Source organism: Sceloporus undulatus, chromosome 8 (genome assembly GCF_019175285.1).
Source record: "Sceloporus undulatus isolate JIND9_A2432 ecotype Alabama chromosome 8, SceUnd_v1.1, whole genome shotgun sequence".
Classification (NCBI taxonomy): Eukaryota; Metazoa; Chordata; class Lepidosauria; order Squamata; family Phrynosomatidae; genus Sceloporus; species Sceloporus undulatus.
In genome coordinates, this window is record NC_056529.1 from 14,463,589 (window position 1) to 14,535,677 (window position 72,089).

General features: G+C 41.6%; 2 protein-coding genes across 4 annotated transcripts in view; one reads left to right on the forward strand and one right to left on the reverse strand.

Moving 5' to 3' along the window:
• ADCY7 (adenylate cyclase 7) overlaps positions 1-4,948 on the forward strand; it is a 79,292-nt gene extending 74,344 nt beyond the window's left edge. For all 3 annotated transcript variants that reach the window (XM_042437946.1, XM_042437947.1, XM_042437948.1), the window contains 4 exons: positions 270-377; positions 540-654; positions 1,956-2,080; positions 3,417-4,948. In XM_042437946.1, the coding sequence (XP_042293880.1) occupies positions 270-377; positions 540-654; positions 1,956-2,080; positions 3,417-3,554 (486 nt within the window). In that variant the 3' untranslated portion in view covers positions 3,555-4,948. The remainder of the gene's footprint in view (positions 1-269; positions 378-539; positions 655-1,955; positions 2,081-3,416) is intronic.
• A 4,285-nt stretch (positions 4,949-9,233) lies between these two features.
• BRD7 (bromodomain containing 7) lies at positions 9,234-32,624 on the reverse strand. The gene is made up of 17 exons (XM_042438377.1): positions 32,499-32,624; positions 28,345-28,553; positions 27,340-27,469; positions 26,062-26,119; positions 24,412-24,556; positions 22,274-22,384; positions 21,005-21,186; positions 19,502-19,625; positions 19,199-19,274; positions 17,612-17,719; positions 16,303-16,435; positions 15,276-15,387; positions 14,337-14,399; positions 11,859-11,970; positions 11,625-11,768; positions 10,885-11,028; positions 9,234-9,441 (listed from the first exon to the last, which is right to left on the reverse strand). The coding sequence occupies exons 1-17, from the start codon at positions 32,545-32,547 to the stop codon at positions 9,377-9,379; spliced, it is 1,965 nt and encodes a 654-aa protein (XP_042294311.1). The 5' UTR covers positions 32,548-32,624; the 3' UTR covers positions 9,234-9,376.
• Between the last annotated feature and the right edge of the window lie 39,465 nt (positions 32,625-72,089).

Genomic DNA, 72,089 nt, shown 5'->3' on the forward strand with positions numbered 1-72,089 from the left:
AAGTCAAAACATGCCAGATCAAGAGTTGTGCATGGATATATACGGAAAAAATGATAAGGACACAGTAGCATGGATCAAATCTTATAACATTTCCCCTGTGTTTTGTACTTGAATAGCTGTATGCAGTATGAAATGCAGTGGGAAAGTCAGCTCTATTGGATATCTACTGTTCTAGCTTGTTCTACTGGAAAACCTAGCCTCTGATATGATAGTAAAGACACAGAGAATCAACAAGGCGTGAATATTATTTTGTTCCCTTTTTCAAACAGCTGCTGCTGAAACCTAAATTCAGTGGTGTTGAAAAAATTAAAACTATTGGGAGTACATACATGGCAGCTTCTGGGCTGTGTGTTACACCAGGCCAAGAGAATAATCTGGTAAGTCACCTGTCATAATGCCAAGTCATTCGAATTTGTGTATGGTTGTGGGAGAATTATTTTGCTACTTAACTAGAGTCTTGATTTCTGCTGTCTTTTCCTGTAGTTCTTTAGTGCCTTAGGGAAATGGTTCTCTTAACACTCCTCTTCCGTGTTGTTTAGGATCAAGAAAGGCAGCATGCTCAAATTGGCATCATGGTGGAGTTTGCAATGGCCTTGATGACAAAACTTGATGGCATCAACAGGCATTCATTCAACAGTTTCCGCCTCCGAGTTGGTAAGTTGATTTCCTTTACCTATGGCCTGTAAGCTCAAGGGCTGGGCAGAAGCAAAGCTGGTTTGTCTTCATCAACTTGGTTTCTTTCAGTTCTTTATGCCCAGGTATTTTAAATATGAGTTACACAGGCCTACAAAATTGAGGGTAATAAAAACAGACACTAACATAGGATATCTTGTGTGTGATGAAATGGTTCATATATTAAAAAAAACTTGAAGTTTAAGGGTGCTGTTGTATTTCTTGTATATTTGGACCCACAAGTGCCCTTTTTGCATCACTACATCCTACAGAGAAAACTGGCTCTGTAACTGTTTTTGCCATGGGTTTGGGTGACTTTAGTCTATTGGTTTGTTTATCTGTTCATTAGCTAAATTTCAAGGAGTTGTTGTTGAAAAAAGGTAGCCAAAGAATGTAAGATGAAGACTGTAGGACCAAAACCACTGGGCATCTCCATTCAGTCCCCCAGCGTCTCTGCCTTGCCTTCCTACTCACAGAATGACACTCTGTAAATAAACTGCTACTGGAGTCAAAGAAAGGCTTTTTTTGAAAACCCTCAACCCACCAGATGGAACATTTTAGTTATCCTAGAGCCACATTTTTTGCAAAATTAACTTTCATCCCACCAGATGGAACATTTTGGATACCTTAAAACCTCATTTTCTTTGCAGAATTTATCCAGAGCTAACCCTGCCAGGGAGACATTTTATGGCATAGTGCCCTAAACAGTTTTAAACAATGGCTGATCCTGCCATGATGAGATATATCTCCAGTGTGTACCTACAACATGTCTCTTGGTGTACTCCCCACAAACCCACATTTTCAGTGTGGTACTTCTCCCAAGGTTCCCTTTTCCACAGAGGGAGCAACAGAGACACATTCAGCTACTTTCTGCTATTTTCCTATGACAAGCATCCATGGACCTCCTGGGAAATCCTAGGAAGATCCCAGAGGAAGACATTATTGCTGTGGGTCCCGCTAAAGAAAAATAGCTCCATATGTCTCTGCTGCTCCCCACCATGTAAAGGTAAGCAGGGAATCTGCATTGTTATTATATCTTGATAAAATATGATGGTAGATGAAAGTGATTTAATAACAACTTGTCTCCTAAACCAAAAGCCCGAATTCCTCTGGGATTTAGGGAAGCAGAAAGATGACAACATAATAATGAAGCAGGTAGACCAGAAAATAGATGGGTAGGCTCAGAGCTAAGTGGATGAGCTCTTCTGTTTTACACCTTCCAACCTTTGTAACATGCAAAACAAAACTTGGAAGCCAAGACTTAAGCTTTCTTCTTCATGCAGGTATAAACCATGGGCCTGTGGTAGCTGGTGTGATTGGGGCTCGTAAACCCCAGTATGACATCTGGGGGAACACTGTCAACGTTGCCAGCAGAATGGAGAGTACTGGAGAACTTGGGAAAATCCAGGTAATATAAAAGTGAGGTTCTGAATTGTCCCCTCTAGAAAGAAACCTGAGCAGTGGTGATGCAGAGCAGTGCATCTCAAGGTATCTCATGTAGGTGACTGGCATTTCCCTCCAGTGTGCCAGGGACCAACAATATCATACTGGTGCCCAGTTGTTCTAAGTTGTTTCTTTCTTTCTTGGAAACTTGCCAGGACTGGCAGCTGATAACTTGTGGACTAGCATCAACCCATGAACCATAGTTGTGGGTAATACTAACGTAGAGAAGGGTGCTTGCCCTCTTTAAAGTATTCTTTGGAGCTCCTTTTATGGGGTCAGCTGTTGTCCTGAGGTGCACTCGGAGTTGTCAGATGAAGGGCTTTCTTTGTTGTCAATCTTTTATTTGCAGAACTCCTCTGTCAGCTCCCTCACCTATCTTTATAAGATGGCTTACAGCTGTTTTTAACTAGAGGTGAACAGGCTTTTAGTTGAAAGGATTTCTTTGTCAATTCAGAAGGATGTACAGGGCAACCTAATACAAACCAGTGAACACACAGTTCTGTTATCACTTCTTTTGCTTTCTTTGAAGTATATTTATTCCTTTGCAATAGTAAGAGTCCTTATTTTTTAAAGACACTTATTAAAATCCATTGTCCCACTGGGGCTGGCATGAGGGGTTCAGCATTCAGTATCACCCACCTGCCAATGGCTACACCTAAGCAGAGCCCTCTACTCCCATCCTCCTTGCTGTTGCTTCCTCTTTACTTACTGCTTCACATTCTGTAGTTAGCAACAAGGAGTAGCAGTATCATCCACTTGCCTTCTCCTCCCTTAGCAGCATCATTTGGGCCAGGGTGGTGATGGTAAGTGAAAAGGCATGGTGATAGTAGCCAAGAAGAGGATCTGTTGAGGGCACCCGGCTCCAGTAGAGACCAATGCTCACCCCCTTCAGCCTTAAGCCCACCTTACACTACAGTGGCTGTACCCATTGCTTTTCATCGCATCTAACTCCCTGTAGCTGCAGCCAGTTAAGGCAGCCTATTGCCTGGAAATAGATATTCCGTTATTACTGTCTCTGTAGAGGGCTACAAATATTTCACTGTCCAAGAGGAGAGAGGAGGAGTTTTGTATAGTGGAGTTGACTGAATGACGGGGAAACTGTTAACACGCATCTTTGGTGTAGTGTTTTATTGCCTGTGTGCATGCAAGTTATAGTAGATTTTATCATGTTTGGAAATTATTTTACCTGAAGAGCCGTTTCAAGCACTGTAGTTGAGTGGCAGGATATCGCACTGATAAAATAAAACACTTATTCCAAATATCTTCTATATCCTCCTAGCTTTTTGTGTTTCTTACTACAGGTTACAGAAGAGACATGCAAAATACTAGAGAGCTTGGGGTACGCCTGTGAATGCCGAGGACTTATTAATGTCAAGGGGAAGGGAGAACTGATGACCTACTTCGTGTGCACTGATACAGCCAAATCCCAAGCACTTTGATCTGAACAAACAGCTTTCTGAGAAGTCTTGTTCGGTTTGTTGTTGTTTAAAAAAACAAGAGCAGCTTCCCTTCTGTGAAGCCTGAAGACTTTGCCTCCTTATGTAAAGGAGCTTGTTCCAAAGGTTTGTCAATTACCTGAACTGCTTTGCAGTTAGAGGAAGAAGCACAGAAGGTTCTTGAAATAATGTTTACAGCTGTTGTCATCCCTGTTTCCAAGACTTTGTGAACGATCTCTGCCACAGGGGTGTGGGACACAAGGAATGCCTTTTTGTGCTTGTCTTTCGTGATTCCACATTTGAACCGAATGCCTTGTTGGAATGTTCTACTGCCTCATCCTTCGTCAGATCTAGTAACAGTATTGCACTTGTCACAGACTATATTGACTATATACTTTATCTTAAGGGCAAAGCAGGACTGGAACTCTGCAGCCAGAAAGATTTTTTATATATAACTGGAGATGGAATTTGGGACTTTCTGCCTACAAGATGTGGGTGCTCTGCCAATGAGCTCTTGTCCATCCCTTAACTTTGTGCTGGAGTTCTGCCTAGAATCCATTTTTAGTACCAGAAGCATTGCACTGCCAGTATTTTTTACAACCCAGAATTCCAGTCCACAAAAATGCCCTCCCTTGCCATCCTTCTGTGCTATTAATGCTCAATCTTTTATCTTGCTCTACCTGTCAATTTTCTGGCACTGCTTATAGAAATGGTGCAAGGATAGAACATCTCCAGTTGATACATGTTTTAATTTTTGGAGGTTTCTAACCTGGGCTCCAGAGCATTTGTGATTGGTTCTTAAATATGCTTCCAGTTTGAGTGGCAACACATGGATAGCTTTTCCTTGTTTCCTTCTTTATGCTGTATAATGCATTTGCTCTTCACAAAGTGCCCTTTCACTTCAGCAGCCATTTATTATGCCCAGCAGTGTGTGAATATTGGCATTGTGTATGTGTAAGTTCAGATTCTTTTCCAAGGCAATGTTTTGTTGGGCAACCTTTTATATAAATTGCCGGCTGCTATAGCTACTCTTTGGGAATGGAAGTATCTTCTTTCTCCATAAAAGGTAAAGAACGGGGTGATGTAGGATCCCAAAATGTTTTGGCCCAGTTGCACCAACAAGTGTTTATGCTGTTTCTAGTGTTCTTTTACCATTGTCACACAGTGTCAAAATCTAGATTGTTCATTTTCTGGAGCAAATATTGCTCTTGTTTTTCTTATTCTCTAAAGCAAAAGTGAGGAATCTCAGGCCCATGGGCTAAATCTGGTCCTCTGAGCTTCCTTGGAAGACCATATCCTCTTCCTAGTTTATACCAATTTTGGGTACCTAGATTTTAGATGGGGCTTTCTCCATTTTGAAAAGCTGAAGCACATCTCCCAAGCTTTGGTTACTGATACACTGCTCCCTCGGGTTAAGAAATTAATTCGTTCCGCGGCCGCTTTCGTAACCCGAAAAGCCTTCGTAACCCGAATTGCCATAGGCGCTAATGGGGAAAAGCCGCGTTTTGTGCGAAAAAGCGCCGAAAAGCACCAAAAATTTTTTTCGTAACCCGAAAAACATTCGTAACCCCGAACAATGATTTCCAATGGGATTTTTTCGTATCCCGGAAATTTCGTAACCTGGGTATTTCGTATCCCGAGGTACCAGTGTATTGTGCAAACTTTTATCTGGTGAGAGAAAACTTCCCTCCCAAACCATTAACCAGAGTTAAGGAGAAATGTTAGTGTTGGATTTAATCACTGGCCACCATTTGTTTCTTGTTAGGTTAATGATAAAAAGACCCAGTATAATATTTTTGTTCAACCAGTCTTGATTTTGGATGGTAAGGCTTTTAGGCATAACAATTTTGATAATCAAGATTTTGATAATCTGTATGCCTCATATTTCATAACTCAGATACTCCATAGTTTTCTGGTTCACTCCAATAAGACTTACTTCTAGTTTTAAAGTAGGTTTTAACTTCTTCCTTTTTCAAAGTGTTCAGTGGAAATTGAGTATGAGCCTCTGCCAATATATGGAATATATGCATAGTAATGAAACTGATTAACAGAATTAAGGATAAATACAGTCTACTTGTTTGTGACTGGTTTCTGTAAAACGACTGAGAAAGATGTCTGCATGAGGTGGAGAGAAGAGTTAAATCCCTAACCAATGTGACTCTTTTAAAAGTATAGATATTTGCATGTCTTGTTCACTTAAGTCTGCTTCTGTCAAAAGTCTGGAACATATGGCATTACATATATCAGTCCTGGCTAGTATAGGCAGTGTGAGAACTGATAGGTATTTAGAGATCTATGCATTCTTCTTCACTAGCATAATTTTATGGGTTTGGATTTAGTAAAGATGATAATGCTAGGTAAAGTGGAGAGTAGTAGGAAAAGAGGAAGAACACATTACAGATGGATGGACTCAAATCAAGGAAGCCACAGCCTTGGATTTGCAGAACCTGAGTAGAGCTGATGACAGGTGTGTTTGTAGGTCTCTTGTTTATAGGATCATCCTAAGTGAAAGCTGATTTGACAGCAATTAACAACAAATGCAGAAGGTATTTATTTTACAAATCATTCTAGTGTTTGGGCTAAGAGTGAATTGTAAGCAGAAGATAGTGATCTGTTTGTGCATCCTTTTGTACATGCAGAAGCAATTGCTTTTCAGTTCTTATAGCACTCCACATTGAAGGATTATTTTTTGGTTTTTCAGAATAGTATTAGCAGCTCATCATTTCTTGAAAAATACTCAGTATATTTGCAGTGAGTTAATCTTAGAGACAGGAGCATAGGCCAGCTATTTCTCTCTGGCAGTTTTATCAGAAGGGAAGCAGAAACAAACCAAGTGTTAGGTGAGAAAAAGTTCCAAATTGTTTACAGTATGGTCAGCACCAATAACAACACAGTGGGCTCTTCATATTTGCTGGGGTTTGGTTCTAGGGGCCCCCAGGGATACCAAAATCCACGGATGTTCAAATCTCATTAAATACAATGGCATAGTGAAATTATGTCCTTTATGGAGGGCCGATTGTATCTTTTAAAAGGCCCTCCAAAAGATGTGCTTTTCTCAGAAGCAGGTCTTGCTGGAATAATGGGACTTACTCTCATGCAAATGTGTACAGGATTGCAACAGAAGACTTTTCTCTTGACCACTGATGATTCATGCTGACTAACAGAATTAATTTTTATTGGGCATATCATAGGACCTAAGGGAAAGAACTAATTTACCTTACACTGAAGCACTCTATACTGAAACATGTTTGAAATGTTGTTTCCGCTACTGTTTGCATATGACTTTGCAGAATGCTTTTTAGTAAATAAATGTATGTGAACCTAACGGAGCAGTACTAGACTTCACAAATCACCTGCTCTGGAGTAACTTTACTGAAATCCATCTGAAGTTGATGGAATTGGTTACAAGCATTTTTCCACATTTGAGGGCTGCAATAAGTAGCCTTTTTAAAAAGGTTTTTCAGATTGGAGTGTGATTGCAAAGTTTTTTTCAATATGCTTTGCCTTGGATGCATTCCTGTTGTGTTTTGTTATAATTACTATGTAATTAATGTGCCCAGAGGCAGAAATGCCTACGTTTCGTTTCATGACAGGAACAAATCTTTTCTAGGGAGGTCTTACTGTCAACTTAGGACTTTTGCAAAGTCTTGACACAATAGTATAGGTCACACTAGAAACTAGAAGACAGACTAGACTTGGATAGTATTAAAATAAAATATTTGTGGTTGTCCCTTTTGTTATGTCTGCAAGTTTATATGAATTGGAATATATTTTGCTTTCCATTCTTATTTTATTGTGCATTTGTTACATGTTTTTTAAAATAAAATATAGAAGTTAGAATGGTCTAGTTGAATGGATTCATCTGGTCTAACACTTAGTAACTATTTGTTATGTTTAGTAACAGTTATCCAGTGGTATACAAACAACAGAAACCTAAAAGTATGAAATTAAAGGACTAATTTTAAATATTGTTTCGGTTCACATTATGGACTTTCTGGTAGTTTGTCTAAGCTAACTGCTTCCTTATTAACTTGAGTATGATGGATAAGATATTTAGGATATTTCTGATGCTTGATCATTTTATATTACTTAAAACTCATTCAAGGAACCTTATTAAGCAAAATAAGGCTGCCAATCCAGTATGGGACTTATGTCTGTTGGAAATAGAATCGAGCAGATTCACAATATCCATAGTTAGGGGCTGCTGTGACATTACTACATGGGGAAGCCAGCAAAGTGACTGACGCACAACAGTTGTCAGTGCACATCAGCAGAGTTCAGTGTGCCTTAAGACACTCCTACTGGTGCCCTGATATGAATGTTTACCATTTATTAGGAGGGTTGCATAGCAGCTCTAAACTAACTATGGAGAAAGCTACACAACATGGACCATGATATATAGAATTGCAGCCAATGGAAGAAAAAGAAAACTTCTAATGACATTACACAGTTCACTCTAGCTGTTAATATGAAACCTCTGGACAATGAAAGCATATTATCTGATCCCTGCTTTAATTATTATTATTATTATTAACCTTTATTTATGAAGCGCTGTAAATTTACACAGCGCTGTACATACAATCTTTTAATTAGACGGTTAACTGCTATTAACAAGCTGAGATAGTTTGCTATGATAGGTAAGGATCTAAATTTTACTCTCCTTCCTAGTAAAATATACACTCATCCCTCCATATTTGCGGCTTTGATATTTGCGGATATTTGACTCTATGGTCAACTTCAACTAAAAGTTGCACTGAAAGACCTAGAGATTCCTAGAGAGAATACTTTACTAGGCATTTGTAGCTCCTCCAGTGCAATTCTATGGTCAATGTCTGTTGACCACAGAGTTGCACTGGTGGACCTAGAGATTCCTAGAGAGGTGTCTCAGGTAAAAACATGGTGTTTTTGTTATTTGTGGTTTTTCCATATTCATGGGGGTCTTGTGCCCCTAACCCTAGCGAATATGGAGGGACAAGTGTAGTTATAAGTGTGTGTTTACTTTCAGAGTATCCTAGAAGTTGCTGTTCACCCAAGCCTAGGGATATCACTACCCACCTTGGTTTCCAGTGGAATGGGTGAAATATTAGTTCACTTTGAAACTGAAGCATCTGCCATTTCTGGCATATTAATTATAGATTAACTTTCAAATATGACTTTTTAAAAAATTAGTGACCATCATTAAAGTCAATCTTAACACGCCCTAGACAATGATGGCAACACATAATATAAAGATATGACTTATGTGAATTTTAAGATGTGGGAAGTTGATTTGGTGTTCTTCATTTGAAGGGTAGAATGGGACTATGTTCACAAACCCTGCCTTACCTTCCAGGAATGAGAGGGAAGCATTGCTCTTAAGCTGTACATGAAGAAGCCAAGTACCTTTTAGAACCATGCTTATTCCAGAAGCTTGCAATGATTTCTGGGGGCTGAACATGCATCAAGAATCTAGTGGAACTTTAAAAAATTAACAACTTTTATTTGATGCATATTTTAATGGATTGTAGTTCACAAAAGCTTATCCCAAATAAAGTTTACTAGTCTCTCCGCTTAAGACCATTTCACTCCAGCATGTAAACAGTGCTGTGGAAGACTAGCACAGCCCTGCCTTTACTGCCTCACACAAGCAATTCACTGCTCAAAGATCTCTGTGTTGTATTATTACATTAAAACAACACTAAGTCTCATTTTAAAGATTTTATTAAGAATTGAAAAATTCTACAGACACTCCTAACATGTTAAATATACAAAAAATGCCCAAGCATGCATTAATTGGGGCAAAAATAAATCAAAACAAAAACCCACCCTTAAAACGATGAGTAGCATTATGTAGCAACTGGTTCACATTCATTCTCAATGAGAATGGTAGCTTTTGGAGATTCTGCCACATCTGAGGGGGAAAAAAGTTTTTAAAATGCATTATTTCATTTGTTATAGCTAAGAAAATGTGTAAATATATGAGAATGTCATAAATTCACAATGCAAACATTTATTAGTATATTCACAAGTAAGCCAGGCTTAGTTAAATGAGAGTTACACTCAGATAAATGGCTATGGGGCATTAGCAAGAGGAAGTGTTGTGTACTGGTTTGAGCATTGGACTATGATTCTGGAGACCAGAGTTTGAATCCCAACATGGATATGAAAATCCCTTGGGTGATCTTGGGCAAGTCACATTCTCTCAGCCTCAGAGGAAGGCAAAGGCAACCCCTCTCTGAACAAATCTCCATGATAGATTTGCCTTAAGTTCTGACCCTAAGTCAGAAATAACTTGAAGGTGTACACAACAATCCTAGTAGCAAGTTATGATAACATAAATCCTTAAATACTTTAAATACTTTATTACGGCCAATTGGCCAGCACGATAACATAAATCCAATGCAATGCTGTTGTAACCTACTTTTTTGGCTGTTGCTGACAATGAAGTGACTAAACCACTTTCTTTTAAGCAAGCTTTCTGCAAGAACCTTTCAAGGCCTTTTGTAGTGTGTCCAGCTCCAGGAAAATAGGTGGACATGTCTCGGCTGATCCCCTTGCCCTTCAATGGGTGCATCCACACAGCAAAAATAATAATTTCCATGGCTCAGTGCTCTCGAATTTTGTGTTTTGTGATACATTTAGCCTTCCTTTGATGGTGCCACAACAAACTACAGTTTGGCACAGGACTGAGCCAAAACAGTTAAAGTGGGGTCAAACTGGATTATTTCTGCAGTGTGGATTCAACTCAATGACACAGTAATGGCTATGTTTGCAAGGTGTGTGTGTATTGCTTACAAGGTGAGTTTTTAGGAGGTAGCATATATAGGGGCCAGACATACAGCTTTCAATGCAGGATCTCAGCAAGAATTGCAGCCTTTGTTGAGAATCCTGTTGGGGCAACAGCCTAGTGTAAAATCTTTACATATGTAGTTGTGCTTTCTCACAGGCTGCCTAAGTGCTACCCCTGGTGCAGCCCAATCACTCTGCAAGCACACACATGATCCTCTCACTTTTGACTTGACAAGTAGGGAGCTAACTGACTGTTGTACAATTAAGTGTACACAACTGCATAGATGCTAAATGCTGCGTAACCTACATTAAATCTCCTAGTTTCACAACTGGAAAAATACATCAGAATGAATGAGCAGTCCTCCTTTGAGGAACAGCAAACACATGGAGGCACTAAACTCAGAATCTGAAATTGTTTTATTATTATAATGAGCAATTACCATGTTTAAGTTTCATCTGTTAAAGTAGATTTAGATGCCAGGCTATGAGAATAATTCCTAGTAGCAAGCTGTTCATCTGGACAAACAAACAAGGGCACCTACTGAAATTCAGTGAGCTTACTCACCTTCTGTTAAGTCAACAAAGCTGTCTGTGTTGTCTGATGAAGGGATGGAAATCCCCATTGCTTTACGGATTCCGTATGTGCTCACAATATCACCTGGAGCCACTTGTTGCGCAAGCTCTTTTAGATTACTGGTCACTCTCTCAGCTGAAAAGGTTGCAATAATACACTGAAGTAATTCTATAACTTTGCTTATTTGAACTCTGTGTAAATTGCCCATGCAGTATGAACATATGGATATAATACAAGACAATCCAACCATATTCAGAGGGTATGGTTACCCCAGTTCCTCTGCTCACTTATTGAAGACGCCACCATCACCTGTGTCCATCACCAGCGGAGGGTAATGGCATAGGAAGAAATCCAGCTGAAACCCACTTGCTTTTTCTTCCTCATCCCCTTATTCATTTTGCTTTAATTGTTAGGGTCAATGACCAGCAACAGTTTGTCATATCTTCTCAGTCAAAATGCTTTAAATAAATACACACATCCAACTTTTCAAAGGACTATAGTCATATTACAAAGCACTGATTTTTTTAAAAAACCATTGCTAGCATAGTTCTTAAGAAGAGATGAACATACAGAATTGCTTTGCTGTCCCCCCCTCCCCAAACTTTAAAAGATTTACAGCACAGTCTCTATATATCTGCTCAGAAGCAAGGTGCATGGAGATTAATGTAGTTTACTCCATGGTAAGCAGATAGAGGAATGCAGTCTTTGTGTACCATGGGAACCATACTTACCCAAATGCATCTCCTTATAAGATGGGCCCAAGAGACAAATCATATTAGGAGGCGGTTTTGTACTCAGACGTTCATTCTGAGCATCCTGAAGGTCCCTAAGCAATTTTGTGGTTTCATCAAGTTTTCGTTGGAAGATTTCAGCTTCTGTTAAATAAAATAAAGTTGCAGGAAGATGTTAGCTTGGATGGAGCATACTAAAAACTGTCCAAATTAACAGCTGAACTGTTAACTCACCTTCCGAGTCAAACTCCTCCACAGGCATCCCAAAATTGGTTACTGCTCTCAGGGCTGTAAGCCTCTCTTTACTGAGAGAGGAGTCAAACTTGGCAGGATCAGCTTCCACAATCTGTAGATGGCAGCAAATGCATGCTCTCAAAAATGAGCAAGAGTAATATGTATAAAATAACAAAATCAAGCAGGGAATTGCTGGCAACTCTTTTCTTTCTGATTAAGGGAAATACAAATATTATAGATATCTTAAAGCACTGTAGTCGATATAGGGTGAGCAAAATAATGCTCTGGAAATGCATCTGGCCATCAAGCCTGTTTCTGCAGCTCCCAACAACTCTTCCAGGATCACAATTTTTCAGGTAAAAAAGAGTAAACTGCCTCCTGGAAGCCTCCAGGATTGGCAATTCACCTTTCAAACAGATTACTGTTACACAGTCTGTAGAGTGTAATATTTTTTAAAAGGTGGTTTTCAAAAGAAGTTGACTTCTGTTTTACCATCCCTACCCCCTTTTAATGTCTTTGACAGTCCATGTGCCCTGGAGAGTCCCAGGGACAGAAAAATGATTCCTGGACCTACTAGAATTGCCAAACCCTGCTTTTGAGAGAGTCCTATTTTGGAAGAAAGGCAGTATATATGTTAAATAAATAACTGTCATCTTTTGGCCTTTGAGGGAGAGAGTAGGCTGGCCCAGTACCATCAGGGGCTAGCCTGAAGAAGGAGGCTCCTCCCTCCCCAACTGTCATCTTTCGGCCTCTGAGGGAGAGAGAAGGCTGGCCCAGTACCATCAGGGGCTGGCCTGAAGACAGAGGCTCCTCCCTCCCTAACTGTCATCTTTTGGCCTCTGAGGGAGAGAGTAGGCTGGCCCAGTACCATCAGGGGCTAGCCTGAAGAAGGAGGCTCCTCCCTCCCCAACTGTCATCTTTTGGCCTCTGAGGGAGAGAGTAGGCTGGCCCAGTACCATCAGGGGCTAGCCTGAAGAAGGAGGCTCCTCCCTCCCTGTCATCTTTCGGCCTCTGAGGGAGAGAGTAGACTGGCCCAGTTCCATCAGGGGCTAGCCTGAAGAAGAAGAGCCCTCCCTCCGGTCCATCTGCCTTGGTCCAGGCCTCAGAGGGAGAGAATAATGCTGGACCTGATTCCCTCCCCCCCTCACCATTCCCTTCTCCTTTTGTGTCGTGTCTTTTAGATTGTAAGCCTGTGGGCAGGGAACTGTCTGTTATCCCCTCTATTGTAAACCGCTCGGATTCCCAGTGATTGGGCGGTATATAAATAAAACCTATTATTATTATTATTATTAAAATATATATTTAGAGTGTAGATATCTAAAACTAAGCAAATATCCCCATATTACGTAAACTGATCTAATGTTTGGACTATGACCCTTAGCACATGCTGACAACAACAAGGGAGAGCTTAAAGACCATACTCCAGAATCCCACCCCACTCCTTGTGCTATGAATTGGAATGCTCAGGAGTCTCCTGCTTCCTATTTCTCACAGGAGTGATTGTGCCCATATCCTGCAAGACAGTATGATCTTTGAGACTATGAAGTCTTCACTTACTAAACAGTCGTTTAGTTCATTTTACAATACAAACTGTTGACATGTTTGCGCTCAGAAATGCTTGTCAATGCAAGTAAAATCTGAATATGGCCCAATAACTGGTCCATCTTACAGAAGTTCATCCCTGCTCCCCTTGTTTTTACTAAAGCAAGTTTTTCTCTCTGAACAAATGCAACATTTATTTATCTATTATTTATTTAGAGCGTTTATACCCTGCGCTTCTGCCAGAGCAGCTTAAGAATTGTTGAACTGGTGATTCCCTGCCCTCAGGCCTACAACATTCATGTAAAGATGAACACCAGCACTAACACCATAACATTCAGAACAACTGACTGGTATATTGTTGAAGAAGACAACTTGTTTTTATTACAAACTGATTTTTTTTCTGCCCCACAATGGGAAGGTTAAAAGAGCTACCTGTTAATTTCTAATGCTGTATAACAAGAAGGTAACTGTTCCTTTTATATGTATGTAAGATTTGGTACATATGGCCTATTGAAACACATCATTGGCGGGTTATAAACCACCAGAAAGTACGCACTCTGCGCATACTAAGGTTAGGAAGGGGCGGTGCTTCCGCACCCCCCCGAAACCTAGTATGCACGGAGCGTGCACAAAATGGCGGCGGCCATTCCACACGGCCACTGCCATGATTACATCACAACCGCGCTGCCTCCACACGAGGTGGCGCAGTTGTGATGTATTGAGGCCGCGCCGCGGCGCATAGTGCGCCTTTTCTCTGGCCCCGGAAGGAGCGCGAGTCCAGGAGCCCCGCGGTGTGGCAGCTGCAGCTCCCGGATGCTGCAAGCAGCGGCGGCAGGAGAGCACCGCTACCTGGCAGTATGTAACCCACCATTGTTACAGTTTGGCTTCTAACCCTTGCACTGTCTAAAAATTCAATACATTTTACATGTATATTACCTCTACGTCCTTGGACGTATCAGCCCTTGCACGTGGGCTTTCAGTTTCTTCTGCTGGCTGTAACTGGAAAATGAATGAAAAAGATTATGATATATCAAAATAAAAAAATTATTTGATCCTTCATATAATTCAAGAAAGTCAATATTAAGGTCTTAGGTTGCTCAAATCTTCCCTGTCAGTGTGGGCTTTCCATAGTGCCTAAATGGTGCAGAAAAATATAACAATTTTGCGGTTTCCCATATCACCTCAAGTAAAAATCCAGCTTCACTCAGTCCTCAGTGGGATTTGAGTAGCATGTGAACTAGATTGCAGCCTCAGTTTATATGAAAAATACAGAATATCCAGTGAGTTAATTAATCCTCACTGCAGGGAATAAATCTCTCAGTGAAAGCTTCACCTGGAGTTCCAGCAGAAACCAGCCAAGGGTTTATTTTAAATATAAAATGTACATAATTTTTCATATTTCTGAAGTTTTTCCCTAAAGTGACAGGCTAAGATACTATAACATCCTGGGAGGGTATAGTTTCTGCCAGAGTATTTAAGGGAGATGGCGAAGGCTGCTCCCTCTGTCTCTCTGTAAAGAGAAGGTAAGGTTTCTTCCTACTCTAGAGAAAATGGTGCTTATTATTGGCTTCTTCAATAGTTAAAGTAGCTAGAACCAATTAAAGTCAATTAACTATAGAAAGTTTCTGTGTAAAAGGTGCAAAATATCACTTTTAAGTGTGGTCCTACTTTCCCCAATATATACCTTATGATAGTTCAAAAACATTAATCCCTTGATGGTTTTTCATATCCTACTGTGCATTATATAATCATTTACTGCAAAAAAGCAAGGCTATTATGATTGTATGCCCAAGGCTGTGCAGTGACCTCCTGGGGGAACACATGGGTTTTCAGATGCCTAACAAAACAGTAATGAACAAAGGAAAATAGTCTCACCATCTCTAATTCTCTGAGTGAACGTGAATGCCCTCCTTGAGTCAAGACATCCAGCAAGCTGTCAGCCATTACATATGGGTACTCCTGAGACTTTGCCAAAAACTCATTAATGCTAAAGATCAAAGGAACAAAATTACATGCCAACTGATTTACAATAAACCATCTAATGGCTAGCAAGGGGGGGGGGGAGAGAAGGGAGACAACAGGCTTGCTTTTCACAGGTTATTTGGCTGCTTTTGGCCCTCCAGGCAACCAGGTGGTGACTCAGACCTCAGGAAAATAACATTGGATTTGGTCAGCTGATTAAACTGTGTCATCAACTCTTAACCCAGTACTTTAGTGCCAGGAGCATTCAGCTTTATTCTTTGTATCTGCTTTTCATTTATGTTTTATGCCAGTCTTTCCAAACCTGTGTTCCTTTCAGAGGACTACAGATCCCATTCATTGCTCACCACTGACCATGATGGCTGAGGCTGTAGTCCAAATCAACTGGAGGGAATCAGGCTGGAGAAGGCTGCTCTATATTAAATTAGGGCACTCCCAGTTCATCTGTGTCCTACATAACCATCTTTGTTCCATCTTCCTCTTACATGTCATCAGAGGAAGGTGATGGGTAAAAAATGGGATGAGGTCTGTAAGAAAGAAGTATTGAGTAGGGCATCCAAGGCTACTTTTAGAATTCTTGTCAAAAACAAAACAAAACAAACAAAAATCCACAATGTACCCTGGATAAACTTAGCTAATATTTAACAAGTCTAAACACATACAGACTAGTTTAAATCTTTGGATTTCATGTTGTTTCAATACGATATTAAAGTCTGCACTTGGGTGAAATCTTATCACTGCAACCATTCTCAATAGCCATTAATTTAAAAATACATAGAAAAACCCAAGTGTTTTCTCCTTTAATATTGCTATGCTAGTAACAGGAAAGTACTGTTTTCCAAAATGTGAATGTAGCTTCCACTTTAGGTGAGCAATCAGTCTCTAAACCAAAGGCAGTCTTGTTCATTTGTTCAATACTTACTTAAAACCTCCTTGATTAGAATCTTCTCTGTAAGTGGAGTAGATCAAATCTGAATCATCCTTGCTGATATTTGCAAATGTGGAATCATATGCTGGTGCATAAGAGCTAAAGGGGCCATAGTTCAAGTACATCACTAATGAAAAAGAGGAAGACAGGGATAAACATCCTTAAACGAACTGGGTTATCCAATCTGCATGAGTACTGACACTGAAAGCTTTTAGAAACAGATTTTTTATTCATAGACCTTTACTACTCATTGGAAGAAGAAGTACTGCCTTTTTATTTAGACCTCCAATTGCTTTGAAGCTCTTCTGCTTTTCTGGGCAGAGTAAAGAAGACCCTTTCTATCTCTTAGAAGCCAGTTCTACTGATGCCAGAAAATGGCTCTTCTTCCAATTGCATTTGTCCTCGTGGAAGACAGAAAATACATTCTGGGTCTTGTTTAATAAATAAGATACTGGTTTCACAATTACAGTATTCTGTCAGTTGAGAGGGTGGAACTTTGGGTTTGGTGACAGTGACAAGGGTGTGCTTAGCATTGCTACTGTTCTGTTTCACTCTCCATCTGACTTGATTTGTGCAAATTTTGCACAGTGCAAACGCATTGCTTGTGACCCTCCACTGGAACAGAATCACTTGCACCTGATTCTATCCACTTTTGCTTTGAACATTTCACATTTCTCAGTTGTTAATTTCATAGCATACCAGAGCTAAATTCAACAGCTATTGAGTAATTAATAGTGATGTTTCTACTAATAGTTTTTCAACTCAGATTTAACCAGAACACATGGCCCAAGCTGAAGGAAACGTTGCTTCTGCTAATCCAAATTAGTTAAACAGGAGCATGGTTGCATGCAATGTCCCAGCATTTAAATAAAAACATTTCTCTGCCATTGTGTAGATTTCTTAAAAGCCTCAAGTTAGTTGTTTCAATTCTTATATGAATTAGGCTATGTGAAGATCTATCATTCATGAAATGTATCTCTTGTTTCAGGTGTCAGTATCAGCTAAGAGAGAATGCTGTGGATATATTTAACTCCGATAAAAGTAAACCAGTCAGCATAGTCATTTAAGCACTTCACTACAACTGTTACATATGTTAAAAAAACAAATAAAAATCCAATATATATTTGGCTAACAGACCATTCATTTTAATACCTGTCAGCTCATGAAATGTTATCCTTTCAGCAATATTTGTTTCTGCTTTGTTGTTGTTGTTTGCCTGCAAGTCAATTCTGACTTATGGCGACCCATTTCTTTCCTCTAAGAAATGAAGATTTTTTAAGCAGAGGGTAGCAGCAGATTTTACCTGGAGTTACTTTGTTCCTTTTGTCCTCTTTGAAACCTTGTAATGTATTCACACCCGACTGAAGTCTTCCAGCTGTCACGCCAAGCTTCACAGAATTATGACCAAGATCTATATTTCAAGAAAGACATAGGAACAAGAAAAAGTTACATAACTGAAAATTAAAAAAACAAAAAACAAAACCTCATTGTATTGGTATCAACATATATAAAATCTTGGGATAGCTGCAAGATTTTTTCTCAAATCTTTGTGAGAATAAATCCTGACAAATATTTTCTTAAAAACCAACTAGTCTCTGATTGAACAAAATGCCATTAAAACACACTAAGAATTTCCCCCCAGGAATCAGCAACCATAAAACAAAGATGTTTATCTATATACATTTTCCCTGATTTAAATGCTGTTATATATTCCAAGACTTCACACAACCATGAAGTTAAACTGTTTGTATGGCTAATAGTTCAGTCACTAGGGTTTTTTAATCTGTTCAGTGCCATAATATTTGAACTTCTCTTAAAAATATTGGCCCAAAGCACAAAGGCTGGATCTTCAGGAGAAATAGCTGCATCCGCAAGCCATACTGAGGACCCCGCCAAACTTTCTTTGTCTTATTCAAGTAAATGGACAACTAGATTGTAAATCAGTTCATATGGTTTTTTGTGGGTTTTTCGGGCTATGTAGCCATGTTCCAGAAAAGTTTCTTCCTGACGTTTCGCCAGCATCTGTGGTTGGCATCTTCAGAGAACTGTGAAGATGCCAGACACAGATGCTCTCTGAAGATGTGTTTTTAAGCTGCACACAGCCCACACCCAACATTACACCCCGACCCCACCCAATTCCCCCACTGATAGATTTTTTCACTTAAAAAGAGCTGTGTTCCAGGAAGCCCCAAGAAAGCAGAGTTTTCCATTACAGTGAGGCACAGGTCACCCCCTGGGCCTTCCTGTCAGAAGATTTTTTGGCAACCAGAAGTGGCCTTTTAGCCTCTTTTGGCTTCAGCCTTGGATGCGCACAATCCACAGTTAATTGGTGTGGGTGGAATTTAGACCTGGACCCCTGGAACTTGACGAACACCACCCCTCTTAATCCTACCAGAAAATCATTTATCCTAGATCTTCTTGTTCTATCAGGATGGGGAACAGTGGCCATCCAGATGACATTGAACTGCAACTTTTATCAGTCCTTTCTAGTACAGTCAATGACAACGAATGCTGGACAATGCAGCTATCTGGAGGGCTTCACTTTACTGATCTTTGCTATATAGGAACAAGTCTTCCATGTTTCAGCAAGACAGTAATAAAAAACTAGCATAGAATGTTCCAAGATTTTGGGTCACTATTCCCTTAAGCTACTCCAATCAAAGACACTGTTTTGCACTTGAGTGGGCTAATTTTTCAATCAGAAACACATTAAGTTCAAACACAGATTGGAAACAAACGTATGGACCATGGGAATTGTAAGGAAAACTCATGATGAGCGTGGTACAGTCCCCAGAGGCTTTTTCAGTATCTCTGCTAAGTGCAGAAAATCCACTGGTAATATACACCACTAACAGAAAAGATGGTTAAAATTAGTCATTCCAAGCCTTACCCCCTGTGTTATTTTCTGCTGGATTAAGAAGTCCCAGGGTGGTTGTGCCATCAGGTTTTCTTCGTTCAAACTCACACTGAAATAAAAGATTAAGCCATTAAAACGTGTCTCTTGTGCCCAGTCTGAAAAGCTAGTACGACAGAGAGCCATACATAATTTAGCAGGCTCTTTTGCTCATCACTTCAATTAATGGTTATTATGAGACTTGATTTAGATTTTTAATGATATTAAGCCATCACTACCAAGGGGACTCAAATGTGTTCAACTTGAAGGTTTCTCAGTCATACATATCCTTCTATTTACCTGACCATTAGCAGGCCGTCTTGTTAATTTTCCTCCTGATTCTTTAATGATACGTTCAATTAGTTCTTGTTCCTTCTCTAAATTATTAGTTCTTATTTTTTCTTCAAGAAGATCTTTTTCTTTCCTAAAAAATTAAAATAAAATATTAAAACAGATAAAAAACTATATGCATTACAATGCCCAGCCTAGTATATAAGGCTGGCAAATAAAACCAAGTTTCACTAAATCAAAAATGTGCTGTCCTTTAATATGTGCAGTTCAATAACATGTTCTCCTTAGTTTAAAAGAGGAATAATATACATTTGATAGTGAAGTGAAAATCATCTGTCAGCAATCTACCTCTTTCAATGTGCATGCCATCATCTTCTATCTGCAAATTTAGCCAGAGAGAGACACATTAGACCAAAGGTCTGTCTAGTTCAACACTGTATACTCAGTGGCCTTTCAAATGCTTTATGGAAGCCCACCAGTAGGAAACAAGTGCAATTGCATCCTCTATGGGAGCATTCCTCAGACTATTCTGTGTGGTGGACTGGTAATTAATTTTTTACCAGTATGCCAGGGACTGGCGTCATATTGTGCCCATTGGAAACAATTGTTTTATTCTGTCCTGAAAGCTCACCAGTGACTGGCAGACAATGGCTCAGGGACTGGCACTGGTTCAGAGACTACCACTTTGAACAGCACTACTTTATGGCACTTAATATTATGTCTACTATTATGTTAGCTGCTTGCAGTACTAGCAAAAAATGCCACTAATTCCAGAAACCATAGAGTTTAAAGCTATTTTAACACAAGAACACTGCCAGATGAGACCATTGGTCTATCTAGTTCAGCTTCCTGCTGGCTTAAGTGCCCTACTATACATCCAGGCTTTATCCAATACACTTGCTACATCTGCTATGGCAAGAACAGTGCTATGCTAAGCCTGGCAAACAGACAGCCTTCTTTCCAACTCTGAAGCTACAAATGCACACCAAGCATCCAGGAGATGTACAGCAATCCTTGACATGTCCCCACTTCCAAAGTTGGGACTACACAGTAAAGATACACAAAACAAACTGACAAAATAATCAACTCATTGGACATTCCTCTTCAGAGAAAAAAAGAATGATAGAGTAAAGCAATGAATATCGCTTCCTGAAAGCACCACATGAACGTTTGGGAAGTGCCAACCAACACTGCATACTCCCACTGCCTCTACACCTGATTTTTTTCATTTGGTAGGAGGTCTGGCAACTTCAATTTTTGGCTTAGTCTTACATCGTTGAACCCTGTATATGCTTCTAGAAATCTCTCCAGCAAGGACTTTTGTTGCTCCCAGTAAATGTTTCTGTATATGCAGGTTTAATGTAACCATTATGAATAGTAGTTGTTGATACATTCTCCCACACAAATTCATTGAATCACTTCTTACAGCTATCTAGGTAAACTGCTACCAGTGATTACCTGCTTCTGCTTCACAGAAATGAAAGAAATACTTAGCCCTTGCAGAGTAATCACTTTTTGTGTTCTTTGATGGGAGTTTTAAAGGCTCGGAGATCCGTCTCCATTGAGCCTGTTTCTTTTCCAAGACGATCATCATCTTCTCCAGCAGACTGCAGACCTGATTTATCTTTCTGCTTCCGAGTTTTTTGAAGGTCTGCCATGAAGTCAATACTTTGTTTCAAGCTCTGAATTCTTTCCTAAGGAAACAAAACAGTAATTCCAATTTTTTTCACTTGCGTTTTCCCCCTACAATTGAAAAGCTGCCTAATCAGAGTGGACATTTGTGAATCAAATGCCTTATTTTTAGGTAACAAGAACAGTTTGGAAATGTTACCTTCTGGACTACAATTCCCAGAATTCTCCACCCAACATGGCCAGTCACTACAGTCTACTTTGGAGCTTAGGAGCTGTACAGATGGATGGCATCTAGTGGCTGGATTGGTGCCACAGCAACCACCTCCGGAGAGCACAAAAAGGAGCTGCAAAAAGTGGCTTCTTTTTATGCCCTCTAAAGGGCATCATAGCCACGGCGGCACAGCTTTCTGATGCCCTTTCGGCGCTGCATCGTCTAGATGCAGCACCAGAGCTGCACCATGATACCACATGGCATCTAGAAGGGCGCGCAGTGTCATGACACAATGAGAGTGGAGTCATGGTGTCCAGTGTGCAGAGGCTGAGCCGTGGCTCCACCTACAGGTTGGCACAAAGTGCCAGTCTGTATAGCCCCTTAGTTTCCCAAAACAACTCCTCCAAACTCTTCCAGAGAGAAAGAGAGAAGGAAAGGGAGGGAGAGACAGACAGATGGAGTAAGTGTATAAGAATTGCATGGAGAGTTTCTGGAAGAAGAGTAGAGAGAGCATCAACAAGGCTGCCTTAAACCCTTGTGCCAATTTGCAAGAGTTACATTCTTCGCTTCAAAGCAACAGTTAAATTTTGTACTTGCAAAGTATCATGAAACCAATGTTAAGGCAGAATTGTAAGGAAATCCATTCAGATGCGAGTAAACTTAGTTCAGCTGGATGTACTATTTAGTTTATGACTGAAGCCTTTCTTTTATGATCAAGGAGGTAAAGAATTCATACTTCTTGCATACTATCCAATTACTTATAAAATTATCCTGGATCAGGACAGTATCTTAACATTGACAAAAATCAAAAAGGAAGACATCAAAGAAAGCCCCCCCCTTTTCAATATTAAAGACAAAAAGTATGACCTGACAGTAAAATTCCACACACTCTCCAAGCCACAACTCCTCTAAAGCATTTTACTCTTTACTATAATTACCTGGCTGAGTATTTTCATTCCTGAATGCAAAAGTTTTTTTGCAGCCTTATAATAAATGGTCTCTGGTTTGTTATACACCATAGCATTAGTACACATCAGTCTGAAGTTGTCCTGTATCCAGAAAAAAAAAAAAAGACATATGATCGGTGACTTCATGGAATGTTTGCTTAGATATTTTTTTCCTTTCACATGAACAAGATCTAGAAATTTTAATTGTGTTGAAGCAGCTAGCATTTAGAAAAAGAAGTGCCATTTATTTTTCTCCTTCACCAGAATAAAAGAAGCACTGCAGTGTTTCAGAACCATTAGTCTTGAAAATGTTCATCTCCAGTTTCTTACTCAGTTCTTCTCTAGTTTCTAAACAGAAACGTCACGGCATTTTTAAGAGCTCAAAAGCAGAGTTTTGAGTGAGTGTGGGTGTGTGGAGAGAATGCACAGAACGTTTCAAAACCCTCACCTTCCACCTCTAACTACAATCTGTCTTACTATGGTAGATGTAACAGAAGGACAGGCGAAGAGAAAGCATAATGGAGAAAGAAGCACCATGCCTTTACTTTCTGAGCTGCCTCTAAGCTGTTCAGAGTGACAGGCCAAACCTCCGTGTGGGATTTAGTACCCTTTTCCTTAGGCATTACCTTGCAAAGCACTAGGCCAGCAGCTGACATGTTTTAGAGATGACAGATTTGATCTGAGGCCAAAGATGTTGATGACAGACATCTGACTTCTTACACTTTGGTATTAATGCCCCGATAAAGGGAATACTCATCACAGACAGTTCTCCCAGGAGATCACAGGGTTGTTTTTGTCAGGTTGGAAACAGTAATAAAGGAAGCATACAGGTCTTATGTTTTTCTTTAAAACATACAAACAGAAAGCTCTGGGGTGGGGTGGGGTTGAGACTGGAATGTAATAAGTAGTGGTAAAAGACAGCAAAGAGACAAGCTGAATTTTGTTCACTTCTACGCTTGGTTAAAAACAAAGCAAAACCAAGAACATACACAATATTTGTTGCAACAATGCACTATAGTCAGCCCCTCCGTATCCATGGATTCAACCCATCCACAGCCTGAAAATATTTTTTAAAATACTGTACACCTGTATATAAATTCGCAAAAGCAAACCTTGATTTTGCCATTTTATATAAGACACAACATTTAACAACATCATTGTATTTATTGGGACTTGAGCATCTTTGGAATTTTTATCCACAGACGCTCCTGGAACCAAACCCCAACAGATACCAGGGGCCCACTGTATTTTATTCTAGAAGTAAACAAGTGCAAGAAAGCTAGTGTGGTGTAGTAGTTTGAGCCCTGAACTGTGAGTCTGGAGACCAGGGTTCAAATCCCTGCTAAGTCATGGAAACCCACTGAGTGACCTTGGGGAAGTCACACTCTCTCAGACTCAGAGGAAGGCAAAGTCAACCCCTCCTCTGAACAAATTTTGCCAAGATAACCCCAGGACAGGTTCACCTCAGTGTTGCCCTAAGTCAGAAATGACTTGAAGGCACACAGCAACAATGTAATGGAAATGGAAGAGATGCAGACATTTTATATCCCACTAAATGCTAAGGTTTTACCCTAAATTCTATTCTCAAACAAAAAAAACCTAAACATCATTACATGTTTTTTGTGATTTGCATTGCATTTTTGTATGTCTATGTGGCAGCTACATAAACCCACTAACACACTGGTGAAGAGTCACTAAATTATTACCATTATCTGTTACCCTGGCAAACTAATAACCAGATTGTCTTTTCTTTCCTTATGAACATGCTTTTCCAAATCTATAGTTTTTTCAGAACGTCAAGTACTATTAAAATATGTTTTGGCTGTTCATTCTTCCCCCACTTGGCACACATGTATGTGTGCACATGCACATTTTCTTTTGAACACCTTACAAGTTAACATTAAAAAGTGTCTACTGAAGACACTCAAAGGCTTTCTTTAAAGAAACTGAATGGAAAACTCATAAAGCCAGATGTGCCCATTTTTGATTCTGTGTGTTCATAAACTATGAAAGTTCAGGCGCAAGATGAATAAAATATATTTTTTTAAAAATGTACAATGCAATTGCTAGTACCAGCAAGTGTCAGTGTTTAATCCCCTCTCTGCAGTTGAAATATAAATTAAAAGCACCTTTAGTTCTTCTATGGACTGGTAGCCATTGTTCTTGATCTTCTCTTTCATGGTACTAAAATCCATTGGGCGTTTAATGATCATGGAGTAGCCGGGAGCAATAAAGTCAGTCACAGGAAATGAAAAGAAAGCATTTGGATCCTTTCTGTTAAGAAATGAAAAGAAGAGTCCTTTATGTTTCATTTCTATAACAAAGAACAGACAGAGTTTAGTATTAAATAGGAGAGAAGACTCCAACTTAAAAGGAACCAGAAAACTGAGCTGAAACAAGAGATAGTTTTTGCCCTAATCCAATCTTGCATTTCTTTAAAGTTGAAGAGGTACTGCCTGGAAGCATCCCTCCCCCCTCCGCTCCAAGCCCCAGCTTTTGCTAGGATGTTATTGTTAAAATGTGTTTGATAGTTATAAATCAAACCACAGCTATCACATTTTTCTGCTTCCCCTTCAAACTCAAAGGCACATTATAATATCAATGGCAAGGAAGCTCATTGTATGAGGCCACTGAATGGTTGCAAAATAGTATTTTCACCTTCAAATGAGGGACCTCTTATAAAACTGATAGCATCTCCCAAACCACAAAGAGTGTTAATATATATATTATGTAGAGCAAGGACCTTCAAACACCAGTAGCCCAAGTCACACCAAGGACAAGCTAAAACAAAATGGCAGACATCAATTCATCCAGTCCATCCAGGCCAAATGATTATGTAAGATTATATTTTAAGTATGGATATGCACAGGAAAAGGTATCCAAGTCTATACAAACCGTTTCTACCAAACCATGTTGTACTGACAGACTGGGAATACTGGCAATGACTTCTGACTAAGTGCTTAAACAACAATTAGGCTTGTCAAAATGAATGTCTGTTTCAACCAGTGCCTTCTGTCCTCTTCCACACTCATCCTGACATACACTTTTCAATTACACAACTTCTTCAAAGAATAATCTTTTGCTGTAATTATCGCAAAGCTTTGTATATCCTCTAGTCAGTTAGATGAATAATTATTTAGAAGGCTTCAACAGTTCACTTTAGAATAGTTCTGACAAATGCCTCCAATTAGGAAATTTAATCCCTCCAAAACAAGATAATACTAGACCACAAAAAGCTACATTCACTTGAGATCCCATAAAATCTATACAGTGGGCCCTTGGTACTTGCTGCTGTTTGGTTCCAGGACCCACTGTGGATACCAAAATCCATGGATTCTCAAGTCCCATTAAATTCAGTGGCACAGTGAAATGGTGTCTCTTATATAGAATAGCAAAATCAAGATTTGCTTTTAGAATTTATATTATTTTTGAGTATTTTTAAGCCATGGATGGTTGAATATATGGATAAAAAAATCTGTGGATACAGAGGGCTGACTGTAAAACATTCCATGACTACTCCAGTGTAGTTTGTTTATGAAACACAGCCTCATTATCAGTAGCTTTCTAATTTTAAAAAGTGATTATCAAATGAAGGTAATACAGGGACCACCTATAATCATCAACTTAAGCACATAGCTGTATGCATTAGCTTGGCAGAGCAAACTAGCACAATGCACTTATAAAGAAAGATCCAACCGAGAAAGATGGCAATTTATGTTATTCTAGTATTGAATGTTTAGAATTTCCTACTAGCAGTACCACAAAAGCTCAGAACATACCTCTGCAGTTGTCTGACAAGCTGGTTCAAGGCTTCTTGAAGTGGTGTTTGTTCCACTTCTAAGACAAAAAGACGGCATTAGAAATAAATGAAGCAACAAAAAGGACCAAAGAAATCAAACATTCAAGAGCTCCTGAATCACACAACAGTGCTGCAGTTCCACATAGTTGTTCAACAAGCACATAGTCTTCAACAAGAACATGATGTTGATCTTAAAATTTGGCCCGTTACACACGGGCCTTAAAGTACGGACTGGGTCCGTAATAGGGTTAGGAAGGGGTGTCCCTTCCGGACACCTCTAACCCTAGTATGGAAACAGTCCATACAAAATGGCGGTGCCCTATGTAGATGGCGCCGCCATTACGGCGTCATGAGCGCGCCGCCTCTATACGGGGCAGCGTGGACGTGATGTCGTCACGCCGCGCCAGGGCGCATAGTGCGCCCTTTCCCCAGCTGCAAAAGGAGCTCCGAAATGGAGCTCCTTTTGCCATTTGTGTCACTGGGTGCAGCCTTTACATGGCTGCCGTGGGGTGTCCTTGGGGCTTGAAGCCCCAAGGACACCCCTTTCCAGGCCGCGGGGAAGCGGCCTTTTGCTGCTTCCCCGCGGCCTGAAAAGCGGCGGATTGGGGCCTTGGAGGCTGCTGTTCTGGCAGCTGAGGCCCCGATACACCGGGGAAAGGGGCGGGTGCAGGCCGCCCGAAACGGGCGGTTACGTTTCCAACTGTGGAAGACAGTTTCTTAAGATGCCTGGTCCTCTTATTTGGTCCAAAGTTTGGGATCATACAAAGTAGCAAGAACTCCCTCCTTTCCTTTGGGAGGAGGAAGTCCCTCCACCCAACAGTCATGTCTGTTCCTCAGCAAGAAGGTTCAGAGCTTTTGCTCTAATCTGCTCCAGAATTTATGTTTTCCTCTTCTTTGACTGAGCTAGAGAAGGTAGCAAGTGAGCTCACATACTGAACCCCAGTCACAGCTGCTCTGCATGGAAGCTCTACATGCAGTGATCTCTGAAACTGAATCCCCAGACGTTACTGAACTCCCAGAATCCCTTACCAATGGCCACGTTGGCTGGAGCTTCTGGGAACAGCGGTCTAACATTATGGTATACTTAATGTCTGGAATCCTGTTGGTGACTTCCCCCTCAAATTTATTTTCAGGATCTATACACCATCCATATACCCCAACAACAATGCCCTCAATCCACTAACATCATAAATTTTAAAAAGAAAGCAAAACAAAGCATATAACACATTTAAAAACAAAACAAGACTTTTTTTTTTACCTTCTTGTTTTGCTAAACTGCTTGCCAGTGGTTTTTCCAGTGACATTTCCAGTCTTACAGGAGTCTGAGATTTCAGGTCTCTTTCTCCTTCACTTTCACCGCGGTCCCTATCCCGTTTCTTTTTATCCTCCTAAGGACATAAACAATAAGCAATGTTGTTCTGCAAAATGTCCATAGAAATGGTTGCATGTTTCTGGCTGTCACTTTCTTACTGAAGTGGCATTTAATTATGAGAATGTTAAGCATCTATGCAGAATATTCGGGAACTATTTTTTATGTGTTGTCTCCACCTACTGGAAGATGCACTAATCCTGGACATTATTCATGATATTTAACAAAAGGTTTGGATCCACAGCAACATAAGAGGCCGTTTTATACCAGGTCAAAACTATTTCTCCATCTAATCTGGCTTATAGCTGGCCTTACAGATGCTGGAAGTTGGAAAGGACTACAAGGTTCAGCTAGTCTAACCCCCTGCCAGGCACGAATACACAGCAAAAGCAACTAAAGTCCTGAAAGATGCCCATTTAACCTCTGTTTAAAGAGCTCCAAAGTTCGAGAGCCCACCACTCTCTGATGCAATCTATAAAGAGTTGTCAAACAGCTGATAGGAAGAGTTCCTCCTAATGTTTAGGTAGAATCTCTTTTCTTGTAATTTGAACCCATTGGTTCATGTTCTAATCCCTGGAGCAGCAGAAAACAAGCTTGCTCCATCTTCTACATAAGTAAATGACCATGCTGTTTTCCTCAGCCCCTGCTGGGATCCTCTGCAAGCAAAGGAGGTATTCTAGTTCTGAGCTTTGTGCTAGATTGACCTGATTGGATTCCTGGAGCTTATTATTTTTGCAAGCTTCCTCTGCCTGATTTTTGCCAATTCCTCACTCAGCCTCCTGTATTACATCTTGGGTCTTTTCTTGACAATCAAGGATCATCCTGATGGTCATTGTATACAAGAAAGTAATGTTACATTTAAAAGCAAATTGAGTAACTGTCATGAAAATATACCTTTCCTTTTCTCTTCCTTTTTTCCTTTTCTTCTCCAGGGGCTTGCTTTTCTGCTTTTTTCCTCTTTTTCCTCTTTTTGTCTTTGTGTTTCTCATGTTCGCTTTTATCGTCGTATAGGGACGGATCATGTATTGTGGTCTGAGTGGAAAGTTCTGCAACTTCATTTCCTCCCACTTTTAAGACAAGCTTTAAGGGTTTTTCTACATATTCTTGGGGGAAAAAATACATGAAACCTAATTCAGCTTTAGAAGTAACATGGAAGAACTATGCTCTGGGCGCTATTGGAATGATAAGAGTTGCAGTCCAACAATGTCTGGAAGGTCAATTGTCCCCTGTGCCATTTTAAATGTTATTAACATTAAATTACATAGATATATAACAGATGGGTCCAAAACACAATGCAGAAATAATCCAGTTTGAAACCACTTTAACTGCCCTGGCTCAATGCTAGGGAATTATGGGAACTGTAGTTTTGTGAGACATTCAACCTTCTCTCTGTCAGAAAGCTACAGTTCCCAGGATTCCCTGGCACTTAGCCAAGGCAGTTAAAGAGGTCTCAAACTGGATTATTTCTTCAGTGTGTTCTGGACCATAATGAAAACACAAGACAAAGTCAGAAGATAGCTCAGATTTTAATGGAGTCAGTTGATGACTAGAAAGAAGTATTTCTCTTTCCTTATAACTCATGATATTAAAATCTATAACAGACTTTAAGATCATTATGTATTTATGACTGCCTCTAGCACTGGCCCCATACAGACAGGCCAAAATAAAGCTGCTTCGAATCACTTTGGAGGTAGGCTGTTTAAATGATGTATGCGTACTAAGAGTCCGGAGGTTGTGCCAAAGCTGTGCTCCAGTCCTTAGGACTAAATCATGGCTTTGGTGCGGCTTCTGGACTCTTAGTACACATGCATCATTTAAACAGCATACCTCCAAAGTTACCCAAAGCAGCTTTATTTTGGCCTGTCTGTATGGGGCCACTGTCTCCCTACACTTAAAGATAAAAGAGTAATGGGGCACATCCCTGTCCCAAAGAGCTTAAAAACCCAAAGGTTTATTGAGGCATGTTTCTGTGCTGAATTCACCTGACATAAGAAGAAGACACTGGCAAAACCACCTCGGAGTACTCCTTACCTAAATGTTTGATATCCCTCCTTTTGGTGGAAAGGGCAGTATAAATAAATAAATAAATAAATAATGATGATTGAGGCAAGGCACCCAAATTTGTTTTAAACTGCTCCAGACTTGTAGGGCTGGCATTTCACCCTTTTCAAGAGGCCAGCAAAATGGCAGTCCAAGAAGTCTCCAGAGGGCATTTGCCTTTACTGCCCTCTGAGGCTGAGAGAGTGTGACTTGTCCAAGATCACCCAGCGGGTTTCCAAAGTCTGAGTGGAGATTTGAACCCTGGTCTCCAGAATTCGTATTTAGTCCAGTGCTCAGACCACTACATGATGCTGGCTCTCTACACTCGGCATGGGTTTTAAGGGGGGAAAACGCCTTGAGGGTCTAGATACAGCCTCAGTTTGCATGTTTATTGTATAAACAAAAGTTCATATTAGGCTGCTCAGTCGCCTCTGCCCTCAACGGCCCCAAGTTCTCTGAGAACGAGAAAGGATATTAAGGCCGAGCAATAAAACTCTGATTTGGACCCAAATTATTATTAATGGATTAATTTAAAATACCTTTTTTTGCTTTGGGTGCAAACAGATGAGTCCAGGATCAGATCAAACCTGAATTCTTGCTACAACTCAAAATGTCTAAGCTGAGGCTGTTGTATTTTGGACACATCATGAGATGACATGCTTCAACAGAAAAGGTGCCAATGGAGTGGAAGGCAGCAGGAGAAAAGACTGCATTACATGCACAGCCCTGTTTGCAAGGGCTGGTGATGCTGACTGGGAGGTCTTCCATTCACAGGTTGCATGAGTCAAAACTAACTTGACAGCAAATAACAACAAGAACAAAATAATTTGGATCCCCATTGGAAACTATGGCTCCATACAGACAGGCCAAAATAATGCTGCTTTGGGTCACTTTGGAGGTTTGCTGTTTAAATGTTGCATGCGTCCTAAGAGTCCGGAAACCATGCCAAAGTCACGATTTAGTCCTAAGGACTGGAGCAAAGCTTTGGCGCAGCTTCCGGACTCTTAGGACGCATGCAACATTTAAACAGCATACCTCCAAAGTGGCCCGAAGTAGCTTTATTTTGGCTTGTCTGTATGGGGCCTATAAAGACCACAGAAAAACCTCAGCTTCGTCTCTATCCAGTGTGCAATTTTGCTGGAAATCAGAAGCAAGTTCCCCAAGTATCTTTTCTACTGTCAGGTCTGAAATCCCAAAGCTATGGAACAGGAGAGATACTATTTGTGACAGACCCTCATACCCTCCAATATTAATTATCATCCCACTTTTTAATCTGCTTTTAAAAATGTCCCAGTTTCTCTATCCTCTTCTCAATCCCCCCTTTTCTTCGACAGCTGCAAACTTGGATTCAAAGTACAAATGCAGTTTGTACTCAGTCAAGTCATAAAACGCAGCCATGGCAGTCAAAAGCAGAAGCTTAGCTCTGTCTACTGTATATAACATATACTCAGGTCAATGTAAGTACTGTAGTTTAAGATTTAAAAAGGAACCATCCCTTGATGAAAGGCAAGAAATCTGTAATCTGGAAGTACTGACCTGCCTCTGTTATCTCATCCATCCAGCCTTTACGGTGAGCACAAACAGTTATTTGGCACCATTTTCCTTTGCTTTATCCCAGTGGCCCTTCTTTAACTGTCTTCTTTAAGGGATTTTGGACTTCAGTTCCCAGATTCCCAGACTATTGGCCAACATGGCTGAGGGTTCTGGGAGCTGAAGTCCAAAATCTCTTTAAAGGGCACAGTTTGGGGACCACTGGATCAGGCCTGCACTACATACGGTTTGGGGGCCAAAGGATTTTGGGTGCCTCAGGAGGATGTGAAATGTCTTCAAGAGTGCTCTGCTGCCAAGTTTTCTCCAGGAGAGAAGGTCAGGCAGTGGAGGAATCCTAGAGTTGGAAGAGACCCCAAGGGCCATCCAGTCCAACCCCATTCTGCCATGCAGGAACTCTCAATCAAAGCATACCACAAATGGCCATCCAACCTCTGTTTAAAGACCTCCAATGAGGGAGACTCCACTAAACTCCATTGAAGAAGTGTATTTCACTGTCAAACATCCCTTACTGTCAGGAAGTTCCTCCTAATGTTGAGCTGAAATCTCTTTTCCTTTAGCTTGCATCCATTGCTCCAAGTCCTGTTCTCTGGAGCAGCAGGAAACAAGCTTGCTTCTTCCTCAGTATGACGTCCCTTTGAATATTTATCAGGGCTATCATTATCACCTCTTAACCTTCTCTTCTCCAGGCTAAACATCCTCAGCTTCCTAAGTCGTTCCTCATAAGGCATGGTTTCCAGACCTTTCACCATTTTAGTTGCCCTCCTTTGGACACATGGCTCCAGTTTCTCAACATCCTTTTTGAATTGTGGTGCCCAGAACTGGACGCAATATTCCAGGTGGGGCCTGACCAAAGCAGAATACATTGGCACTATTACTTCCCTTGATCTAGACACTATACTTCTATTGATCCAGCATAGAATCGCATTGGCCTTGTTAGCTGCCGCATGGCACTGTTGGAGGAGGGTGGACACACACTTGCTCCTCGAGGCTCCTCTGCTGGAGAAGAGAAAGTTAAGAGGTGATACGATTTATGTTTAAATACTTGAAGGGATGCCACACTGAGGATGCAGTGAGCTTGTTTTCTGCTGCTCCAGGGAACAGGGAGCAATGGATGCAAGCTGCAGGGAAAGAGATTCCACCTCGACATTAGGAAGAAGTAAGGGCTGTTTGACAGTGGATTCCTCAGTGGAGTGGAGTCTCCTTCCTTGGAGGATGGCCATCTGTCAATGGGGAGGCTTTGATTGGGAGTTCCTGCATGGCAGGATAGGCTTGGACTGGATCAGGACCCTTATTGAGGTCTCTTCCAACTCCAGGATCCCAGGTCTGGCTCCTCCATCTTCGTTCTCCAGGAGGAGCCCCAGTATCCCCTGAGGGCCCCTCCCCGAGAGAGAACCCCAAGAGCCCCCAGAGGCACCCCAAATTTCCTCCTCCTCCTCCTCCAGAAGGGAGGGGCCTACCTTCATACGGGTACTTCTCCCCTTTATGCTTCTTGTGCTTCTTCCCCATCGCTCTCCCGGTCCAGACCCAGCAGCAAAAGCAGCCCCCTCCGCCTCCCAAGTCTCGCGAGAGCCAAGGCTCGAGAAGAGAAGAGACGCAAAGAAAGAGAGAGAGCAGGGGACACAGAGCTTACCTTCTTCAAAGGTTAGAGTCACCCAGCGCACTGGCGGAGGAGGGAGCTTCCGGGTCTCGCTTTAGATAAAAGAACATTTACAGTATTTACAGCACACACACACACACAGACATATATACACATTTATATATAAATATATGTGTTTGTGTATATGTGTGTGTGTGTATATATATATATATATATATGGTCTCACTTCAGATGAAAGAACACACATTTATATATATTTACATACACACACATATAAAAATATTTATATATACATTTGTGTGTGTGTGTATATATATATATATATATATGGTTTCACTTCAGATGAATGAATGTTTATATTTACAAACAGACACATTTATATATATTTAGCTATGCACACAAACATATATGTATATATAAACACACACACACGCATAATATGGTTCTTCAGATGAAAGAACATATATATATATATATATATACACACACACATACAGACAGACAGATATGTGTATATATATATATATATATACACATACACATATGGTCTTACTTCAGATACAAAAACATAGATAGATAGATAGATAGATAGATGTGATATACATATATATGGTTTCACTTCAGATAGAACACACACACACACAAACATATATGTATGTGTGTGTATTTGTATTCCTAGTGTCTGCTTTATGTCCATTTATAATCTGGCACAGGGACTGGCCTGTTTGCCCAATGCAGAGTGCTGACACAGTATGGCATATAGATCCCACTGGAGGAATGGGGATACACAGAAACCGGTGGCAGAACATTCCATTCTCCCTGGGCCTTCCATCTCAGACCTCAGAACAGCGGTCCGTGAGCAAAAGAACTACAAAGGTAGACTGGAAAGAGAACGGGCAGAAGTGGAATTCATCCACAAACTACACTCCTTCAGCAATGGGTTGAACAAAGACAATGGTTTCCGGACACACAACAACACACAACACTATCTGACCCCATCCTCATAGGACTGCCCTACATTCATCCCTTCCGCTCACCACAGGCTAGTGCCATTGCAAAACTGGGTCTGCCACGTCCTCTCCATGCACAAAGACCAGTTTCCTTTGCTTTTGTACGCTAATGGCCATAGTTAAAACTGGACCTGCAACTTCATTTTCATACACAAAGGGTTTGTAATGTGAATTAACATTCTCACGTACCAGCGGCATATACACTTCTCCCTCCTATTCGCTAGGGTTAGGGGCACAAGACCCCCGTGAATATGGAAAAACCATAAATAACAAAAACACCATATTTTTACCGGAGAGGACACCTCCCTAGGAATCTCTAGGCCTTTCGGTGCAACCTTTAGTTAAAGTTGACCATAGAGTTGCACTGGAGGACCTAGATATTCCTAGAGAGAACATATTAAATCTGTGAATAATCAAATCTGCAAATATCAAAACCGAAAATATGGCGGGATGTGTGTATATGTCTGACCCTGGTTTAACGGGCTTTAGCGCTGTCCCTCAAACTGCGCCGGTGTGAACAAGCGCCAATTCGGCGCCAGCGTGAACAAGGGCCCTTTAAACCGGTTTACACCAGTTTGAAAACCACATTATTATGTAGTGTGAATGAGGTCTCCTATGAGCAGAGAGCATTTAGCAGATTCAGTTCATTCAACCATCTTCCTTTTCTGCCAAACCAGAGGTCTACTTCCAGAAGAATTGGAATATGCGATGTTAAAATCAACCGGACCACTTTTTTTGCGCGTCACTCTACAATGTCTAGCTCTATGAGGGGGAGGGGGAGAACCAGAGAGAACAAGGAAGCTATGAGAAAGAGCGGCTGCCTCGCTTGCATTGCAATCAGTAGACTGGCGCACCCTAGTGGCTCCAAGGTGCTGCTACAACAGGATGCTCTTTCCTATTCAAAGACTTCATATTAGCAATCCTTAATGGGTTTAAAAGAGCCAGTGTGCGGTAGTGGTTTGAGGGTCTTTATCACATGGGGAAAACAGTTTAAACAGTCATTAAACTGTGAAAATCACACAATCGCAATTATGATTTTCACAAGACGTGAATAACCAGGCAATAAACAGCAACAAAGGAAACCCCGTGAATGATTTGTTGCTGTTTATTGCCTGGTTCTTCCTTGGTTATTCCCAGGATAATGACTCTTTAATCATGCTGTGTGTGAAAATCTTAATTGCGATTGCATGATTTTCACAGGATAATCACTGTTTAAACCCCCAATTTCCCCCCTTATTTCCTGGTGTGATAAAGTCTGATGACTCTGGAGACCAGGGTTTGATTCTCTTCTTGCCCATGAAACCCACTGGGAGACCTTGGTCAAGTCACACTCTCTCAGCCTCCTCAGGGGAAGGCAATGGCAACCCCTTTTGAACAAATCTTGCCAAGAAAATCCCATGATAGCTTTGTGTAAATCAGAGATGATTCGAAGGCACACAACAACCACAACCACAAAGGAGATCCACACTGCCACACTCTCTCAGCCTCAGAGGAAGGCAATGGCAACCCCCCTCTGAACAAATCTAGCCAAGAAACTCCCATGAGAGAAAGAACCCACAGGGAAGCAACCTATACCCTCCAACATTTCCCAAATGAAAGCCAGGATGCATGGAGCCGAACAACATCAGAGTGTGGCCAAGATTTATAGCAATAGCACTATAGCAATAGCAAGTACATTTCTGTGCTGTTTATCCATGCACTTAAACACTCCCCAAACCTGTGGTGCCGAACCTATGGCATGTGTGCCAAAGATGGCACGTGAAGCCATTTTTTGTGGCACGGAGAGGGTGGGGAAGAGGAGGAACAGGTGCGTGCCAGTTCCTCTTTCCCAATCATCCTGGACCTTCAGCCGCCTCAGAAGGCAGGGGAAAGAAGTCTCGTTCTCCCTGGAAGTCCTGCCCCAGCACTGGGTAACACTTGGTGCTGGGAGGCCATTTAGTAGTTTATCGCAATGGCCCCTGGAACTGGACTGACGCGTTACAAAAGGGGGCGGGATGGGAACGGAAGGCAGCATAGAACGCAGTTTACTGCACAAAAGAACATCACTGCCAGACTTTCCCATTCCGTCCTGGATGCATCCCCAGGAGGCGATTTTCAGGAACGCTTGTAAGAGTTGCTGTCTTCCATTCCCATCCCACCCCTTTTGTAACGCACCAGTCCAGTTCCAGGGGCCTGTGCAATAAACTCCTTAGTTTGGTCACTCGGTCCCTAAAAGGTTCTCCATCATGCCCTAATTGATTTACAAGTGTAAGCTAATTGCCTCCAACAAGCTGGATACTCATTTTAGTGACCTCGGAAGGATGGCATCCTGAGCCGACTCTGAGCCCCTGGCTGGGATTGGACTCACAACCTTGTGGTTTGTGAGTGAGTAGCTGCATTACTGACATTTAACCACTGTGTTAGCAAGGGCTCCTTCAAGCACAAGCTAGGAGCTACTGCTAGGAGAGGTTGCAGCACTTTGCTTTTGCCTGAGTCTACTGAGAAGAACAAGATTCAGCCTTTCCTCTCTTCTCTTCCCTCCACTGAGTTGAGTCCATGCTCACTATTGCCTATAGTGGCAAGGACTGATAGGAGGTACAGTCCAGCAACATCAACTCAGTCAAGAATTCCTAGAGGCCTTCCATAGTATGCAGTTACAGCATTATGATTCCACTTTAACTCCCATGGCAACATGTTACAGAATGCTGGGATTTGCAGTTTAGGGAGAGATACTTAGAATTGTCAGCCAGAGAGCTCTTGTGGCTCACCAGATTACAAACCCAAGGATTCCATAGGATGCAGTCACGGCAAGTAAAGTGAAATCATACTGCTATAACTGTGTAGTGTGAAAGGACCATGGATATGGACAGTGCAGACATATATCTCATCTCTTTTTCTAGAGACCAATATCATTCCTTTGATAGCTGTTAGTTGTGATGGAACCTCTCAAATTCAAAGGCAGTATAGAATCATGGAATCATAGAGTTGGAAGAGTCCAACCCCATTCTGCCATGCAAGAACTCTCAGTCAAAGCATCTCCGACAGATGGCCATCAAACCTCTGTTTAAAGACCTCCAAAGAAGGAGAATCTACCATTCTGCGAAGGAGTGTGTTCCACTGTCGAACAGCCCTTGCTGTCAGGAAGTTCCTCCTAATATTGAGGTGGAATCTCATTTCCTGTAGCTTGCATCCATTATTCTGGCTCCCTCCTCAATATGACATCCCTTCAAGTATTTAAACAGGGCTATCATATCACCTCTTAATCTTTTCTTCTCCAAACTAAACATCTCCAGCTCCCTAAGTCATTCCACATAGGGCATGGTTTCCAGACCCTTATTGAATACAAGTAGCTTGGGTGACCTTAAGCAACTTAAACTCTCTCAGCCTCAGAGGATGGCAATGGCAAAACCCCTGTGAAGAAATTTGCCGAGAAAACTCTATGATCGATTTGCCTTAGGTTTGCTATACGTGAAAAATGACTTGGAGGCACAAAACAACAACACCTTGCTTAGGAGTCCCACTACTGCCATCATGTTTTGTTTGTGGTATTTCTGGAACAGCCTGGAAAAGTTGTTATGAGCATCTCTGAGTCCCAGTTTTGGGAGAAAGGTGAGCTATCTATGAAATAAATAATATTACTTAATACCCCAGATGTAAACATCAGAATGTTGGAGTGTACTTTAAATAAAATCCTGTTCTCCTTTTAAAGAAAAAAAAGTACAGGAGTTTCCTTTCAACCTAAGCAAAGTCTGCATCTCATGTGGCAGAAATCTATACATTTTTAATATCTGTAGGTGACAGCTAACATCGCCCTTTATCTGTTTGTCAATGCTAGATAGTTTATTTGAGCCCAAGTCCTGGATTTCACTGGAGAGCAACATAACAAGACATGATGCACTCGAGCGCTAGAGGACATTTTCTTGTTGCTATTCTCCCTCTCTATCCCCCCCCAATCAAACTTCACTTTATAGGAGAGGTGGTTAAGATCGCACATTGATTTTTATTTAGAACAAGCGTTTATTGATCTGCACAGGACTTGTAATGAAAAACCAGCAAATCTCCAAGAAGCTAAAGGTGCTCCAAGGTGTGCACATGCAGGGAAACGGCCTATTTTGTAGAAGATGTGACATGCATTTCAGGAAATTTGCTCTTGACTGGGAACGCTCCTGCCACAATGAACTGGTTAGGGCTGAACCCCTGCTAAGTTACATGTTCAGGAGGCAGTCAGGAGAAATAAAGAGTCGTGCTTGAAGTTCCTATTGTAGGCACCTGCACAGTCATACAGGTGAGCTGCTATTCAGCTTAAAAGGAAGGAGTGCACGATGCAATGTGTGGCCCTGATCTGGTGCAGCAGATGTGACTGCAGTTTCATGCGCTAAGGGTGGTCAACCTACGCCACTGTATGCCCTCTTCAGCCTAATTCAAAAGCTCTCTTATAAGCCATTGGTTCCGACTTCTGACAAGAACCATCAATGGATCTCTTCCTCCCACGAAAGCTCAGCAAGAGAGAAATTGAGAGGGAAAGGGTGGCACAGAGAAGCAGGAAGAAAAGAATGGCACATCCAAAATCCACAAGACAGTGATACTGTTATTGGATTAAGCAAAATGCACATTATACATGTTGCAAGGTTTTGAAGATCCATTGACTTTTCACAGAATCATAGAGTTGGAAGAGATCCTAAGGGCCATCCAGTCCAACCCTCTGCCATGCTGGAATACACAGTCAAAGCACCCCTAACAGATATCCATTCAACCTCAATTGAAAAACCTCCAAAGAAGGAGACTACACCATTCTCCAAGGGAGTGTGTTCCACTGTTGAACAGTCCTTACTGTCAGGAAGTTCTTCCTAATGTTAAGGTGGAATCTCTTTTCCTGGAGCTTGCATCCATTGTTCTGGGTCCTGTTCTCTGGAGCAGCAGAAAGCTAAATGTCTCCCCAAAGTCCCAGAATTCTATATCACTGAACCATGGCAGTTAAAGTGGTGTCAAACTGGATTATTTCTGCAGTGCGGATGCAGCCTTAGTTTTAAAAGTAGTATTACATTCTTTCCCCCTCCCTTTTTCCTTTTATTGGTTCAGAATGAATCCCACAGATGCACATTTTAAACCACTGATGTCTATCTAATAGCATTAAGCCTGTCCAACAAATCACTAGATTTGTTTCTATTGCTGTGTCCTGAATATTTGAGATTTAGTTTCTCCATGCTCCTCCATAGCATCCTCTGTCCCCCCGTGAAATGTTAGAATTTTAGGTGTTACATACTCGGCTGTTTTAAATCCCATTTACAAACAAATAGTGCATTGTTAGCCATGAAGGAATGAAGGAAGATTATTATGTGTGCTGGATGAGAAGGGTAGAATGTAATCCTGCTAACTTTTGTCACAGCAATATGCCTTTCCAACACTGCATTCATACAATTACAAAAGCAAGTCTGTCCACTGCATTGTCCTCTTTAGTGAATGTCTAGTGGTCCTACCCAGGCCTAGAGAATGAGGCCACAAGGTAGTAAGGTGTACTCTCCAACATTTCACAATTGAAAACCAGGACATATGTGGCCAAACAACATCAGAGTGTGGTCAAGATTTCAAAAGTTATTAATGAGGAAGAGTGCACAAGGCAGGAGAGCTTGCAGCACTTTGCTTTTGCCTGAGCCTACTGAAAAGGGCAAGATTTTGCCTTTCCTCTTTTCTCTCTCCTCCACTGAGTTGTTTCCAGCATGACAAAAGGCATGCTTTTATGACCATCTCCCTCTGAAACAGAATGGAAGTGCTTTGATGGCATGCAGAAAGGTATGCAGATTAGCCACTTCTCCCTCGTCGCATGTTGGCTTTCTTACGTCATGCTATAAGGCTCAACATTTAAAATCCAGTGAGCTGAGTGATATGACAAACCTATATTTGTGTTGCTGGCATGGTTGTACTGAGAATTCCTGCAGCAGACAAAATCCAGGATGGTTACTTAATTTTTCCATGGTTTGGCATATGATATAGAGTTGCCTCAAATAAGGAAATATACATTGTCTCTGTCTCTCTTTTCACAAAAGCATGTGTGTGCACACAGAGAAAATTATAAACAAGCACTAAGCACAGAATTAAACAAGATGGAAGGAAATGCATAAAAGGGTTACAGTTGGCTCTCTGTTTTTGCAGGGGATCCGTTCCGGACCCTCCACGAAAATGGAGACTCACCAATATTCAAGTCCCACAGGCTTGAATGGGGCGTGTGCCCATGAGCGCATGTGGGATGCACCCAGGAGCATGCCCCATTGGAAATAACGGAGGTAGCCCCTCTGTGAGTATTCAAGACTATGGACCTCAAGTCCACGAGAAAGGAGGGGTGGCTCTATAATAAATAGGATTTTGTGACTGGCCAGCTATTTGAGACAGGTTGCCAAAGTTAAACTGCGTATTAACAAGATTCTTATTGTATTGTATTGTATTTTACAAACCTTCACATCTCTCCAGAGTCTAAAAAGACCTAAAGCAGAAATGTGAATGTTGGGGACAATGCTTAAAGGATGCTGGTGGATGGCCTCCTATCTTCTCATGCTACCATCCACTTGGTGGTGTAATATGCAAAGGAAAATGGACTTGTCATGTTCAGCGTTTCCACATTAATGAAATGTGGATTTCTATTTCAGATAACATAACTTGCTGGATTATTTAATAACACTGGAACTTGTTAAGAGCTAAGCTAAGCTGCTGGATTATTAAATAAAGCAGGAAGATTTTTTTCCCCCAAACACTTTTTTTTAAAGGGCTCCTCTGTAGTTGCTTGCTTTGATTTCATCCCATGATAAGTTATTGCTAAGGCTGATCTTTCACTTCATTATGGGAAAACATTTGTTTGGAAAATGCTGAAAGGAAAACTATGCTCTCCCAAACAGGATCTGAACACTTTCTTTAACATGTTGCCTGCTTATAACTAAGAGTTCTGAAACTGAGCTAAGAAGAGTGCAACCAGTATTTAAAACAAATTAGAAGAAACCGTACTTCTTCCAAGAATATTCTTCCTTCTGTAAACCAGAGCTTTGAAAAGTTAATCTTTACAGCTCCCAGAACTCTCATAATTTGGGGATGTGGAGGTTCAAAAGTACCACCAGTTGTCCATATCCATGGATTCTGCATCCATGGATTCGACCAACCATGATTCAAAAATATTCACCATAAATAAATAAAACCCAAAAACAAACTTTGATTGTGCTTTATTGTGCACATGGCAGAGCTTGGAAAAATTCCAACTTTGAAGACTACAGCTCCCATAACACTACCACTCCAGTCAGCAAGGCTAAGTACTTGTTTTAGAGGAGAATCCCTATGCCTGAACATTTCTAGGAAGCAGCAATTCTCCTTTATGAAGCCATTTTGTTTTGTGAGCTGGAAAGAGGCTAGGAGAGGCCAGGGTCCTCAAAAACGCACCACATGTCATCCGGAGTATAGCTCTTGGGGAGAGGCAAAATGATAGGATTGCACCCCCCAAATAAGAATGTTGTACTCCCAATGAAATTTTCCTCCAGTCCTCAAATTTCTATTAGTGGAGAGAGAGAGAGAGAGAGAGAGAGAGAGAGAGAGAGGGAGAAAGGAGGTTGAAAATCATTTACATCTTGAATGATTACATTGGCTAAGTTTGTATTCCTTTGGTCACTTTGCCTGCCCTTTTGCCTTCTTTAGATGCTCAGACGGTATTTTCAAATGCTCAACTGAACATTTAAGTTACTGCAATGCCAGAAATTTAGAAACTGAAGGGAATTTCGTGTGTTGGGGGGAATTCTTACCAAATGGCAATGCCCTTTTGCTGCCCCTATAGCTATAACTACGCATTCTGTCCTTTGTCCCTCCCCACCAACTATAACCCATCAGCTAGTAAATCTGCATGTACAGGACTGCACTCTGAATCCCATATATGTAAATTCTACAAATAGTACTGCAAAGTGTTTCTTGTCTCTGCCTATTTGTTATTCCTCTATTTATAGATCCGCAAATAATGCTTAGCCCTTTTTACAGACAGCACTTGCATTGCTGGGAAGGAATTCATCTTATGTTTGTTACTTATGGTGACCCTTTGAGCATTTTAAAAATAACATTTTTCAAGGATTAAGCTCTTCCCCACCATTGGAATTATGTACATTTCCCCACCCCCATCCCCACCCTACAATTCCACTTATAATCTTCAGTTTAGCTGTGTTAAGATAGCTTGGGCCCCATTCTCACTAGCCCATTTGCACTGGATAGAACTGGGTAGATCCGGTTGCCCCCATACCGAATCAGCCCAGTTACAAGTGCCCACTACCCTTTACCTTGATCGGGGCAATTTGCCCCTCTGAAGTTCACATTTGCAGTACCACTTTAAAATGGAGCCTCCTTTGTTGTCAATCAAATTCACTTCCGCTTTCGTCAAAGGTGACACATCCTACAGCCATTGGCCAACCAAATGGATGCTCCCCCCTTTTTAAAAAAAACACTGGCAGCAGTGTGCGCATATTCTGTCAACTTGTCAAATTTAAAAATCTCCAGGTGTGTGTGTGTGTGTGTGTGTGTGTGTGTATTACCCTAAAATGACCCCATCCTGGGGTTTTCTTGGCAAGATTGGTTCCAAGGAGATTTGCCATCGCCATTGCCCTGAGACTGAGAGAGTGTGACTCCCCTAAAGTCATGGGTTCCCACAGCCTTCCCTCTGAATGCCAGCCTCTAGCTTCCCCTTCACTTCCAGCCCAGTATTTCCTCCTCTTTGGAACCTCTTCCTTTCCCTTCCCTTCCAGCCCAAAGCATTCACATAATCTGTCATAACAACAACAACAACAACAACAACAAATGTTGCTTGCAGGGGAGGCCACCTGAATGCCATCTCTGCATCTGCTTTCCCTCAGATTGCCACCCCAGAATGCCACCTCTCCTTACATACACACATGTAGCACAAGCATTCACACACTGTATCAATTTGCCAAATTGAAAGCAAAACATTTGTAACATTCGCATTGTAGCATTAGCATATTACACATAAAAAATTATTTTTAAAAAATGCCACTTGCAAAGTGATCCTCTGTGATGGCAGCAAGCAAACGAAAGGGAAATGTAGCATAAGCAGACACGTTCTATCAATATGTATTAACCTGTAGAACAAGCATTCGCATAATCTGTCAAAAATAAAATTACAAAGAGAGAGAGAGAGAGAGAAAGCTGCCTGCGAGAGGGAGCCATGTTCTGCCCTCTGCCCTCCCTCTGCCCTAAATCCCTTCCCTGAACTTGACCCGATCATGACCAGGGCCAAGTTCACATTACCGGCAGCAGGGAAGAAACGGGTTTTCCTAAAAGACACGGGAAATAATCCACTTTCGGAAAAAATGCTCTAAGGGGGATTTGCCCTGGTTCAGGTGTGTAAAACCCTAATTCTGATGTGTTTAAACCGGTGCCAATGGGAACTTCCGACTTTTAATCCGGGTTACAATTCGGTACAAAAGGTAGTCTGAATGGCCCCTTGGTGGGTTATTTCCACCTCTTAACAATTTAATCCAGTCTCTGTTGTAATACATCTAACCATTTCAGTGTGTGTATATATAATTTTTTAATATAATGCTCACTCTCTCATAAAGGCATCTTGCTTTCTATTTATTAAAAGTTCTATATAAAGACCTTTTCTCATTTTCAACATCTTTTCAACTTCTTACCATACGATAAACCATAGTTTACCATATAAACTATATGGTTTAGATGGTTTGCCATATAAACTATATAAACCATCGTTTACCATATAAACTACAAAATTTATAGAAATTTAAATCTGTCCATAGAAGAGTTTTCTATGGATGGATTTAAATATCATAGATATGAAAATACTTTAATGAACACATTTGTACATACATATTGTTGGTGTATATAACTGAGTACAGTGTGGCTTAGTATTGTTCCAGTTCATACCTCTTGACACTTATAAGTATCTATTGAAGATATAGTTGTCAGTTACATAATCATGTATTCACTTTATTGCACTTTGCTTTTTTGCTGGGAAGTCTATGGTTCCTATTCCTGTATTGCCTATCTGGGTGATCTGGGTCCAGTTTTACCCATTTTTAAAACAAAAACTTTGGGATCTGGGGACTTTGAGGGTATCCTGGAAGCGTTGGGGCCCTCAGAAAAATGTTGGGGCCACATGCATACCAAGATACACTTTGGTCATCTCTGTCTCTCAGGAGGGTGAAGGAAAAAGTTGGTAAAGCCAGCCCTCAGTATCCACTGATTCTTTATCCACGGATTCAACCATCCACAGATTGAAAATAGAATCATAGAATCATAGAGTTGGATCACTGGACACAATATTCCAGGTGGGGTCTGACCAAAGCAGATAGAGTGGCACTATTACTTCCCTTGATCTAGACACTATACTTTTATTGATTCAGCCTAAAATTGCGTTGGCTTTTTTAGCTGCCGCATCGCACTGTGGTTTTTTTTACAAAAACATTTGTAAAAAAATATAAATTCCAAAAAGCAAACCTTGATTTTGTCATTTTATATAAGAGACACCATTTTAATATGTCATTGTATTTAATGGGACTTGAGAATCCATGGATTTTGGAATTCACAGGGGATCCTGGAACCAAACCACTGGATACTGAGGGCCCACTGTATATCCAGTCGATATGATAAAGCTGTTGTCATAACATGCTGTTTCAGAGTCTGGGGGAAGGAAAGATCATTCATTACAAATGCTACACTCCAACAAAGCATCTTCTGACAGTCTCAGAGCATAGTTGTGTTGATTTGTTGGACTAGGAGGGAAGCCCAGAGCAGGAAAGGGCAGAGAGAGGTGGCTTTGCTGGTGAGGCCAAGATCAGAAGAGTGCAAGAAATGAAAGCAATAGGAAGAGAGCAAAATGAGAGAAGAAATATCTTTACCATTTCCTTGTAATGATATCTACTCCACGCTTAATATTTTCCCCCTGTCTTGACACTGAAAGAAGCAGACCATCCCCCTCCCATCCCTAAACACATGGGAATTCTGCTTTTCTCTGCTGAAGGGAGAAAGAAAGCCTCAGATTGAGAACTGAATGCACACAAAATGTTATTATTGCCATGACCGTGCAGCAAGCCACAATTTGGAGAGATCATGTTTTTGTGACTAAAAGAAGAATCATGTTAGCTGGAAGGAGGTGATTTGGGGGCAGTAGTCCAAAATCCAACTATTTATTTGTTAACTTATAGCTCATCTTCTTTCCAGAACTGGGATCAAGGGGGGGGGGGGGGGGGTAGCAGCAAGTAAAATAGATACTGATTAAATTAAACTGAATCCCATTGTAGAGAAAGGCGGGATACAAATACTGGAAATAAATAAATAAATACATTAAAACGAGTACAAATAAATGTGCACACAAGCTTATGAAGCTAAAATGAAATAAATATTACTATTAAAACTTCATCAAATTTAAAATGCATTAAAAATACACTGGTAAAAAAAGAGTAGCATCATTCTTTTTAAAGCCCCTTTCTCACCAGCCAGCCAATTGTTGCTGAAAGCCTGATGGAGGAAAAAAATAATCTTTGCCTACACAAGTGGAAAGACAACAGGGAAGGCACTGAGTTGGATCAGTCCAGCTAATCTTGGCAGGTAGTTCCACAGTTTGGGGGCAGCCACTATGAAGATCAGTTTTTCCAGGTCTGCAAAGATTAGGACTGGGAAGGGCAGCTATGAAAGAACTAGACAAAATCCTAAAGTGTAAAAGTAAAGTAAGGCTAAGCCATGGAGATTATCATTGGAGGACAGGACGTCCTTGTCCCGTCCTTCCCGTGCGATCACAGGAAGGACTTTTAGATGGCGTTGCGCTGATCCAGACATAGTCCCATCTGGAAAGTGCAAATGACAGCAATGGCATGAAAGACTTTCATAAGATGTCACGCTGAGTCTGTCATTATTCATCAGTGAGGTGGAATTGTCCCATCCTCGCCCTTCATTTTGCATTACCGGAAGAACCCGTTAATGCAATTCCACTTCACTGACAGGTTTAGGACATGATCAGCACATCAAGTGTGAACATCTTTCACGTGATCACTGTCATGGACAGGATAAGGATGGGCTTTGCTCCTGTCCCCCATCTTATAAAAGGCCAATGCAATTTTAGGCTGCATCAATAAAAATATAGTGTCTAGATCAAGGGCCACTCTATTCTGCTTTGGTCAGACTCCACCTGGAATATTGTGTCCACAATTCAAAAAGGATGTTGAAAAACTGGAGCATGTCCAAAGAAGGGCAACTAAAATGGTGAAGGGCCTGGAAACCATGCCTTATGAAGAAAAACACAGGGTAGCAGAAAGTGGAAGCCACATACTAAATGGATAGATTCAGTCAAAAAGGCAATGGATCTTGAGTCTGAAGGACCTGAGTAGAGAATCTGAGGACAGCGGGGTTTGGAGGTATCTCATTCATATGGTCGCCATGAGTTGAGGTCAACTCAAAGGCAATAAACAATGTCTTTTATGGTCTTTTGCTGTGTGCAAAGGGATATAGCACCTCTGAGACTAGCTAAAAGATGTTTGTAGCATAAGGCTTTTTTGGACTGGCTCTGCTTCATCAGTCTACAAAAGCTTACACTACAAACCTCTTTCTCTCACTTAGTCTCAAAGATTCTACAAGATCCCTTTGTATACTAATACAGCTATGTCTTTTAATGTCCTTTGCTGCGTGCCTGTTGGAGTTCTAGTGTTGGTCTTCAAAGACAACTGCAGTGGCAAAGACAGTGGGTGTCTATCCCACCTTTGAAAAGGTGACAGCCCCACCTTTGGAAAGGCTGAGCTGATACTTGTTTCCCAATACAGCATGTTCATTCTAATCAAAAGCTCATCCTTTCTGCTACATGCATATGAAGGGTTGCACATGCATTTTCTCAGCACCAGTCATTAATATCATTCACCCTATGGGTTTCTTTGCCTCCTCCTCTGTGGAAGTATAAAGTCAATGCAAGGCTTTAGGCAAGGCAGACAATGCTTCTCACTGACATTCCTACCACAGAGAGGCCACCTCATGACTAGACTGGCCAGTTTAACAGAATATAGGATGGCCACGATCAAACCTTCAAGGAGTCAAGTTTTGGGACTCTCTTCCCCTCTTTCCCTGTGTGTGTGTGTGTGTGTGAGAGAGAGAGAGAGAGAGAGAGAGAGAGAGAGAGAGCAAGCCACTGGCTGTCAGTCCAAGTGGTGAGAAGCAGGTGCATATCCCAAAACAGGCAGTGGTTAAGCTTTCATTCAAATTCCTGTGGATCATGTATCTGTGTGCAATCTGCATTTGCACTTAATGGCTCTCTGATTGAGTAATTAACCTTGCAATGCACAAAACAGTTGTTTCATGATAGGAATTCGTTTTGATTTGGGGAACAGTAGCCTAAAATCTTGGCGCATTCCACAGCACTTTTAAGATTAATGACTTGTGGAAGCTTGAAGCATTGCTCCTGTATATTAGGAGTGGGGAATACCAGACTTTGAGGGACCAATATGGTCCTCTAGGATTTCCCATATGATCATACCCCTTTCCTCATGACAAGTTTCCCAGTTTCTGTATATTTCCCTCCTCCCCCCATGTAAAAAGTTGAAATGCCTCTCCTCAGGCTTTGTTGATCAAATATGTTGCACTATTTGGCCCTATCCTTTTGCAGTTGGTCCTCCTTGTTTCTTGAATATAGTCTTATAGAACTTCAGTGAAATGGAATTTGGCTCTTGGGCTGAATCCCAAGACTTCTAAGGTGGCCTTAAGCCATTGGTTCAGCAATAAGTTTCCAGAGCCTCCGTACTCATGATGTCCATTAGTAGAACTTGTGGTGACATGTTCAACATATTGTAGTAACAGCCTTTACAAGAACCCTGTGGTGAACTGATGTGTTTCTTTTGTCTTGGTTGACACCCTATTGGTATGCTACCCACATATATGCAAGTGTTTGGACTTTTTGGCTATGTCATAACAACTGTAGTCAGCTCACAGTTGTATAAGGGGAATTCTTCAGGTGTAGCTATTGCATATACAGATATGTATTCTTGGCTATTCATGTGTCAGAATCTGCTACTTGAGGCAGTCATCTTTCTCTGCCTAACATTAGGGCCGGCCCTGTCCCAACTACACAAGCGAAGCACATTTATTCAAAAGTCCCACTGAATTCAACAGTATACTTGAGTTTGTCATCTCTGTGACTCTTCCTAGAATTATGGTGAGGAAACATTTCATTGCTGTGCTTACTGTAGCAAAGATTGACAGTATCAATAATATGGAAATCTGTCTTTTTAATATCTTCTCTCTCCCTAGAAATGTTTGACATCACCTTGGGAAAACAACAACAAACATATTTAATGTAGTTGCAGATCTGAGCCATCTCTCTCTCTCTGGCTCTCTTTTTGATTTCTTCTTCTCCTTCGTCTTAAAAGCAAAAAAACCCAAACCCACCCTTACCAATCGTAGAATCCCAACATTGAAAGGGAAATGTTCTAATCTGAGATATTTACATTCCCCTTTATTAAAAGCAGATAATTGCAATTAGGCACATGGGAGGATAGTGTCTTATCGTCCAAATCATCTCACTTTTTGGCCTTCCCGGGGTACCTCTCACCATATCCCATCTTCCCAAACTCCTGCATGTTCCTGCATCATGTGCGAGTGGCAGATGCCTTTTGCGTATGCAGGTGTGCATCAACTTAAACATTTTAAATATATGTATATATATTGATTCTGTAAATAGGAAGTGCCGTTCCTCTCTGAGAGAGACTGAGAGAGAGAGAGAGAGAACCTTTAGAGATTCCAAATGGAGTGTTTAATTATATAATTACCAAACAGAGCGCCTCGGGTTAAATTCATTAGTGTTTTACCGGATTGCTTTCACAGTGGTTCCCGAACATTTGCTTCTGGTAATAGAAACTTGTAGAAGCAGATTGCTCCAATCAGGTAACCCTCCCTATTCCTTTTTTCCTCCTTTTTTTGGGCGATTGCCTAGGTGTTCTTGTGACTCTTCTCTCTCTCCCTCTCCCTCTTTCTATTTCTCTCTCTCTCTCTCTCTCTCTCTTTTTTGGAGGGTGACACATGAAAGACAAAACCCCAAATCAACAAACCTGCCAGCCGGCCATTGTTGCCTTTGAAGAAACTGTTTCAATCACTTTGCGTTGTCTTTATGTCAGTTTGCCAGATGGCTTGGGTCTTTTTCTGAGGTCCCGGACCAACGGGGCTTACAGAGCACTGTTAAAGCTTCAAAGCCGTTTTTTAATCTTCATGAACATCACAGGGGCTGCGAAAGTGACTTGGGCTCCCTGAAGTCTCTCCTACAAAAGAGGCCAAGCAGGCCTGGAAATGAAAGCCAGATAAAGGGATTGCCGGAATAAGAAACAGAGGGAAAAGAGCAGTAGTTAGTCTTTCTTGTAGCGTTTCAAAAGAAATTCTAAGACAAATTATGGCTCTGGGTGTTTTTTCCCCCATCTCCTCCTTTCTCCTCCTTCTCTTCCACCTCAAAAAGGACTGATGCAGGGGGGAGATGCTGAGACAGAATATTTTGACCCAAAGAACCCTTAACCTTGTAGGAAGAAAGGGAAGCTAAAAACAATAAACTACCTCTCTTTCTTTCTCTTTCTCTCTCTTAAACTTCTTAAGAATATGTTCCTTGCATAATTATCGACAAACCTGCACAGAAAGAGAGATAGGGTTATATTCTCTACCTACCTTGCCAGCGGCAGTGTTAATAATGAGGTCTCGGTTTTGATTTTAGGGGATGCTTATATATATATATATATATATATATATATATATATATATATATATGAGAGAGACACCTCTTTCCTTAGTCTGTCTGCATTGCCACACCAACGATGTTGCCCTCAGATGTTGCTGACATTTGACACGATTGTGTTCATTCAATGCGGCACTCGATCTTAAGAAGTACACCTTTTTCTTCTCTAGATGAAGAGCTGCCTGTTTATGCCTCCTTGAAAAGCATTACTCCGTCTTCTTGGGACAAGTAAGGACTTCCTGCCCCCTCCAAATCCATAAAAATTATTTCTGTGTTGCTGTGTCGTGGACCTCTAAATGTTCATTTAATGGCATTTATAATGGCCAGCTGTAGGCAAGAATTCAGAAGAGGACTAAGACTTGGAAGGGCAGCTGTGAAAGAACTGGATAAGGTCCTCAAGTGTGACAAGAGAGTATTGAATAACAAAGCCAGGATTTTCCAGTTATAATATTTCCAGTTTCTATGTACAGATGTGAAAGCTGGACAGGGAAGAAAGCTCTCAGGAAGAGAATACATTTATCTGAAATGTGATGATGGAGGAGGGCTCTGTAGATACTGTGGAATGCAAAAAGACCCAATAAATGGGCCCTAGAGCAAATTAAGCCTGAACTCTTCCTAGGAGCCAAAATGAGTGAAAGCAGGCTATTGTGCATTGGACACATCATGAGATGACCTGACCTATTGGAAAAGCAGAAGGCAGTAGCAAAACAGGTAGATCACATTACAGATAGATTGACTCAGTCAAGCATGTTAAGTCCTGAATTTGCAAGACCTGAACCCTGGTCCCGAGAGTCCTATGTAGCCCAACACCCAAACCACTACACCATCAGGGCTCCAGTCCCTGCATTGACCTCCCACATCCTTCATGCCATCAGTGTGGGGTGTTAGCTTTGACCAGTGGTTCCCAAACTTTCAGTCCTTTAGTGACCTTGGACCTCAACTCCCAAGGCCACAGCCAGCATGGCTGATGGTAAGGGATACTGGGAACTGCAGTCCAATAACACCTGGGATCTGAGCTTGAGGAACATTGGTGCTGACTTTGGAATATTAGCTCTCTTTGCTGTCACCTCAAGTGTTGCAGACTGAGTTTGATCACTTTCTTCATTAGCAGGATCTATTACATTATCTATTGCTGTCCTCAGCCTGTCTTCTGGGTTTTGCTGCACTCTTCACAATAATTGTGGAGAAGGGAGGAGGATTTATTCAGAAACCATATCTAATTTAAAGTTACCCCTGTTGCAAAGTACAGTGGCCCCTTCACATTTGCTGGGGTTAGGGGTGAATGTGGAAAAACCACAAATAAAAAACAACAACACACAATTATTTTTTCCAGCGAGATCATGTCTCTAGGACTCGCCAAGTCCTCCAGTGCAATTTTATGGTCAGATGTTGATAATAGAATTTTGCTGGAGGACCTACAAATGCCCAGTGAATGTTTTCTCTAGGAACTACTAGGGCCTAGAACACAACTCTCTGGTCAACTGCTGGCAGAGTTGTGCTGGAGGGACTAGAGATTCTTAGAGAGAACATATTAATTAAAACTGCAAACAATCAAATCCTCAGAAGTCAAAGCCACAAATGTGGAGGACCAACTGTACTGAGAGGTTGCTTCACTGACTTCCATGTCAGTGGGACCCTGGGTTTAAGTCCAAATTGCTTAATCTTCAATGGGCAATTCAAATGTATTAGCTTTTACAAAAGACCTCCTCTTAGAATCATAGAATCATAGAGTTGGAAGAAACCACAAGGGCCATCCAGTCCAACCCCTGTCATGCAGGAACTCTCAATTAAAGCATGCCCGCCGGATGGCCATCCAGCTTGTGCTTGAAGACCTCCACAGAAGGAGACTCCACTACACTCCAAGGAAGAGTGCTCCAATGTCGAACAGCTCTTACAGTCAGGAAGTTCCTCCTAATGTTAAGTTAGTTTTGGAATCTCTTTTTCCTGTAGCTTGCATCCATTGTTCCATGTTCTAGTCTCAGAAAACAAGCTTGATCCATCCTCAATATGACACCCCTTCAAGTATTTAAACAGGGCTATCATATCACCTCTTAACCATTTCTTTTCCAGGCTAAACATACACAGCTCTCTAAGTGTTTCCTCATAAGGCATGGTTTCCAGGCCCTTCACCATTTTGGTGGCCCTCCTTTGGACACGCTCAAGTTTTTCAACATCCTTTTTGAATTGTGGTGCCCAGAACTGGACACAGTATTCCAGGTGAGGGCTGATCAAGGCAGAATAGAGTAGCACTATTACTTCCCTTGACCTAAACAGTATACTTCTACTGATGTAGCCTAAAATAGCATTGGCCTTTTCAGCTGCTACATCACACTGTTGAGTCGACTCATGTTCAACTTGTGGTCTACTAGGACTCCTAGATCCCTTTCACACTTAGGCCTGTTACAGACTGCCAAAATAAAGCTGCTTGGGGTCTCTTTGGAGGTATGCTGTTTAAATGATGCATGCATCCTAAGAATCTGGAAGTTGCACCAAAGCTGCACTCCAGTGCTTAGGAATGGAGTGTGGCTTTGGCGCGACCTCCGGACTCTTAGGACCCATGCATCATTTAAATAGCATACCTCCAAAGAGACCCAAAGCAGCTTTAGTTTGGCAGTCTGTAACAGGCCATAGTCTCATTAAGCCAGGTGTCCCCTATCTAAGCATTTCATTTTTCCAACCTAAGGAACTCAGGAACTCAGATGGAGTTTATTAATGAGATTCTTTCCTACACCCCCCTCCCCCGCCTCCAATATAGGAAACAGGAGAAAAGATGAGCTATAAACAACAATTGTGATGATGGTGATGATGATAGCATCATAGGCTGAGTTTTCTGCCACCTACTTGCTCTTCTCCTTCTTTGTTTTTAAGCAGAGGCTGGATGGTCATCTGTCTGGAGTGCTTTGACTGTGTCTTTCTGAATGGCAGAATGGGCTTGGCCCGGGATGGCTCTTGGGGTCTCTTCCAACTATAAGCTCTATGATTCTCCCACCTCTTCATTCCATCTCTGAATTTAGCAAAAAGAGCTGTTGAATGTCAGCTCAGGAGAGTGATTTTAGCTTTTTAATATAGATATTAAGCAAATATGTTTTGAATAGAACTATTGACAATATACATAAATGATATTTAATTTATATTATGATGTTTAATCTATGTTTTGTATCATTTTATTTTTAATTGTCTATATTGTATATTTTACTAAAGCCGTTATCTAAAAAGCAATAAAAATTACTAGCTGGCTGAGGAAGGCCATAACTTTGAGCCTTATGTATCTTATTGATTCCATCACAATCCCTAAGATCAACTGGCAGCTGGATCCTATAAACTGTTATTTGGAAATAAGCCCCACTGAGTTCAATCTTGAGCTCAGGGCTGCAGTCTCAGTGTGTTTCTTTACAAATTGTTCAAAAAGCAAAGACACATTTTAAAAAAAACATATTGGCAGAGCTTTGTTAAATTAATTTTTGGACAACTCCCAGAGGTCATGGCGGGGGGATTCTGGAAGTTGTAGTCCAAAAGATAACTTTTCCAAGCTGTAGATATTGGTAAAGTCATAAAGACTTTAAAAAACAAACATTTCTTTCTAAAACCAGATGAAACAACTTTTTTCTTTATTTTGTCTGTTTAAATTTGTCTGATTTATTTTATTGAGGTTCACTACTCATGGTAATGTGAGAGGCAGCATGGTGTAGTGATCTGAGTATTGAACTACAACTCTGGAAGTTTACGTTTCAAATTCCTGCTCAAATCCCTATGGTGACCTTGGGCAAGTCACACTCTCTCAGCCTCAGAGAAAGCCAAACCCTCTCTAAACAAGTCATGCCAAGAAAATATCCTTATTGGTTTGCCTTAGGGTAGCCACATGGGTAGCCACATGTCAAAAACAACTTGAAGGCACAAGACAACTCATGTTGATATACATGAGGAGGTGGTCAGGAGGTGGGAGAAGGAGAAAGAATGTTGTAACTCGCTCTCTAGAGTCATATGTTTCAGACTCAGAAAAGTTAGATGTCTGGAAATTTACAGCTCCTGATGATGGTGGCCTCTCTGATTCTGAGGAACTGGGGGCTGAGGCAGTGGGGAACCTGCTTCCCAGTAGAGGTGGAAGATGCTGAAGGTCTGCTGCCATCCTTTGCAGATTGTCAAAGGGATAAGTAAAGGTTACACCAATCCCTGCGGCTGTTAAAAAGGAGACACTCGCTGGTATATAACTCCTAGTGTATATAGCACCTGGTGTTTTGAGACAGCTACCTATAAAGCTAGCAAAATCAAATTCAACACAGAGAAATGTAAGTTACTGCATTTGGGGTGGAAAGATGATATGCATAGACATAGGATGGGGGACACCTGGCTTACGGAGACTACATGTGAAAAAGATTTAGGAGTCCAAGTGGACCATGGGTCACCATTGAGATGCAGCAGTTGGGGGGCCAATGCAATTTTAGGCTGCATCGGTGGAAGTGTGGTGTCTAGATCAAGGGAAGTGGAGGTGCCACTGTATTCTGTTTTGGTTGGGCCGCACCTGGAGTACTGTGTCCAGTTCTAGGCACTACAGTTCAGGGGGATGTTGAGAGGCTGGAGCGTTTCCAGAGGAGGGTGTCTGGAAACCATGCCGTATGAAGAATGACTTAGGGAGCTGGGGATGTTTGGCTTGGAGAGGAGAGGGTTAATATATGATATAATGGCCCTGTTTGAGTGTTTGAGGGGATGTCATATTGAGAAGGGAGCAACCTTGTTTTCTGCTGTTCCAGAGAATAGGACCCGGAGCAATGGATACAAGCTCCAAGAAAAAAGATTCCAGCTCAACATTAGGAGGAACTTCATGACAGTAAGAGCTGTCTGACAGTGGAACACACTCCTCCCTCGGAGAGTGGTGGAGTCTCCTTCCTTGGAGGTCTTTAAACAGAGGCTGGATGGCCATCTCTCGGGTATGCTTTGATTGTGAGTTCCTGCATGGCAGGGGGTTGAACTGGATGGTCCTTGTGGTCTTTTCCAACTCTATGATTCTATGAAATCTCTCAGCATCTCCCTGGCTTCTTTGTTGCTTGAAACTATTCGGACCAACCATTGGTGATTGGCAGTATTCTTCAGCATGCTTCTTGACCCCCTCCTCTCTCCTTCCTCCTGCTGAGCTGAATACGAACTACTTTTGCAATTTGACCTCACTTTGCAGCAATTGAAATTAGTTGAGGATGAAGCAAGAAAGTGGGAGGTGGGGAGAGAAACTGTGACATTTTCAATGGACTGTTGGAAGGTATGAAATGTTAAAAATGGGAAAAGTAATTAGAACAATCCCTGTGGGGTAAACCGATCTTTAGCTGATGACAGAAACAACCAGGACTGGGGAGCCTCTTTATCTTAGTGGAAAGTTAATTTCACATGGCAGATGACACAACTGAGAATGCCCTTCTCTATAACAAAACCACCTAGGACTTACTAGGCCTTGATATATGAAGCACAGCCATTCCTCACAGTGTTCAGCCTGGCAAAGTCTATATAGAAGGAGGCGATATCTCAGATAACCTGGAAGCCTGAAGTACCAGTTGCCTTCACTGTTTGGCCAGTACATATCTTCAATCTTGGCCACTCTTTATTCTAATTCTATTCTCTTTCTTTTCCATTTCTCTGGGTGGTCCTTGTGCTTTTTGCTTGTAGAGGGACCTTGTTTGACAGCAGGGTTGACAGGAGGTGATCCGACTTTCCGAAGCCATAGATTCTGTAAACCTATTTGTTCAGCTGACTGTTTTTATAAGTTGCAGTTGCCAAGTGAGGAGAAGACTACTTTGATGTAAATGTATTTAATCTGCAAGCAGAGATAAAAGAGCTTCATTCTTGTCCCCCCCATACAAAAATATTATAAAGTTATAAGTGTCTTTACCAGACAAATCTTACTCAGGAAACTTACCTCATTCCATACTGAAAGCCATGCTGTCAACTGGATTAGTTACCCTTCCTTCACATGCTTCAGCAATCTTTTTGAAGACACATAATCATTACAGCTGAAGAGTAACACAAGGCTGAGATCTCTCCCTCTGCCTCAACCCGTCGCATGCTGGTGGCTCCCATGAGAATAGTGTGGTGAATCTGCTCCAAGTTTAGGCTGAACTTTACTAGAGCTGCACAATGGGCTTAAACTGTTTTGGGGATAGGGCTCATGGAATATATCTCCTTTGACATTCAGCCTAAAACTCGGAGCAGATTCACTAACACAGTAGTCACCAACCATTACTAGGGAAAAGAAAGGACAGTTGGCACATGGAAGGTGGTGGCTGGAAGATAGGCAGTTGCTTCAAGTTGGCTAAGCATGTTTTTTGTTGTTGTTGTGTGCTGTCAAGTTGTTTCTGATTTATGGTGACATTAAGGTGAACCTTTCAAGGGGCCTTCTTGGCAAGTTTCTTCAAAGGGGGATTGCCATTCCAGTTCTTTGAGGCTGAGAGACTGTTGCTTGCCCAACGTCTCCCAGTGGGTTTCATGGCTGAGCAGTAAACCACCTTAAAGGCTTTTGGAGTCTGAGCTCTAATCTGTACTGCAGAAATAATGCAGCTTGACCCTGCTTTAACTGCCATGACTCAATGCTATGGAATTTGCAGTTTTGTGAGATATTTCGCCTTCTCTGTTGGAGAACTCTGGTGCTACAAGAACCTACAAATCCCAGGATTCTACAGTATTGAGCCATAGCAGTTACAGTGGTGTTAAACTGTGTTTATTTAGTAGAGCAGATTAGACCTAAAACACCAACAAGCAAGACTGTCCCAGTATACTTTGCTACCCAAAGCAGAACCACCAATGATACCCTCCCTTTATCCCCAAATGGAAGCCAACCAAAGCTAATAATGTGATTGTGTATGTGAGCCAGCATGGTGTGGTGGTTTAAGTGCTGGATTATGACTCTGGAGACCAGGGTTGGCCATGAAATGCACTGGGTGGCCTTGGGGAAGTCACACTCAGCCTTAGAGGAAAGCAATGGCAAACCTCCTCTCAACTAATCTTGCCAAAAAACCCACATGAAGACCACCAGACATCTGAAACAATTTGAAGGCACACAACATGCACATATGAGACAGAAGATCCCATAAGTGCCTCTCCCTATGCTGGCAGTAAAAGCTCAATAACAGTGAAGTGAATTAACCAACCATCTGCTGGCTGTTTGTCTCAGTGTGCCTATTGATAGAGATGATCTCAATGTAGTTTTATATGAATCATTGTTTTGGCCTTGAAGCTTTCAGATCAACCACAGCAGCTTCATTGCACTGAATGCAACTGGAATGATCCACCACTCCTGAACCAAAGACACAGCAAAATCACCCACCTGCAGGAGAGACTTGTTGGCCTGAACGGGTTGGTATAATGAGAAAGACAGAGCTGTTTCCAAGCAATTGAAGCTAACGCTACCTCAACAACAGGCTAGCTTACTAGCCCTAAATCTGCCAGAATAAAAAATGTCTTTATGCTTAAGTGCACTGATAAGCGGTATGGAAATGTACTTGCTATTGTCTTTGCTTGCTTGCAGAAGGACAACAGAGTGGGAGAGAGCTTCCATCAGCAGGGCATTCCACACAGTGGTGGCCAAAGACTTCTATGCCAAGGGTGCAGTGCTGTAATTTTGGAGCTTGCCAAGGCATACAAGACCAAATGCAATGGGTTCAGCACTTTGGGCAGCTCCTTTAGCATTTCCTCAGTGGTTGAAGGTAGTCACCAGACATGGTCTAAAGCAGAGGCTGGCCACAGGTCCATTCCAGAAAGTTTTTTTTAAAATCTGCAACTACCATCAGTCTTAACCAGCATAGAGAGGAGCTTCAGTCTGAGTTTGGACTAAAACCCGGAGTGGATTTGCAGCACCCTTGACTTGGAAGCTACTGTCTGCCACTGATTGGGAGGATACATTGGGAGTCTCTTTTGTACAACAAGCCCTCTGCACGCCCTTCTTCTTCTCCTTCTTCCACATCCTCTTTTTCTTAGATTCATTTATATTCCACTTTTCTCCCCAATAATGATAGTTTACAACATATTAAAACAATACACATTAAAAACTACACACACACACACACACACACACACACACACACACACACGTTATTTAAAACTAGTTAAAATTGTAGTTAACTATTTTGTAAGCTTAAAGCCATTAAAATTCACCAAAAAGACTATCTACAAACCAGCAAAACCAACACACCATTAAAATACCATTACAGCCAATTTCTAATAGTCTGTTTGGAATAAGAATGCTTTTTCTTGCCAGGGGAAGGAGAGCAGAGATGGAGCCATCTTGGCCTTCCTAGAGAGAGAGTTCCAAAGCCTGGGAGCAGCCACCAAGAAGGCCCTTTCCCTTGTTCCTATGAAACAAGCCTGAGAAGATGAAGGGGCAGACAAAAAGGTTTCTCCCAAAGATCTTAGAGCTCCAATGGGCTCATATAGGAAGGTTCAGTCCTTCAAATAGCCTGGAGTCACTGCTCAGCTGAGGCATCCTGATGACATGCTAGGGTTAATGGGCGTCTAGAGGCACCCCGAGGCAACCCTAGCAAATCACCAGGACGTGCTTAAAGGCCCATCTGTACCGAGCCTTAATTTCATTTAGATTAACCAGGCATTCTTGTACTTTCTCTTTACTTATTCTGTGCTGCATTTCTCCTATTGTGTCCTCTGCTCCATTTCCCTCAAGTTGAGCACTGTTTTCCTTTGGTGAGAACAGTGAGGCAAAAAAGGTTTTTTGCAGTCCTACCTTTTCCCGTCCCCTGTTAGCATTTTGCCATCTTCTCCACAAGTTGGTCCTACCATATCCTCCTTCTTCCTTTTGCTACTGACATACCCAGAAAAGCCCCTTTTGTTGTTCTCAACCTCTCTAGCGAGCCTGAGCCCATTCTTTTCTGAGCTTTTGCTTTTCTGACTTTACCCCTACATGTGCTAGCTATTTGTTTGAATTCCTCTTTGGTGATTTCCCCTTTCCCCTTTTCTTATACATGTTTCGTTTAAAACATAGCTCTGTTGGAAGTTCTTTAGTCATCTATCCTGGTTTCTTGAGACACCTCCCATTTTTCCTCCTGATCGGAACTGTCTGAAAATCTGTGGTTTACCTAGCTGGGCCAGAATGACAAACCAGACTAGGAAGTCAGAGAAAGAACCAGAGCATCCAAGGAGAAAGAACTGGACCATGCAAGCAACAAACAACAAATCCATGGCTTGGTTATTGTATCCAAATTGGCTTACCATCTCTTTCAGCAATGCCTTTTCCAGCAAGGGGTACACAGGTTATTTGTGCATTTAGGAAAGTCCCCTCCTTTCTTTCCTCTTGGTAACAATCTATTTTCCGCCCATGGCATGGATGTAATTTACAATCTGCTTTTGATAATTAACACCTTCCCCGCCCGAGATAATTCGCCCACAAAAGAAGCCAGCCTCTATTAGTTTCCATGCCTAAATCACAAATGTAGGTCATACCTAATAACTTTCAGTCCCTCCCTGACAAAGTTTCAAGGGAAAGTTGTGAGGAGGGGGGGGGGGGATCGGAAAAAAAAAAATACACAATAACTTGGCTTTGACCTTGCGCTCTTCAAAAAGGAAGTTACTTCTGAGCTGCAAACATCAAAAAGAATAAATAATTGTTTTTCTTTTTTGTTGTTATGATATGGATCATCTGAGCAGTTAGTGGTAAGCAAGCTGCCTTTGATATGGTTTAGATGCCCCGGTGCTTGGCCCTCTATTTATGTCAGCGTGTTCCTGTTCCCACACCGGGAAAGTAGAATCCCTTGATTAAATTCATATTTGTTTTAATCTTTCCCCGTGTCTGATCTCAGGCTCAAAGATTCTAATGAAAAAAGTAATGCTTCCTGCTGGGTTTAGTGCTGATGTCAGCCATTCATGTGTTTGTTCTGTTCTAACCTGATAATGCTGGAAAAGCTCAGAACCCAAACAGCTGAAACTCCAGCTGATTCCAAAGACAAAGATATTTCGATGTTTCACGTAGGGTATTTCCACCACCGCTAACCCCCCCCCCCCCAACACAATTTTTTTTATTTCTTTCACAGACACAAAAAACTTTTTGTGCTTTGTTTGTAGAGCTGGACAGAAAAGAGGAAGAAAAAAAAAGGAATCCAGATAAATAACTATTTATAAAAATATCAACCGGCCACAACAGGGAGTTTAATTAATCTGACCTCTTGGTATAATTTGTACGCAGGCTGTATCAGTAGAAAGGAAAGCAACCCAATGGGCATTTTTTAAAAGGGGGAATGATAAGGGAAAAGAAGGCGTGTTTAATTATACTGGGGCCTTTTTGATACATTTATGCAAATACAGATATTTCTTTTCAGTCGCATTTGAGCTATTTTGTGTATGTTTGCATGCAGCAGGCCACATCGTTGGTTAGCTTACAATGCAGCAGAAAGTGTGAGCTCCATAAAAGATATCTTGGGATGGGGAAGGCCCTAAAAAGAGAAGCCGACAAAAACATGTAAGACCTGTTCTTCTCACCAGTGGCAGTGGAACACTCTCCCCATCTATAGTCCACTGTTGTTACAGTTTGATACCACTTTAACTGCTACAGCTCCATATTATGAAATGTGGTATTTGGTGGTTCATAGACTAGTGCTTCTCTGGCTAGATGAAATGAGGGACCAGATCTCCCCCCCCCCCCAAAAAAAAATGGTAGGGGAACCAGTGTCATATTTGTGTCCCTTGGCTACAACTGTTTCTTTTTTCTTCTGGAAACTGTGGATGGTAGACAATGGCTTGTGGACAGGCGTTGGGCCAGAGACCATCACCTTCTGTAGACTTGAAGTTTTAAACTACTCTGCTAGGGAGTACTGTCTCTTAGAAATGCAGAACGTATGTGGTGTAGTAGTACAGTGAATAAATCAGACTTAAAAGTTCTGGTTTCTAGTCCCCATTGGACCATGGAACTCACTAAGGCTGCATCTGCATGGCAGAAATTATCCAGTTTGACACCATCTTAACCGTCATGGCTCAGTGTTATGGAATTCTGGGAGTTGCAGTTTCTACTGGCACCAGAGCTCTCTGACAGAGAAGGGAGGCCTAGGAGGGCTTTGGTAGTTGCAGAGGCTGGAAGATAATACTTCTGGTGACATTATCATTTTGAGTGAGAGGGACTGCAGTTATGGAAGAAGTGTTGTTGTTGCATGTCTTCAAGTCATTTCTGACTTATGGTGACCCCAAGGGGAACCTATCATGGGGTTTTCTTGCCAGAATTTGTTTAGAGGGGAGTTGCTACTATTACTTCCCTTGATCCAGACACTATACTTTTCTTGAGTTTTCTTGGCAGAATTTGATCAGAGAGGGCAGCCCTTGCCTTCCTCTGAGGCTGAGACAGTGTGAGTTGCCCAAGATCACCCAGTGGGTTTCATGGCTGAGCAGGGGATTCGAACCCTGGTCTCCCAGTGTCCTAGTCTGACACTCAAATCATTGTACCTTGCTGGTTTTCATGAAAGAAGTTTACTTAAATGATTTTCTGGGGCTTCTACTTCTGCAGAGACAAACATTCTCCTTGGAAATTAGAGCAGGAAATGTAGAGTAGCATGTCTCTTGACAAGCAGAACTACCCAGCAGACCTGAACATAATTCTGCCGGGAAAAAGAAGAAAGACTCTGTGGTAGAATTGAAGCACAGGCCACTAATGTTTTTTGGCAGACATGTCTACACTTACAAGTGGGCGCATAGGGAAGTTGAGATTAGGGGCTGTGTTTCCTAAGATGGTGGGTGGATGGTGACGGTGGGGGAGATACCGAGCAAGCTTGATAGCAAATAATAGGATTTGTACTTGTATCTTTTAGTCACTGCTTTGAAAATGTATCTTTGCAAGCGAGGAAATGCTGAGCTATACAGAATTTAATCGGATGATGCCAACATAAACTCTTTCCCTTCATCCCTTGTGTTAAGCTGGAGGTCAGGATGGTTGGGTTTTTTTCCTACTTGGCACCATCAAGAAAATTCAGAAGCCTTGCATGCACATAAGGAGGCTTGGTAGCCTAGACAGTGGGTTTTTTTTCTGAGGGTGCATTTGCACTATAGGAATAATGCAATTTAACACTGCTTTAAGTGCTGTAGCTCTGTCCTATGGAATCCTGGGATTTGTGGTTTCACAAGATCTTTAGCCAAAGAGTGCTAGTGGCTCACAAAACCACAAATTCCAGGATTCCATAGCATGGAACCATGGCAGTTAAAGTGGTGTCAAACTGTATTATTTCTAGAATATAGATGAATCCAGAAATTGGAAGGCAAAAGCAAAGGCAAAGGCAAATCCTCCTCCTACAATGATCACTCAGATGCCTTTGTGAAAGCCAAAACCAGTGTCATGCTGCCTGGAACGTTTTGGAAACAAGTGGCCACACTTGATGGGGGCTTGTGAGAACTGGAGTCTTAAGAAGTAACTTTTCTAAACACTGGCAGCCTGTGCTGTAAATGAGTTTGCAATGTGGTCCCTAGTGCCTCTTCCTTTCCTGAAACCCACTTGAACCTCTGGGATTTTTCTCTCTATGTATGGCTGGAGTCTATGTTGCAGAATTTTGAGCATGATTTTGCATGGGAGATCAGTACTATGGTCCTATAGTTGCTGCAGTCTCTTGTTGTCTCTCTTTTAACCAAATCAGGGTATGGAGCTTTCCACCATAATCTTCATCCACCATGATGATAGTCTGTTGAATATCCTTAAGAGTCATTAGAAGTATTAAACAAGTGGTCTGGTCAAAGAATGTATGTTGAATAATCAGCATATAAATTTTGAAACACGGGAAATTTTTCGGGGTGTGTATGCAGATGGGTAGGATTATTTTCCTTCTTACACACTGCTCCCATTGTTCTTGCAAAGGGAGCTGATTCTAAGCACTTCACCCTGTGAAGTCCTAATGTGGCCAGTCTTCTCAACACCCTGGGATCTGACATTTTGATATTGCAAGTAAACCGTTACTTGTTTCAAAGGATAATACAGTATTGTTATCAAGCATTTCTGGACTTTGGACAAGATACAATTAATGCTGATGTTGTTTGGTAAATCCAGCTATATCTGTTGGTCTTAAGCATATGTCACACATAAAAGATTCAGCTGCTAGCGCACAATTGGATAGATTTATGGTGCACTGCAGACAGCTCTCCTTCCCTTTCTTTTTGTTGAAAGCCTTTGAGTGTGCTTTCCCATTTTACACACACACACACACACACACACACACACACGCGCGTGCACACACACACACACACAGCCACACACTTTAACATAAAAGTTTGTTCTTCCCATTTCTTTAAACTCTTTTCAAAGGGAGAGTGTGTGTATAATACACACACACTCTTGCAAAATCTTACAAAATCTCAAAAGTTGATTTCTAAAGCCAGATCAAATAGTTTTTGACATTTGCTATCTAGCCTTTAAAAGATGTACTATAGATGGCAGTAGTTTCTTTCCCTGGTTGATTTGCTGTAGATAAAGAGCTAACCTGCACCTGTCGTCATAAACACAAGAAGAGCAGATTGTGGGAGCCAGTGTCCTGGAGAGAAACACATTCCTTTAAATGTTAATCCATTGGCTTAACTTTTTGTGTCTCTTTATTCTTTTAGGAAACGGGGACCTGGCATAAATTGAATTCCTCTTCCACAATCTTTGAGGGAGGGTGATGGTGGGGAGGGAATGTTTCTGGTCTGATCTCTTCTCTGCTCAGACATTTGTCACAATACTCACGACAGACTAGCGACCTGTAGTCAAAGCTTTGGATTGGTTGTTTAAAAAACCGAGGTGTCAACTTCAGGTGCCTACAGTGTCAGGGCCTTGGGTGGTGGTCTTGCAACTGGATTTGGGCCCACAGAGCAAGTTCAGGATCCCTGAGGTTTTGAGCTGCCAAAGCAGATGAAGACCAGCCCTGTCCTGATTTCCCTTTCCGTGAAATCAATAGAGGTAGATTATGGGCCTGAACAGACAGGCCAAAATAAAGCTGCTTCAGGTCACTTTGGAGGTATGCTGTTTAAATGCCACACACATTTTAAGAGACCAGAAGCTTCGCCAAAGCTGTGCTCTAGTCCTTAGGATTGGAACATGGCTTTGGCACAGCTTCCAGCCTCTTAGGACACATGCATGATTTAAACAGCATACCTCCAAAGTGACCTGAAGCAGCTTTATTTTGGCCTGTCTGTTCAGATCCCCAGTGTCCTGGTTGAAATTCCCCATTTCCCTTCTTTTGTTTAGGCCTAGAGTGGACTGCAGGTCCTATAATCCTCCAGGACTAGTTGTGCTGGTTGGGCTGATGAGACCTGGAGGCCCACAATATCTGGAAGGCCACCATTGTCTGTCCCTAACCCAGATGACTGCTAAAAAGAGGAAACCAGATGTGTGACAGGGATGACTTGAAAGGGCAGATAAGTAATATCATCTGTCTGTGCCTTCTTATCTTGGTGGGCTGATGTTTTCAATATTGACCCCCAAGGGTTGTTGGGAGGCATGACCTCCTCTTTATAAATCACTTTTTTATACATCTCCTTTTTATAAATTAGAAAGAGGGTTTTATATATATATCTAAAAAGTGATTTATAAAGAGGAAATCCAGTGACTTCTGAGATTCAGAAGCAGCTTTACTGTGTCTCTTAGGCAAAAGAAGCTCGATTTCTATGCAAGCATGAGAAGGAATGATGTTTTTGCACCAGTGTCTGTTCTCACATCAAGTTCCTTTTAAGTTTCTTCATGGGAAGTGAGGAGAAAACATTAATGTCGCGTTTCATATGATCTTTCCATATTCATCTTGGAGTGCCTTTCCTAAAAAATTAATAAATTCCTGTCAGGTGATGAAGATGTTTTTGGTGGGAGGTCTTCACAAAAGAAACATTGATTGCAAATGGCCCTTTTTCCCCCTACTACCTTTTGCATTTAATTATTCCTGACACTTTGCCCATCATATTGTAATGAGCTTCTTCAGAGAAAATGAAAACAGCTTGTCCCTTTGAAAGCAGAGACAGAGCTATTTTTTGTGTCTTTGTTATCACAACACAAGCTGTTTTTTTCCCTTCCTCAAAGGACACCTCGCTGTACAATAGAGGAAACATCAAGAATTAGGTTAGACAGCATCAATCTCACATGAAAAAGAAGCATCTCTTTAAGCACATCCAGTCATTCTTTGGGAGAAAGAAAACAAGGGGGAGAAATGCAGAAGTTTTAAGGATTTAGAAATCGTAGCCTTTTCCCACTGAGGGCCTGTTTTTGTGCACAGATGTGATAGTGAAGAACCGAGCTGCAGATTTTTAAGATAACGGTCTAATTGTGAACAAGGAGCCTTGAATTAACTCAATTCATTTGGGAGGTCTTTTGATAATTCCCTATATTAGCAGGGTCTGAAACATTTTATGGTTCCCTGCTCATTTCAAAATATGTATCTGCCTTTGATCGTTTCACGATGTTAAGGATAAATCGCAGATTAATTACTGGCTGCTTTGAGACACTCTTTGTAGATGTCTAAGGCAGTTTTCCAGAACCACTGGTAGAATTTATATTTTAAGTCTGTGCAAATAAAACCATTTATAGTTTCAGTAATTACCATAATATTGCTAAACATGGAAGGATGAGAGATTTGGCTGCCAAGAGATACAGTGCTGGAGATAGCCATCGTGTTTGCTACTGCTTCCATTAAAGGGTTGTCAAAAGGGTTGGTCTAATCTGCACTGCAGAAATAATGCAGTTTAATGCTCCTTTAACTGCCACGGCTCCATCCTATAGAATAATGGGATTTGTAGTTTATTGCAGCAGCTGAGCTCTCTGAGAGAGAAGTCTTAATGTCTCCAAAAGCTGCAAGTTCCAGAATTTATAGCACTAAGCCATGACAGTTAAAGCAGTGTCAAACTGAATTAATTTTGCAGCCCGAGGGATCCATAAATCATATGTCAGACTCTGGTTTTGACTTTGTTGGGTGACTTGGTCACAGGAATACAAGTAGCTAAAGTGAAATGTAAGATACATGCTGCCATGTCTTCTCAGCCCAGATCTAACAACGACCTGGACATTGACATAGAAACTGAGAATGTAATGGTGCCAACAGACAATGTGCTGGATCTGAACAATACTAAGAAACCAGAGATATCCAAGTCTGAGAAATTCCATGGCATTGACCCATGGCAGTCGAAGCGCTGTCAAACTGCATTAATTCTGTAATGTAGATCTCAAATAGTTGCTTTTGGCTGGCCATGTTAATCCATAACTGGAAGAGTTATACGTTAGCTCCTCAAAAGTGACAATTTTAATAAGGGTTCTCTGGTTATTTTGGACTGGCCTAAAGCATATTGCTGTCTGAGATAAGGGACAATATGCTTCAATGCACAGAAGTCAACAGTACTAGCACCTAAATCTTTCTTCTCAGCCCTGGCAGAGCAATACCTTGGCACATCAGGCTGCCAAAAGGGCACAGAGCAGGCCATATGATATACACAACTCTGTTTCAGATTCTGTTCCTAGAGGGGACATAGTATTCTGTCTTATGACAGGGATTGGCTCTATGGCTAAAGTCAGTTCTCAGGGCCAAAACAAGGATATTTCCAGACATAGGAGAGGATTCCAAACACTATTAATTGAAAGTCATCATGGTTCATGACACAAAAAGAGAAGGGAATGGCGGTGGGGAAGGGGATCAGGTCCAGCATTTCTTCTCTCCCTCTGAGGCCTGGACCAAGGCAGATGGACTGGAGGGAGGGCTCTTCTTCTTAGTTGTTGTTGTTGTTGTTGTTGTTGTTGTGTGCCTTCAAGTCATTTCTGAATTATGGCGAACCTAAGGCAGCCAGGGTTGTCTTGGCAGAATTTGACCAGAGGGAGTTTGCCATTGCCTTCTGCAGAGGCTGAGAGAGTGTGGCTTGGCTAAGGTCACCCAGTGGGTTTCCATGCCTGAGTGGTGCATGGGCATACAAAGAAGCACAGCCATGTCTGGTTTAGTAAGCTGAGCCGCAAAGGGAGCTCTTGAGTCTTTTAGGTCTGTCAAACAGATGAATCTTCTTGTGTGAACAAAACTCCAGAGAATGAGTTTAAAAAACTGTTTATAGAACTGAAGACCTGTGTTATTTCAGTGCTGCATACAATGTGCTAATTAAAGCACTCATTCAGGGGTTCATCTTCTTTAAGCGCCATTGTCCTTGGCTTGAATGCTTCTCATAGGCTTTTAATTGAATAATGATGAACCCTTTGCCTCCCCAGAGCAACATGGCTTTCTTTTAACTTGAAGTGACCAACATGTTGACAAAAGAACCTATTTATCTCACGGTGGCCTAGATAATTTGAGTGTTTGCTGAGTCAGGCAGTGCATTCCAACCCCTCTTTATTTCTGTTTGTTTTGCAGACACCCATGAATCTAACAGATTTGAGGGCCCACATTGTTCAGTCCTTCTGGGAAGCCCTGGTGGCTTCATTTAAAGTGTCTGTAGTTAATATATTTGCAGAAAGCATGCATTATAGCTGAAGTTCATTTGCACACAAAAATGTATGCCTTGTTTCTGTGGTATCCTGGAATTGTTTGTTTTGTTGAATGGCATGTAAGTCTTTTGTCCGCATCTTGGGAAATCATTCCTGTCCTTGACAGAAACCATCAGAACGGGGTAACTAGAATAGAATAGAATAGAATAGAATCATAGAGCTGGAAGGGACCACAAGGGGCATCCAGTCCAAACCCCTTGGCATGCAGGAACTCACAATCAAAGCACTCCCAAAAGATGGCAATCCAGCCTCTGTTTAAAGACTTCTAAGGAAGGAGACTCCACCACTCTCTGAGGAAATGTGTTCCACTGTCAAATAGCCCTTACTGTCAAGAAGTTCCTCCCAATGTTGAGATGGAATCTCTTTTCCTGTAGCTTGCATCCATTGTTCTGTGTTCTAGTCTCTGAAGCAGCAGAAAACAAGCTTGCTCCATCCTCATTGTGACACACTTTCAAAGGTTAAGAAGTGATATGATAGCCTTGTTTAACCTTCAGTGATGGAGAAAGCGTGAAACAATAGTATTAGAAGGCCCCATCACTCTTGTAGAAGATGAAGACAGTTTCCATTCCCCCCGTATATAAAAAACAGATGAGTAGGGCATTGTAGAACTAAGGAATGGATCCCACTTTGGGAGAAAGATGGAATATAAGCACAATAGATAGATAGATAGATAGATAGATAGATAGATAGATAGATAGATAGATAGATAGATCTGCACTGGAATTCTGAAGGATCTCTCAAACTTCTGGACTTATAATGAATCATTTACCTGTGTCCATGGGTTCAAAATAGGTGACCTTTAGATACTTCTTGACTTCCTCTAATTCCAAGAGCATATGTTTTCTTAGCTACAAAAGTCTAGCAAATAACCAAGTTAATTTTATCTTGTAGGAACGTTGCTTGCTGTAAAATGCAAACTATCCACTACTAAAAATAGAAAACAGGTGGTGATTGTGCAAAGGGCGGTAAGGACGAAGACAGCTGTATTTTTCTCCCATGCACCCGTACACACTTCAACAATAAGCAATCAACACTGTGTATGTCTTTATACCATTGACACAAGACTCTGTGATGCATTCAGAGCCAAGGCAATAACTCAGCCAAGCAGTTGATCAATTTTTAAAAATGAAACGATACTATGTAATGTTTTTCATGATACCCCAGACCAGTGTTTCCCAGACTTTGGTCCTCCAGATGTTTTGAACTTCAGTTCCCCAAATTCCTGATTACTGGCCAAATTGCTAGCAATAGCAATAGCAGTTTCATTTATATACCGCTTCATACCACACTAAGCAGTCTTTAAGTGGTTTACAACTGTAAGCTAATTGCCCCCAACAAGTTGGATACTCATTTTATTGACCTCGGAAGGATGCCAGGCTGAGTCAACCCTGAGCGCCTGGCTGGGATTGAACTCACAACATTGTGGTTAGTGAGTGAGTGGTTCAGTACAGGCACCAGGGCAGCGAGGGTTTCGGGGAATTGAAGTCCAAAACATCTGGACGACCAAAGCCTGACCCCGTCCTCCTCGCCGCTGAAGAAGGGCCTGGTGCAGCCTGGAGGCCTCTTGGCCTCCAAGCTGCACCTGGCTTTTTAACAGCGGCAGCGGCGGGGAGGACGAAGCCTGGTCCCGTCCTCCTCGTCGCCGCCGCTGAAGAAGGGCCTGGTGCAGCCTGGAGTCCTCTTGGCCTCCAAGCTGCACCTGGTCCTTTAACAGCAGCAGCGGTGAGGAGGACGAAGCCTGGCCCGGTCCTCCTCGCCACCGCCACTGAAGAAGGGCCAGATGCTGCTTCTGGAGGCCAAGAGACCTCCAGGCTGCATCCAGCCCTTGTACAGTGGCGGCGGCGGCGGCGGCGATGAGGACGAGGTCAACCTTTGGGTACTACAACACTCTAGCTCTCTATATTATGAATATATAATTGCAATTCAAGATACCAGCTCTTTACTTTGGAAATAGTACTATATATTAGACAACCTAAATATAATCTGATTATAGTGGGGAAGAGAGTGACTAGGCAAACTGTTTGCCTGTTTCTCACTCCAATGCCCAGCTGCTAAGTGTTGTTGGGCAATGTAAAGGTCACTGCTCTGTTCTCTCTTATTAAGTTACTTTATCTTTTAAGCAAGATTTAAAATTGCCCAGCCTTACAAACAGGATTTTAAATTACAGTGCTGTCCTCTAAAGCTATGCAACTAGAGGACTAGTCTCAGTAACATCAGACAAATGGACGCCCCAGTTTATGGTGACCCCAAGACCATGGGGTTTTCGTGGCAAGATTTCTCAGAGGAGCTTTGCCATTGCCTTCCCCTGAGGCTGAGAGAGTGTGACTTGCCCAAGGTAACTCAGTGGGTTTCATGGGTGAGCTGGGAATTGTACCCTAGTCTCCAGTGTTGTAGTCCAACACTCCAGCCACTATGTCACAAGATATGGGGCTTCCCTAAGTTTGAGGTCTTGGCTCTGAAATCTCAGGGCTTGGGATGCTTCTAACATGGAAACTCTATGGAAGAAGGAAGTATTTCAGATAGTTATGGATTCTTTCCAGTTGGCCTTCAGGTTTCCTGTCCAGTCAGTGACATCTTTTGACTAGAGATTGTTGTCCTGTTGCATGTGGTGCTTCCAACAGAAGTCTTACTTTTGCTTTAGGTCTCCAGCACTTTTTGGGCTGCCTCCCAGATCTTCCCCTGCCCATCCAGACACCGCATGTTGAGTTCCTAATACCAACCAGTAAAGCTCCTGCCTGTCGCAGCTTTCCTTTCTCTCTGTTTTTGTTTCCTAGGGTTACTTTTTCAAAATGTCATTACTTTTCAAAAACATTCATGCTTCTTAAATCACTTCACAGAGGAGACTTTAAAAAAAAGGAAAAGGAAAAGAAAGAACCAGTTGTCTGGTAACACCCCCCCCCCCCACAACTATTAATACTTGCTTTTTGGGGTAGAGGGATCCAAATCCTCTGACATGAGGGCTTTCTCCAGAACATGAGGCATTAAAATATGAAGCCAGTTGTTCCTACACACACATGTGCGTGCATGCGCACACATACACATGCATACACTCACAGACACAGACAGTCTAAAATGGCTAAAGCGACATTATTTATTAGCCGTACCAAGAAACACCGTAAAGCATTCCCTGTGTTCAGCAAATTGCACTGACTAATGCCATATCCAGTTACCTGAGTGCTGGAGGTACATCTTGTGGCCTTGCCAAGAAAAGCAACCAATAATACTTCTAAGAATTTTAACTGTAGGATATAAAATCTGTGGTTTGTGCTTGTTCTTGGCAAGGACATGAGAGTGAAAACCAGATACAAAAGTAAATAGAAGGAGCTTATTCTGCGGATGCTGCTGCTGTTGTTCGCCACGGGTTGGCTGTTGTTTTTCTCACTGATGAAAGTTGAAATGCAGTATCATTAAGAAACTGGAGGTTGCATAATAATTCTGACACTATTTACTGGGAAAAACAAAGGAAGATGAAAGGGAGAATCTTGCATGGTGAACTTTTGAATTGTTTCATACAGTGGCCAGAGTTAACTACAGATTGCAAAATCAGAAGGAAGGAGTGTATTTGGGATAATGAAAGAACTTAGAAATGACTGGGAGTACCATGCCAAGGGATTTTCCTATTCTGATTCTGGTAGATTGGGCAAATGTGTCAGGAGGTTGCAGCATTTGTTGCTGTAGCTATTTTTGTTTGTTTGTTTGTGAATTATATGCAAGTGACATTTATCTTGGCCTGGACTATTTTCTTGCAATTACCAGCACGAGCTGCAACATTTTATTCCCACCCTTGAGTGGGTTTTAGTTTTATGTCTGGGACATGTAAAAAAAAGAAAGCATTGTTTTCCTTTCTTTTAATTTTTTAAAAATGATCAGTGAATATATCAGTGAAACACCACTTTTGCACCATAGCACTATAACTCTTCAGACCCCCCCCCCCCAAAAAAAAAAAAAAAAACCAAGGGAGAAAATTGCCTTTCAAAACATAGGACCACCTCAGCAAACCGTGCCTTATGTTTTTAAAAAATAAAAAACCTTTGGAAGATCTCTAGCGCAGATCTAAGGAATTTCTACAAACACTTTACCAAAAGACTGGAATACGTGGATGTGGAGGCATCAGTTGGCAAGCCTTGGTAGAACCCAAGGAGTCATATTGAATTAACTTGTGTTTCTTTACATGATTCTGGAAGAGCCCCAAGTCCCAATAATGTAGTTATAAAGAGCCAGCTCTTTCAAAACTCTGAGTTACCCCCTGAGACACAGTTGTTTGGGTATACCATAGGAAAGAACCATTGTCTTTACATCCTAGAAGAGAATCACAGAATCTTAGGAGATTGTCAGATGGGGGATGACAGCAATCGCGCTAAAGACTTCCACTCTTGATATGCTGATCCTGTCATAAACCTCTCAGTGAAGTGGAATTGCATTAAAGGTTTCTTCCGTTAATGCAAAACGAAGGGCAAGGATGGGACAATTCTACTTCACTGATGGGATCATCACGATATCTTTCATGTGATCTCTGTTATTTGTGCTTTCCAGACAGGACAGTGACAGGATTGGTGCAACGTTGTTTGAAAGTCCTTCCTGCAATTGCATGGGAAGGACTAGGCAAGGATCGGAAAAGGATGGGACAAGCACGTCCCATCCCCCGTCTGATAATTTCCTTAGGTTGCATCTGCACTGCAAAATTGATCCAGTTTGGCAAAACTTTATCCAGATTGACACCAATGGTTCAATGCCATGAAATTCTGAGAACTGTAGTTTTTTGTGATGCCAGAGCTCTCTGACAGAGAAGGCTAAATGTCTCACAAATCTATAGTCCCCAGAATCCCATAGCATTGAGCCATGACAGTTAAAGTGGTGTCAAACTGGATGATTTCTGCAGTGCAGTTGCAGCTCTAGTGTTGGGCCATCTTATCCAACCCCCTGCCATGCAGGAATTCACAACTGAAGCACTCCTGAATGATGCACATCCAGCCTCTATTTATCCTGCTTTTGGCACTCCCAGCACCTCCATAAGATAGAGGATGCTGATGGTTTCAGACTGATCCCCTCTTACATTCTTTGGGATTGGTGGTAGGCCCTCTGCAAACAGGTGACCCACATATTCCCTGCAGCCCACATCTCTTGTATTTGCTCCCTGATTCTGTGCCGGGAAGAAGACAGGCCTCCGCTCTGCGTTTGTTCAAATGTCTGGTGTCAGTGTTTGTTTTATTAAGATGGGTGAAATAATACTAATGCGTCTGAAAGCAAGGGACGCTGGAAAAGGCTAAGTAAGCATGCGTTGGGTTAAGA

What these genes read in the sequence shown, in the direction of transcription:
- BRD7 (XM_042438377.1), bottom strand. Translation starts at nt 32,547, where the DNA reads ATGGGGAAGAAGCACAAGAAGCATAAAGGGGAGAAGTACCCGTATGAA. An exon ending in GACGGCCTGCTAATGGTCAG is followed by an intron (nt 19,275 to 19,501) that starts GTAAATAGAAGG and finishes CTTTTATTTCAG; the next exon opens with TGTGAGTTTGAACGAAGAAA. An exon ending in AGCAGAAAATAACACAGGGG is followed by an intron (nt 17,720 to 19,198) that starts GTAAGGCTTGGA and finishes CTTGAAATATAG; the next exon opens with ATCTTGGTCATAATTCTGTG.